The sequence below is a fragment of the Zea mays genome, chromosome 2 (assembly GCF_902167145.1).
Source record: "Zea mays cultivar B73 chromosome 2, Zm-B73-REFERENCE-NAM-5.0, whole genome shotgun sequence".
Classification (NCBI taxonomy): domain Eukaryota; kingdom Viridiplantae; phylum Streptophyta; class Magnoliopsida; order Poales; family Poaceae; genus Zea; species Zea mays.
In genome coordinates this window covers 187,177,402-187,248,043 of record NC_050097.1, presented here as the reverse complement: position 1 = coordinate 187,248,043, position 70,642 = coordinate 187,177,402, and the positions used below count along the sequence as shown (strand labels likewise).

The following is a 70,642-nucleotide window of genomic DNA, read 5'->3' as shown; positions in this document are numbered from 1 at the left end:
CCCAGAACTTCACTGATGAAATAAACAGGATGTTGCACTGGGTAGGCATGTCCTTCTTCTGCTCGCTCGACTACCAACGCGGTGCTCACCACGTGAGTCGTGCAAGAGATATACAACACCAAATCTTCAGCTGGTTGAGTTGACGTGGCTCGCCGTGGTGGCTTTAGCACTGGTGGTGTCGTCAAGAATTTTTTCAGTGCCTCTAGGGCTTCCTGTGCTTCTAATGTCCACTGAAACTTATCCACCTTCTTGAGTAGCTTATAAAATGGTAAGTCTTTTTCTCCCAGTCTGGATATGAATCTGCTCAGGGCTGCCATACATCCGGTAAGTCTCTGAACTTTCTTTTGTGATCGTGGTGCCTCCATTTTCATGATAGCTTCGATCTTATCCAAATTAGCTTCAATTCCCCGGTGGCTGACAATAAATCCGAGTAGCTTCCCTGCTGGTACCCCAAAGACACATTTTTCGGGATTAAGCTTCCATCGATATCGCCGTAGACTGTTGAAAACCAGCTGTAAGTCTTCGATGAATTTTTCCGAGTTCTCCGTTTTGGTTACCACATCATCTACATAGGCTTCCACACGCTTGCCCCAGTGATCGGCTAAGCATGTTTGAATGGCTCTCTGATAAGTCGCTCCAGCGTTTTTGAGGCCGAACGACATGGAGGTATAGCAGAAAGCACCGAAAGGAGTGATGAACGCTGTTTTTTCCTCATCTTCCTTTGCCAAGCTAATCTGATGATATCCGGAGTAGCAATCCAGGAAAGACAGCACAGAACATCCAGCGGTGGAATCTACCACCTGATCTATCCTAGGAAGCTCGAAGGGATCCTTTGGACAGTGTTTGTTGAGATCCGTATAGTCGACGCACATGCGCCAATCCACTTTATTCTTTTTGAGTACAAGAACAGGGTTGGCTAACCATTCGGGATGTAACACCTCTCTAATAAACCCAACCGCGACCAAGCGGGCCAGCTCAGCGCGAATGGCCTCTCTCTTATCGGGCGTGAAGCGACGTAGTTTTTGCCGAATCGGCCTCGCCTGGGGATAGACCTTCAGTTTGTGCTCGGCCAGTTCTCTCAGGACTCCCGGCATATCCGCAGGTTGCCATGCGAATACGTCTCGGTTATCTTGCAGAAACTGGACGAGCGCGCCTTCCTATTTGTCATCCAGGCTGGAGCTGATGATAGCAGTCTTGCATTCATCAGCGAACACAAGGTTGATCCTTTTGGTTTCTTCAGTCGGCCGCATAGAGGTCGCAGCTTGAGCTTCATTTGCAGGTGCTGCAAGGCTTAGAGTTTGCATGTGTCGAAGAAGTCGCTGACGGTTTGGTGGTGAGGGCCGCCTGGATGGCCACTCGGAAACATTCTGCGGCGCCTTGGAAGTCAGCGCGCACAGTTATGATTCCTTGCGGCCCTGGCATCTTCAATATCATGTATGTGTAATGCGGAATGGCTATGAATTTTGCCAATCCCGGCCTCCCGATGATGGCGTTGTACCCGCAGTCGAAGTTCGCCACCTCGAACCTCAGGAACTCGGTTCTGTAGTTCTCCGGAGTTCCGAAGGTGACTGGCATGTAGATGTGGCCCAGCGGGTATTCTCCTTCAGTCGACATGATGCCGAAGAAAGGGGTGTCTGACTCGTGGAGCTCTTTGAGGTGAACTCCCAAGCCTTGGAGTGTCCAGGGGAAGGTGACGTTGATGCTTCTTCCCCCATCCACTAATACCTTCTTCACCCTGCTCTCTCGGATCACCGGATCGACGAGGAGCGGGTATTTGCCTGGGTGGTCGAAGTTGAGCCATTGATCTGCCCGAGTGAAGGTGATCGGGTGCTCCGACCATCGGTACGGAGCGGGAGGACCGGTGGTCGCCACCAATATCTAGCGATCGTTGAGCTTTTGTTGTATTCTGTTCTCCTGCGATCAGTGTCCGCCGAAGATGACGTTGACCTCTCTGTCGACGCGCGGGAAGGCTCCACCTCCTCCCTCCTCCTGTTGCTGGGGTTGTCGCGGTTCTCCTGGTCCTCCACATGGAGGAGGAGGAGGTAGAGGTTGGAAGGGCCGGCCGTGTCCGACGGAGTGCTTGAAGTCTCTGCAGTTCCGAAGGGTGTGGCGCATGTCCTTGTGGTACGGGCACTGGGCGTCGAGGATGTCGTCCAGCGTGCGTTCGCCTCCACGAGGTCCTCCCCGGGTGTGAGAGGCAGGTGGTCCAGCAGCGTGTACTTCTTCGCGAGGACTCTTCTCCCAGCGTTTGTCGGGCTGCTGGTTTGTATCGCGTCGTGGTGCTGCTGGTGCAGGCTTCGCTCCTCCGATGAGGTCCTGAGCTCACTCGTTGGCGGTGATGTAGAGGTCGGCTTCTCGGAACAGTTGCTTGGAGGTAGTCGGCGCCTTCTGTAATATGGCTCGGACGAAGGCCGAGTCGTTGGATCCTCTGTAGAAGTCCTTGATCACGGCCGCCTCCGTGACCTCGGGGATACGATTTCTCATGGTCTGGAACCTTTTGAGGTACGACCGAAGAGTTTCGTCCCCCCGACGCTTGATGGATTTGAGGTCCCATGGTTACGCTGGTTTGTCGGAGAGGGACTGAAAGTTGGCGGTGAAGCGTCAACTGAAGTCGCTCCAGTCGTCGATGCAGTGTCGGGGTAGATGTCGCAGCCATTGTAGCGCGTCTTGCCCGAGGACAATGGGTAAGTATGCGGTCATCACGTCCTCGGACGCCCCGGCAGCTCGAGCAGCGGTGGTGTAGACGGCCAGCCAGCCTCCTGGATCCTGCTTAGGTTCATATTTGTCGACATTGGATACCTTGAAATTAGGGGGCCATTGAATGGCTCTAAGGCGTGGAGTAAGTGCAGACACTCCACACGTGTCTTCTTGTCGTCGGGGATGATGTCTGTCCCGGGGAGGGAGTAGTTGTTGTGGTTCCTCGACCGTCCCCGGGTGGTACCGCCAGTCGAGGCCGTTGCTGACTCAGTTCTGGTGGCCTGACTCCGAGCTGGGATGTCGTGATCCCTGTCGTACTCTTCCCGACGGTGGATCTCGTTCTCATGTCGTCGTTCACGCGAAGCGTTGATGGAGCTTCGCGCGTCCCGGCGACTGTTGATGGTGTGTCGTAGGTCGTTCGGCGGGTGAGCGAGAGGTAGAAGATGGTTGGCTGCTTGGGTGAACAGTCGTCGATAGCCCTCGACATCGGGAGTCCGAGGGAGTCCATCAGCTATCCGAGCTAGTACCCCTCCGACTTCACTCGGCGTGTTCATGGCTCGGGCGAAGTCGGGGTTCAGTTTATGCCCGAAGAGTGGATTCTCCCGATGTTGCCTTGCCTCCTGCTCGGCTTGTTCCTGAGCTCATCGGCGATCACGCCGTCGGGAGTTCCTTCGTTCTCTGAAGACGCGTTCCTCCGGAGTTTCTCCTATCTCTGAGACCTCATCTCACGAGACAGGCTGCTCCGGGTCCCGCTCTCCGGCCTCGTGATGTCGCCGGATATTTCGGTGTCGGTTCCTCCATCGGCGGGATTCCCGCTGAGGAGGTTCCTCTCCAGGTGCGGTCGGTTCGTCGTCGGAGACGGGGGGCGACTCCACTCTCCCGATGAAGAGGACGTTGGGGTAGAATGGTGCGGCTGTCGTGGCGATCTTCTTTCCGTTCTCCTTTGAGGGCGGAGGCACGGAAAGAACAACTTGCTTCTTCCCGGTTTTATTTGTTTCTTTCTTCCTTGCGATTTGTGTCCATTCTTTCGTCGGGGAAGTTGACAGTGGAGTTCTCTGGGTCAGCGGTCCCTCGGCCCCTGGCTTGCTGAAGGCGATCTTTTTTCGGAGCGCTGGAGGTTGCGCTTTTCCCTGCCTTACTCCGACATTTTCGGAGGTTGTTGGCGGAGACTTCTTCCTTGGCGGATCTGCGATGCGATGTAGAGTTCCTTCTTCATCTGCTACGGATGAGATGGTTCTGAAGCGGAACACAGATCCGGGGCGGAGGGTGATCTTGCGGTGGAAGGTGACAGCCATTGAGCTAGCTTAGATCAGCGACACACCCCCTACCTGGCGCGCCAGCTGTCGGTGTTTTGGGTCCGACCGCACAACCGGGGTTGCCCCTCAAGGTGTTTTTAGGAGTAGGACGGTGTCGCCAACTGTAGCTAAATGGTTCGTGCTAAATGCATGAGGAACAATGGACAATGTTTACAGGTTCGGGCCGCTTTGAAATGCATAACACCCTACGTCCTGGCGGGAGTGCTTTATGTGATGGGTTACAGGAGAGTTCTCTGACTCTAGGAACACAGAGAATTAGGTGGATGGCTAGTAGTGAGTTTGATCGTTTTGAAGGGGTGCCCCCTAGGTCTTATATATTCGATCGTGAGGCAATACATGCGGATATGATAACAATGCACACCTAAGAGTTTCGGCGTTTCGAGACCGGGGGGTCCCTGGGCCGACGAGTGAGTGTCGCCGCGTGCCCCAGCCCAGATGGGTCGAGCGCGAGGGCGAGCGCGAAGGGGGGTGAGCGAGGCGGCCGGAGACCGGCGTGAGAGAGGTGGGAATCCCGCGGCCTTCGTGTTCGTCCCGCGCCCAGGTCGGGTGCGCTTGCAGTAGGGGGTTACAAGCGTCCACGCGGGTGAGGGAAGCGAGCGGCTCCGAGTGAGCGCCTGTCTCATCCTCGTCCCCACGCGGCCAACCCTCTCTAAGAGGGCCCTGGTCCTTCCTTTTATAGGCGTAAAGAGAGGATCCAGGTGTACAATGGGGGGTGTAGCAGAGTGCTACGTGTCTAGCGGAGGAGAGCTAGCGCCCTAAGTACATGCCGTCGTGGCAGCCGGAGAGATTTTGGCACCCAGCTGGTGTGATGTCGTGGCCGTCGGAGGAGCGATGGAGCCTGGCGGAGGGACAGCTGTCGGAGCGGTTGAGTCCTTGCTGACGTCCTCTTGCTTCCGTAAGGGGGCTGAGAGCCGCCGTCGTCACAGAGTATGCGGGGCGCCATCATTGCCTATCTGGCGGAGCTAGCCAGATGGGACACCGGTCTTGTTCCCTGCGGCTCGAGTCAGCTCGGGGTAGGGTGATGATGGCGCCTCCTGTTGACGTGGCTGGCCTGCGCCCTAGGTTGGGCGATGTGGAGGCTCCTCCGAAGCCGAGGTCGAGTCTGTCTTCCATGGCCGAGGCCGAGTCCGAGCCCCTGGGTCGGGCGAGGCGGAGGTCGTCGGCAGAGGCCAGGGCGGAGTCCGAGCCCTGGGGTCGGGCGAAGCGGAGTTCATCGTCTTCTGGGGCTGAGCCCGAGTTCGAGCCCTGGGTCGGGCGGAGCGGAGTTCGCCGTCTTCCGGGACTTAGCCCGAGTCCGAGCCCTGGGTCGGGCGGAGCGGAGTTCGCCGTCTTCCGGGACTTAGCCCGAGTCCGAGCCCTGGGTCGGGCGGAGCGGAGTTCGCCGTCTTCCGGGACTTAGCCCGAGTCCGAGCCCTGGGTCGGGCGGAGCGGAGTTCGCCGTCTTCCGGGACTTAGCCTGAGTCCGAGCCCTGGGTCGGGCGGAGCGGAGTTCGTCGTCTTCCGGGACTTAGCCCGAGTCCGAGCCCTGGGTCGGGCGAAGCGGAGCTTCCTATGGTGCCTTTGGCAGGGCCTGACTGCCTGTCAGTCTCACTCTGTCAAGTGGCACTGCAGTCGGAGTGGCGCAGGCGGCGCTGTCCGTCTGTCAGGCCGGTCAGTGGAGCGGCGAAGTGACGGCGGTCACTTCGGCTCTACCGGGGGGCGCGCGTCAGGATAAAGGTGTCAGGCCACCTTTGCGTTAAATGCTCCTGCGATTTGGTCGGTCGGTGCGGCGATTTAGTCAGGGTTGCTTCTTAGCGAAGGCAGGGCCTCGGGCGAGCCGGAAATATGTTCGCCGTCGGAGGGGGGCCTCGGGCGAGACGGAAATCCTCCGGGGTCGGCTGCCCTTGTCCGAGGCTAGGCTCGGGCGAGGCGTGATGGAGTCGCTCGAATGGACTGACCCCTGACTTAATCGCACCCATCAGGCCTTAGCAGCTTTATGCTGATGGGGGTTACCAGCTGAGAATTAGGAGTCTTGAGGGTACCCCTAATTATGGTCCCCGACAGTAGCCCCCGAGCCTCGAAGGGAGTGTTAGCACTCGCTTGGAGGCTTTCGTCGCACTTTTTTGCAAGGGGACCAGCCTTTCTCGGTTGCATTTTGTTCCGGTGGGTGCGCGCGAGTGCACCCGCCGGGTGTAGCCCCCGAGGCCTCGGAGGAGTGGTTTCACTCCTTCGAGGTCTTAATGCCTCGCGTAATGCTTCGGCTGGTCTGGTTGTTCCCTCATGCGAGCTGGCCGTAGCCCGGGTGTACGGTCGAGTCCCAAGTTCTCGGGCTAGTATGTTGATGCTGTCAACGGTTCGGCCGGAGCCGGGTTTGCGAGAGCAGCCCCCGAGCCTCTGCACAGGGCGAGAGGGCGATCAGGGACAGACTCGGCTTTTTTGCATACACCCCTGCATCGCCTTTCCGCAAGGAGGAGGGGGGAAAGCGCCATGTTGCCCTCGATGGGCGCCGAACATGGTGTCTCCGGTGAGCTGCAAGCGGGTAATCCGAGTGGACGTCTGTGCCCCGTTCGTTAGGGGTCGGCTAGGGGCCCAGACGCATGCCCAAAAGTACCTGCGGGTGATCTGCCGGACCCGGTCCCCTGGCGACGGGGTCCGAGGGCTCGATGCCTCCCTCTGATGGGATTCCGTTACAAGATCGCTCCCGCTGGTCTCGGAAATGTCCTAGGGTACCTCGGGAGCGCAACCCGAGTCTTGGTTATGTATCGAACGTACCCATGGTCATCCCTCGCTCGGCGTCTGAGGCGGCTGTGAACCCTTTGGGGGCCAGCCTTCGAACCCCTGATCAGTAATGGGCGCGGAGCCCGAGTAGCCTGAGGCGGCCGTGGAACCCTTCGGGGGGCCGACCTTCGAACCTCTGACCAGTAGTGGGTGTAGGGCCCACGCGATCTGAGGTGGCTGTCGAACCCTTCGGGGGGCCAGCCTTCGAACCTCTGATCAGTAGAGAGGCTCGGAGCCTGGTTCCTTCACGGGGAAGGATCCTTTTCGGGGTATCCCCCTTTCCCGGTCCCTGTTGCAAGAGAGAGAGGAGGAAAAAAGGAAAAGGATACGAAATCGAACGACGTGGCGTACCTTTACTTGCGCGGTCATTATGGCGAAGGCAAAGCGTCACCCGCTTCTCCTGCCTGAGGCGCCGCTTGTCCCGCCGCGGAGTTAATGCGACGGGGCGAGTGGTTGGCGGGGCGACCGTTGCGCGTGCGCGAGCCGTCCGGGGAACGGCTGTTTCGCTTTGCGTTTTCGAATCCCGCGTCCGGTCCGGGCGGAACGTTTGAACCGGTCTCGCCTTGGTCTTTATATACCTGGGAGAGGGTCTGGTGACGGTTCTTTGCTCTGCTTCCTGCCTCCCTCTTAGGTTTTCGCAACCCGAGAGACTTAGCCAGAGAAGAGGAAAACGCCCTTCCTGCCCCTTGCGCCGCCATCCCTTCCGCTCGGTGATGGCTGACCGGGTGACCATCATCTCGCCGCGTGATCCATAGCCTTTTTCCACGGTGACGGCGAGTGATCTGGAGGATCTGGTTGGCGAGGGTTTACTTTGCCCTCTCACCGATGAGCAGCGACCGGAATGGATTCCTCCCGTGGGCGGAGCCGCTCCGTCCCCACCGCCGGGGTACATCGTGAGCTTCGTCTCCTTCCACGAGCGGGGATTCGGTGTGCCGGCGGGCCGCTTTATGCGGGCGATCCTGCACCACTATGGGGTGGAGTTGCACAACCTCACCCCCAACTCCATCTCGCAGGCTGCCATCTTCGTAGCGGTGTGCGAGGGGTACTTGGGGATCACCCCCCATTTGGATTTGTGGACCCATCTCTTTTCCGCGGAGCTTTTTGCCTCGCCGACGGGGGAGAGGAAAGTCCATGCAGCGGTGCGGGCCGGCGGCTGCACCCTCCTGCTAAGGCAGTCGCGGGCGTCGCTGTATATTCCAGCCATCCTCGCGTCCTCGAACAAGGGGTGGCAGCGCCGGTGGTTCTACCTCCGGAATGACGGCGAGTTGCTCCCGCCGTTCTCCCAGCGAGTAGTCACCACTGCCACCGACGCTTGGTGCCACGGGACCCCGCACGAAAGACAGAAGAACCTCGAACCCCTTCTCCAGGCCTTGGAGGCGTTGTGGAAGGGGGGACTCACCGCTGCGGGAGTGATTGCCGCCATCCACCGTCGGAGGGTGCTTCCCTTGGCGGAGCGACGGCTGTCGCTTTGGGAGATGACACCGGAGGCTGACTTGGAGGGCTCGCGGATGTCCTCTGATCCTCTTCCCTTCGACGCCCTCCACGGGCGGGTGTCCGTCGCGTTGGGGAAGCCGGACCCCACCGCCTACTCCCAGCTTTTGATGCGCCCAGACCAAGGGTGCGTGACTCTGGTGAGTGTCCGCTTCTTCCTTCCTCTTGCATTGGGTTGCTCCTGGTTCTTACGGTTGGGGTTTTCCCCCTTCTTCAGGAGGTGGGGTGGGACAAGCCTTCCCTGCCACGGGTCCCGCAGGATGCGGTGGACCGAGCAGCGCGGCGGGTCGCCGCGGAGGAGAAGAAGAAGAAGAAGGACGCGGAGAAGGCCCAGGCCCGTGAGCGGAGGCGGGCTCGAGACGCCTTGGAGAAGCTTCGTCGCTGGCAGGAGAGGGAGGGGCTCCCGAGGGGGCCGTCACCGGAAACGCCCGACGAGGACGACGATGATGAAGATGATGACGAGGAGGACGACATGGCTGCACGCCTCGGCCTCAGCCCCAGCTTGGGGTTTGGCCAGGAGCCGTCAAACCAGCCCCCAAGCGGGCTGATGCCGTCAGTCCCCGGGGTCGGGACGCCGAGGTCCCAGCCCGAGGGGCGGGGGCAATCCGAGAGGGTACCGGACCCCTCGGCTGGAAGAGCTGAGGCGACCCCGGGGGGCCAGGCCGGAGCGTCTGCTCCCCGAGAGCCACCGCCCGCGCCGGCAGCGCAGGGGAGCGACCCTCAGGTCGCCGTGACAGTGCCTGGGCTGTCCGCCCCCCGGGCGTCCAGGGCGCTCAAAGCAAGGGTGGTGCCGAAGCTGCCGGCGAAGCGGACCTCGGCGGCGGTTCCGGGGGTCGAGGTCCAAGAGACTTCCCCCCAGGCACGGTTGATCATGGCCCGGAGCAGGTAAGTATCTCAGAATGTCTTCATCCTGGCTTTTCATTCATATGTCTCGGCCGTGATTTTCCTTTTTCCCTCAGCAAGCGGAGCCATGGCCTGACCGACCTGGCACCCTGGAAGGCCCTTAAGACGGCGCCGGCTTGCGTGGCCAGCGCCGCTCCAGGCCTTGCCGTCCAGCCGACCTTCTCGCAAGGCGTTCCACCGCAGGGGGCTCAGGCGGCACCGGTTGCCGTGGAGCAGGTTCCCGAGGCTGGCTCTTCTGCCGAGGCGGCCATTGTGATAGGGGAGGCGGCTGACGCTGACGTGGTCCCGAGCCCACCGGACGTGCCGGCCATGCCGGCGCCTGCCGCTATTGAAGTCGCCGTCGTCCCAGTCGGAGAGCGATCGGTTGCTGCCGACGTTGAGACGGCTGATGCGTCGACGCTTGGTGCCTCGGAAGAGGGGGGCGTGGAGACGCAATCCGTCCCACCGGGCGGCAGCCTCGTCGCTGTGCGGCAGAGCTCCGAGGGCCGGCGCCAGTTGCTCCGGTTCCGGACCCGTGAGGCCTCGGACCCCGTCTTCGTTCTCGACGATGAACGGGAGGACCAGTCCTGGGATGAGCTCCGTGAGTGTGCTGAAGCAACGGTGGGGTTGCTCCGGTCGTCGCTGGAGGTTTTCTGCAGGGACATCCCCAAAATCCTCCAGGTAACGGTTTCAGGCATACCTTTTTTCTTCTGTGACCGAGGCATTCTTCGTGACGCCCCGCTTCCTTCCCTCAGGATCTGACGGATCGGAGCGCCGCCAAGTCGTCGTTCATCCGCCGCGAGGTCGACGTCTGGGGCTCGCTGCGATCCCTGAGGACCTCGCTCGCTGGGGCTACTGCGCGCCTTTCTCAGCAGGATGCCGAGGTAGCGGACCTCCAGTTGCTCTGCACCGACCTGAGAGCCGAGGCGGCAGCGGCGCGCGCGGAGGCGGCCACGGCGCGCGCAGAAGCGCAACGGCAGCGGTCGGAGTTCGACTGGGTCGTCGAGCAGCGGGACCAATCTCGGGGCCGGGCTGCCGAGGCCGAAAGCCGGGCCGAAACCCTTGCAGCCGACTTAGCCGTAGCCCAGGTTGCAGCCTCGGAGCAGCGTGCCCGAGCCGGAGGTACGCCTTGGCCATCCTTGGTTTTCATTCCTGTTTGTTTCCTCTGCTTGTGTTTGAGATCTCTCTTCTGGCTGTTCGCAGAGCTCGAGTCCGCCCTTGATGAGTCCGCCAAAGCACTTGCCGAGGCGCTTGCCGGGGCGGCCGAGCAGAGGGAGGCTGACCACGCGGCCATGTCCGAAGCCGTCTCGGACGTTTACCGGATCCTTGGCTTCGGCGATGTCCCCTCAGGAAGCTCCCCTCAAAGTCGCCTTCAAGTCTTGGGCGATCATGTGCGCGGCAGACTCCGCGAGGCGCTACACCACGGCGTCAGGCGGGCCTTCGCCGTGCTCGCTTCCCACTACATTGTGGACCTGGAGCGGGTTAGCGAGGGGTATTGCCTTCCCGACGAAGATGAAGCCGCCCTGGCAGAAGTCCAGAGGCTCGATGCTGCCGCCGCGGATCCGAGCGCAGTGCTGGCGACCACCTTTGAGGCGGAGATCCTCCCACCTGCGCCGTCGCCGGAAGCCGAGATGGACCTCGTTGAAGGCGGGGACGGAGCTGAAGGCGCGGCTCCTTCCCAAGGCGATGCCTAACTTGTTGGAACAGTTTCTGTTGGATGCGCGTGTGTCTTTCTGCGGCCGCTGAGGCCTGAACACTTTGTTACCGTTGCATGAAGTCGTACTCCTTTTCCTTTTATTTTGCGTGTCCGGCTTTGCCTGTCAATAGCAGGGTGGCTTCCCCAAGTAGGGGTCACTTTTCGTGGCGGGTGACGAGTGAGATGTCCCTAACCCGGAGGCATGGGAGTATCTCGGCTCGGTCGGCCTTGCCACTTACATGCACCCACGTTCGCTCCTTGGGGTCCTGCTTCTGACATAGCCGGGGGAACGTAAAAGCCTTTTTGATTGAAAATTTTGGACGCAGAGGGGTTCCCCAATCTTGACGCAGAGGGACGCAGAGGGGTTCCCCCCTTTTTAGCCCCCGAGGGAGGGTCAGGCTCTGCCGAGGCGAGGCTGACCCTTCCTTGACGACTAAGACTTGCGTGGGAGCGAGGTATACGAACAACTTGAAAACATCTTAAGGGTAGAAGCGACGTAACTGTTGGATGTTCCAAGCGTTGTCGTAGACCTCGCCTTGACTGTTGGCCAGCTTGTACGTTCCGAGCTTCAGAACTTTGGTGATGACAAGTAATCCTTCCCGGGGGTGTGTGTAGCCCCCGGGTGCCCCCAACAAGGGCTCGGGGTGCTGTGCGATGGTCGCGATCCTCTCCTGGTGGGCTTCGATGTCCCGCCTGGAGATGATAAACCCCAAGACCAGGATTGAGCTTGGCGCTTTTCGCCTCTTTGATGGACTCCGCCGCCATCAGCTTGTGGATCTCCTCGCCTATGGCTCTGCGCTTCTCCTCGTCGAATCGGCGCAGAGGCTGCTTGACGGGTCGGGCTCCGGCCCGAATATTCAGCGAGTGCTTGGCGACATCCCCCGGTATGCCGGGCATGTCCGAGGGACTCCACACGAGGACGTCGGCGTTTGCGCGGAGAAAGTCGACGAGCACTGCTTCCTATTTGAGATTGAGCCCGGAGCCGATCCGGATCTGCTGGGAGGCGTCGCCGCTGGGGTCGAGGGGGACGGCCTTAACCGTCTCCACTGGCTCGAAGTTGCCGGCATGACGTTTCACGTCCGGCACCTCCTTAGAGAGGTTTTCCAAGTCGGCGATGAGGGCCTCGGACTCGGCGAGGGCCTCGGCGTACTCCACGCACTCCACGTCGCATTCGAACGCGTGTTTGTACGTGGGGCCGACGGTGATGACCCCGTTGGGGCCCGACATCTTGAGCTTCAGGTAGGTGTAGTTGGGGACGGCCATGAACTTCGCGTAGCATGGCCTTCCCAGTATCGCGTGGTAGGTTTCTCGGAACCCGACCACCTCGAACGCCAGAGTCTCCCTTCGGAAGTTGGAGGGCGTTCCGAAGCAGATGGGAAGGTCGAGTCGTCCGAGGGGCTGGACGCGCTTCCCGGGAATGATCCCGTGGAAGGGCGCAGCGCCTGCTCGGACGGAGGACAGATCGACGCGCAGGAGCCCGAGGGTCTCGGCGTAGATGATGTTGAGGCTGCTGCCTCCGTCCATGAGGACCTTGGTGAGCCTGACGTCGCCGATGACAGGGTCAACGACGAGCGGGTATTTCCCCGGGCTCGGCACGTGGTCGGGGTGGTCAGCTTGGTCGAAGGTGATGGGCTTGTCGGACCAGTCTAGGTAGACTGGCGCCGCCACCTTCACCGAGCAGACCTCCCAGCGCTCTTGCTTGCGGTGCCGAGCCGAGGCATTCGCCGCTTGCCCACCGTAGATCATGAAGCAGTCGCGGACCTTGGGGAACTCTCCTGCTTGGTGATCTTCCTTCTTGTCGTCGTCGCGGGCCCTGCCACCCTCCGCGGGTGGCCCGGCCCTGTGGAAGTGGCGCCGAAGCATGACGCACTCCTCAAGGGTGTGCTTGACGGGCCCCTGGTGATAGGGGCACGGCTCCTTGAGCATCTTGTCGAAGAGGTTGGCACCTCCGGGGGGTTTCCGAGGGTTCTTGTACTCGGCGGCTGCGACAAGGTCCGCGTCGGCGGCGTCGCGTTTCGCTTGCGACTTCTTCTTGCCTTTCTTCTTGGCGCCGCGCTGAGTAGACGCCTCGGGAGCATCTTCCGATGGGCGGCCCTGGGGCCGCTTGTCCTTTCGGAAGATAGCCTCGACCGCCTCCTGGCCGGAGGCGAACTTGGTGGCGATGTCCATCAGCTCGCTCGCCCTGGTGGGGGTCTTGCGACCCAACTTGCTCACCAGGTCGCGACAGGTGGTGCCGGCGAGGAACGCGCCGATGACATCCGAGTCGGTGATGTTGGGCAGCTCGGTGCGCTGCTTCGAGAATCGCCAGATGTAGTCCCGGAGGGACTCTCCCGGCTGCTGCTGGCAGCTTCGGAGATCCCAGGAATTCCCGGGGCGCACGTACGTGCCCTGGAAATTGCCGGCGAAAGCTTGGACTAGGTCGTCCCAGTTGGAGATCTGCCCCGGAGGCAGGTGCTCTAACCAGGCGCGAGCGGTGTCGGAGAGGAACAGGGGGAGGTTGCGGATGATGAGGTTGTCGTCGTCCGTTCCACCCAGTTGACAGGCCAGACGGTAGTCCGCGAGCCACAGTTCCGGTCTTGTCTCCCCCGAGTACTTTGTGATAGTAGTCGGGGGTCGGAACCGGGTCGGGAACGGTGCCCGTCGGATGGCCCGGCTGAAAACCTGCGGTCCGGGTGGCTCGGGCGAGGGACTCCGATCCTCCCCGATGTCGTAGCGTCCCCCACGCCTGGGGTGGTAGCCTCGGCGCACCCTCTCGTCGAGGTGGGCCCGACGGTCGCGATGATGGTGCTCGTTGCCGAGGCGGCCCGGGGCTGCAGGCGCGGTGTTGCGCGTGCGCCCGGTGTAGACCGAGGCTTCCCGCATGAATCGGGAAGTCGCAGCATGAGGTTCCGAGGGGTATCCCTGCCTTCAGGAGGCAGAGCTCTCGGCCCGTCGGACAGCAACACCTTCCAGGAGATTCTTGAGCTCCCCCTGGATTCGCCGGCCCTCGGTGGTTGATGGCTCCGGCATCGCGCGGAGAAGTATCGCTGCTGCAGCCAGGTTCTGACCGACCCCACTGGATGCGGGTGGTGGACTGACCCTGACGTCATCGGCGACGCGGTGCTGGAAGCCCTGGGGCAGATGACGTATTTCTCCGGCCGGGGGTTGGCCCGCCCATGCCTGCCCGACATCCCGACGGATCGGCTCAAGTGCTCCTGCTCCCTCGTCGAGCCTGGCCTACACCCCGCGGATTTGCTCGAGCTGTGGGTCATGGCCCCCCGCCTGAACGGGGACCACAGCTAGCTCCCGTGGGATGTCAACGCGAGGCACCGGCCTAGGGAGATCACCATCCTCCGGCATGCCGAGATGATTGCCTTCGGAGGGACCCCCTAGATCGACGTGGAAACATTCGCGACTTGGGCCGCAGTCCTCGTCGTCGAGGCTGCGGCTACCGTCGGAACAGTCGGAGAGGCAGTAGTCACATGCGGTCATGAAGTCCCGCATGGCACTGGGGTTGCCAAGTCCAGAGAAATCCCAACAGATGCTGGGGTCGTCGTCTTCCTCGGACCCAGAGGGCCCGTAGGTCGAGACGTCCGTCAGCCAGTCCCAAGGCGACCGCATGCGAAGCCCTAGAGGGTTTGGACTCGCCTCTATGAGAGCGCCCGCCAAAGCAAGGTCGCTAGGCGGGTTGAGGCTGAATCCGAATGACGTGGGATGGGAATCGGTCGGTACCTCTTGGTCGACGAACGGCGATAAAGTCACGTCGGGGACTGACTGCACCGTCGTCTCAGGTACGAGGGCGACGTCCAGCAAGCTTTGCGCAAGCGCGCTGGCGTCGTCCGCTTGCTCGGGATTGGCGTGTCGCGGGGAGACGGCGCTCGTCTTCGTCTCAAGCGCGGAGTCGATACCCGGTGCGCCCCCCGTTGGGGTGCCGGCGCTGTCGACTCGCTCGACAGCCGACGAGGCGCTGCCTCCTGCTTGGCCTTGGTCGCCCTGCCTTCCCCTCCGCCAACGGGGAAGAAGGCGGGACGAGCTCAAAGGTTGTTCTTCCGCCACGCGGGGAAGACGTCGTCGATTCCGCCGCCGGCGGGCGAGCTGTCGGCCGCCATTGTCGTTGTCGCGCGGCGGTGGAAGGAGTATCATGTCGTAGCTGCCGTCGAAGGACATGAACTCAAGACTCCCGAAATGGAGCACCGTCCCGGGTTGGAGAGGTTGCTAGAGACTGCCCATCTGGAGCTTGACGGGAAGCTGTTCGTCAACACGCAGCAGGCCCCTACCTGGCGCGCCAACTGTCGGCGTTTCGAGACCGGGGGGTCCCTGGGCCGACGAGTGAGTGTCGCCGCGTGCCCCAGCCCAGATGGGTCGAGCACGAGGGCGAGCGCAAAGGGGGGAGAGCGAGGCAGCCGAAGACCGGCGTGAGAGAGGTGGGAATCCCACGGCCTTCGTGTTCGTCCCGCGCCCAGGTCGGGTGCGCTTGCAGTAGGGGGTTACAAGCGTCCACGCGGGTGAGGGAAGCGAGCGGCTCCGAGTGAGCGCCTGTCTCGTCCTCGTCCCCGCGCGGCCAACCCTCTCTAAGAGGGCCCTGGTCCTTCCTTTTATAGGCGTAAGGAGAGGATCCAGGTGTACAATGGGGGGTGTAGCAGAGTGCTACGTGTCTAGCGGAGGAGAGCTAGCGCCCTAAGTACATGCCGTCGTGGCAGCCGGAGAGATTTTGGCACCCAGCTGGTGTGATGTCGTGGCCGTCGGAGGAGCGATGGAGCCTGGCGGAGGGACAGCTGTCGGAGCGGTTGAGTCCTTGCTGACGTCCTCTTGCTTCCGTAAGGGGGCTGAGAGCCGTCGTCGTCACAGAGTATGCGGGGCGCCATCATTGCCTATCTGGCGGAGCTAGCCAGATGGGACACCGGTCTTGTTCCCTGCGGCCCGAGTCAGCTCGGGGTAGGGTGATGATGGCGCCTCCTGTTGACGTGGCTGGCCTGCGCCCTAGGTTGGGCGATGTGGAGGCTCCTCCGAAGCCGAGGTCGAGTCTGTCTTCCATGGCCGAGGCCGAGTCCGAGCCCCTGGGTCGGGCGAGGCAGAGGTCGTCGGCAGAGGCCAGGGCGGAGTCCGAGCCCTGGGGTCGGGCGAAGCGGAGTTCGTCGTCTTCTGGGGCTGAGCCCGAGTCCAAGCCCTGGGTCGGGCGGAGTGGAGTTCGCCGTCTTCCGGGACTTAGCCCGAGTCCGAGCCCTGGGTCGGGCGGAGCGGAGTTCGCCGTCTTCCGGGACTTAGCCCGAGTCCGAGCCCTGGGTCGGGCGGAGCGGAGTTCGCCGTCTTCCGGGACTTAGCCCGAGTCCGAGCCCTGGGTCGGGCGGAGCGGAGTTCGCCGTCTTCCGGGACTTAGCCCGAGTCCGAGCCCTGGGTCGAGCGGAGCAGAGTTCGCCGTCTTCCGGGACTTAGCCCGAGTCTGAGCCCTGGGTCGGGCGGAGCGGAGTTCGCCGTCTTCCGGGACTTAGCCCGAGTCCAAGCCCTGGGTCGGGCGGAGCGGAGTTCGCCGTCTTCCGGGACTTAGCCCGAGTCCGAGCCCTGGGTCGGGCGAAGCGGAGCTTCCTATGGTGCCTTTGGCAGGGCCTAACTGCCTGTCAGTCTCACTCTGTCAAGTGGCACTGCAGTCGGAGTGGCGCAGGCGGCGCTGTCCTTCTGTCAGGCCGGTCTGTGGAGCGGCGAAGTGACGGCGGTCACTTCGGCTCTGCCGGGGGGCGCGCGTCAGGATAAAGGTGTCAGGCCACCTTTGCGTTAAATGCTCCTGCGATTTGGTCGGTCGGTGCGGCGATTTAGTCAGGGTTGCTTCTTAGCGAAGGCAGGGCCTCGGGCGAGCCGGAAATATGTTCGCCGTCGGAGGGGGGCCTCGGGCGAGACGGAAATCCTCCGGGGTCGGCTGCCCTTGTCTGAGGCTAGGCTGGGCGAGGCGTGATCGAGTCGCTCGAATGGACTGACCCCTGACTTAATCGCACCCATCAGGCCTTAGCGACTTTATGCTGATGGGGGTTACCAGCTGAGAATTAGGAGTCTTGAGGGTACCCCTAATTATGGTCCCCGACAAAGAGATAGTGAACTGATTGAGTCTATCTTCCTATAGTTCTGCCGACGCATCCTCGCTTGGTTCCGTTGTACGGGGCTCCAGCGCGGGAAAGTCGGGTCTCTACAGTAGTTACTTGCTCGACGCTGTTGGGCCATCTGGGCTCGCATCGATCCAGCCTTGTGTCGATCTGCTTCACTGGTCATTCTTCCCCAGGCCCACGAAGGGATGATCTTACGAATTATTGGGCCCTCGGGCCTTTCGTGAGGTCTTTTATCCTTCCAGTGGACCCGGGGGATATCTGTCCCCCATAGTAGCCAAGTGCCCCCTACTGAAATTGCCTAGGCCCGATGCCTCCTTCTTTGGCTTTGGTAATAACGAGTTAGGCTTCTTTCGCATTCCGGATTTTGACTACAGGCTAGAAACACCTGACCCTGCCCCAACGGCTCTGATCAAAGTGAGTGGGGGAAGCTCTCGGCTGAGGCGGTGCAAGCTGAACTAGCTCGATTCATTACAAAAGAATGGGTTTGGGAAGCGCTACCCCATAGTGATGATTCCTTATTGGTGGTATTTCCCTCAGTTGATGAACTGATTAGGATGGCTGATGTGGAGTTCACTCTCAAAAATCATGGAGTTACTCTCACCATCTCTGAATGGAAGGATGCTAGTGATGTTGAACCCAGTTATCAATTGGACGAGGTTTGGGTTCATGTGAGGGGAGTACCTCACGCTTGGAGGCATTATTTGGGTTTTTGGGCCCTAGGATCAGTAATCGGCGCCACTCTTGATGTAGACATGTACACCTATAGAAAGATGGGCGTCATCAGACTGCTTGTTGGTGTGATGAGGAGAGATCCACTACCCCTGACCACCGATATTGTTTTTGACAAGAAGGGATACGAGATCACCTATTCTATAGAGGATAAGAACTTCATTCCTGCATCTCCGGTGATTTTTAGGGAGGAGTCTCGTAATGATGGTGGGGGTGGTATGGACAAGGTTTCTGATCAAGAGGATAAAAGTCTAGAACATGCTTTCAAAAAACATAAATTAGATGGAAAGGGGGGTGGTGCTGGTTCTATGGCAGGGGGTTTTGGTGATGGGGAAGATTCTCCAATGCTTGGAGCTGCTGCCATTTCACCCTTGGAGAAGGCTAATGAACCTGTGCCTGCTGTGATGAAGGGTTTTCCTTTGCTCAACATGTCTACCCTGCATTCTGTGCGTCCCTCTTTGCATGGTCGAACTGGGGCAAATCTGAAGCTGCATAAGAATGGAATGTCATCTGCTGTTGGGTTTCTTTCTGGTGGCAAAAGGAGCTCTGTTGTTGGGTCAGATGATACTAATGGCTGCAACTTAATGCTACAGAGTATTCTTGATGAGCAGATAGTGAGTAACATGAAAGGGGCTGGCCCGACTGGTGTGATTAACTCTGTACACACGGCCAGGATTGTGCCTGACGCAAGCAGCTGGTCCAAGGTACATGCTTTCCTCCCTCCCTCGCTTGAATTTGGTCCTACTATGCGAACTGAATATTATCAGCAGGCTGCACGACAGAAGCATAGAAAGCAGAATATTTACTCACAACTTTCTGCTGGAGTATTTTATTGTGGAAAAAGGAAGATTGTTGTTGGGTCAGATAGCACTAATGGCTGCAACTTTTTGCTACAGAATATTCCTGATGAGCAGTTAGTAAGTAACAAGAAGGGGGTTGGTCCGTCTGTTGTGCTTACTTCGGCACACACGACCATGAATATGCCAGCGGCATGTTGCTGGTCCATGGTACATGTTTGTCCCCCTCCCATTCTTGAAATTTGTCCTCCTCCTATGCAGACTGAATATTCTTTGCAGCTTGCATTCCAGGGACAGAGGAGTTTTGCATTTGAAAGGGAGGGCCAGCCGATGGATGATGTAAGGAAGATTGAATGCAGTTTGCGTATTGGGGCGGGGCAAGTAAAATTGCCCATCCCACCGGAGAAGAAACTGATGCCTCCGGGGAAAGGTTCAAATTTTTTCCATTATACAAAAACAATTCAGACTCACCTGCTTTTGTTCATAGAAGTGCACGCTTTATTGCCTTATCTAAAGATGGATCTACGCATGTAGATGAGGATTCTACTTTTAAGGCTATGAAGAGGGCTTCTCGTCGCAATCTTGATGGCGATTTGAGTGGATTCAAGCCGGCTGGTCAAGCGCTACGCACGGTGTCCACTTCATCTCTTCCGATTGGGCCATTTCAGTCAGGTATGGAGCAAGCTTTGGCTGTCACTGCTATCAATGATCTGTCAAATCTTTCTTGTGCCAGTAAACTAAAAAAGATAGGATTCATGTTGGGCGATGATGAGTTTGCGGTTCATAGATCGATCAATGTTTTAAAAAAATGGAATTGGATAGGAAGGCTACTAATTCACACACTACTCCTGAATCACCCAGTTTGGAAGAGAGCAATACAAGTAACTCTTGCTCGGTGAGTGATGAGGAGGTTGATGAAATAAACAATGACCTCTTAACTCACCTACTAAAGGATGTAGCTGATGCAAACTTTGACGATGTAGACCTGGACACAAAAATTTGTGATCTTATGGCATCTGCAAGGCAGTCAAAAAAGCGCCATAAAAATCATAAAAGCCGATATGGTGGGGGTATGTCGAAACAAAAAATGAATGGTTCCTAATGAAGGGCTTTTTCTGGAATAGCAGAGGTCTTTCAGACTTGGCTAAATATCGATACATTTCGGAGGCTGTGAGGGACCACAACCTAGACTTCTTAGCGATAATGGAAACCGGAAAGCAGGATATGTCCACTGCAAATTTGGCGCGTCTGTCTGGTGGAGTAGATTTTATCTGGCACTGTCTTCCACCGAGGGGCAGATCTAGTGGCATCCTTCTGGGAGTTAGAGCGGATGCTTTTGACGTAACCCTTATCGCTGAAGGAAAATTCTACATTAAATTCCATCTGTGCAATAGAACAGATAACTTCAAATGGATTTTGATGGTTGCGTATGGCCCAGCTCAAGAAGAATTCAAATCAGCTTTTCTAACGGAGCTTGTTCGGGCTTGCCATCAGATTTCTCTTTCGTTCCTCATTGGGGGGATTTTAATATAATGAGAAGCAGAAAGGAGAAAAACAATGACAGGTTTAATGGTCCCTAGCCTTTTCTCTTCAATGCTGTGATAGATAGCTTGGATTTAAGAGAAATAGACCTAACAGGTAGACAATATACCTGGGCAAATTCCCTCCCCATACCTACTTATGAAAAGCTCGATAGAGCACTCATGTCTACAGAATGGGAATTTAAGTTTCCTTTGGTAACACTCCAAGCCTTAGATAGAGGCGTATCCGACCATACCCCCTTGCTTCTTAACACTGGCTATCCTGCCTTCGTTGGAAATAAGAAGAAATTCAAGGTTGAACTGAATTGGCTACAAAGGGAAGGTTTTCAGGACCATATCAAGGAAATTTGGGCTAATACATGTAAGGGCCGGAACTCGGTCCAAAGATGGAATAAAAAGCTGAGCGCATTACGGCGGTTCCTCCGAGGTTGGGCGGCCCAAACAAATGGGGATTATAAGAAAAGGAAATCAGACCTCCAAAATATTATCTGCACGTTGGATACTGAAGCTGAAACAAGAGATCTGAATGAGTCTGAGCTTGTCTGCTTGACTCACTCGCGTGACCAGCTGACCAAACTTCTCAGAGAGGAAGAGATCAAATATTTTCAACGAGCAAAAACAAAGGATGTTCTCCTAGGAGATAACAACACAAAATACTTCCATATGATTGCCAATGGGAAGCACAGAAAAAAGAGAATCTTCTCGCTTGAGAATGGCAATTATAAAGTAGAAGGTCACGACAATCTTAAAAAGTTTATCACTGAGTTTTACAAAGGTTTATTTGGTGAGCCGGAGGAAAACTCCTTCACTTTAGATGAATCCTTTAATCAAGATATCCCACAGGTCTCTTGTCAGGAAAATAGCTTGCTCACGGCAGATTTTTCAGAAACTGAAATAAAGGAGGCCATCTTTTCAATGAAACACATTAAGGCTCTAGGTCCGGATGGTTTTCCAATTGAATTTTATCAACAATTTTGGGAGACCATCAAGGGCGACCTAGTGCAAATGTTTAAGGATTTATCAAAGGGAGACCTCCCTCTGTTTAGCCTTAATTTTGGAGTGACCACCCTCATTCCTAAGGTACAAGAGGCAAATATTATTCAACAATATAGGCCAATCTGTCTTCTGAATGTGAGCTATAAAATATTCACCAAGGTGACCACTAATAGGCTGGGTTCAGTAGCAGATAAGGTTGTTAGCCCGACGCAGATGACCTTTATCAAAGGTCGTAATATCCTGGAAGGGGTGGTAATTCTACATGAAACAATACACGAACTCCATCAGAAAAAACTCAGTGGTGTAATCCTTAAGCTAGACTTTGAGAAAGCCTATGATAAGGTGAGGTGGCCTTTTTTATATCAAACTCTCAGGATGAAGGGTTTCTCGTCCAAATGGATATCTTGGATTAAGACCTTCATTTCGGGAGGAAGTGTAGCGGTGAATGTTAATGACGATATCGGGGATTTCTTTCAAACAAAAAAAGGACTCCGGCAAGGGGATCCCTTATCTCCCCTCTTGTTCAATATAATGGCAGACATGCTACAAGTGTTCATTAGTAGGGCCAAAACGGATGAGCAGGTTGTGGGAATGATCCCTCACCTTGTTGATGGCGGGCTCTCAATTCTCCAGTACGCAGATGATACTATACTCTTTATGGATCATGATCCGGACAAAGCGTGCAATATGAAGCTTCTTCTATTTGCATTTGAACAAGCTTCAGGCCTAAAGATCAACTTCCATAAGAGTGAAGTGTTTTGTTTTGGGGCTGCCCAGGAGAATTTAGAACTTTATACAGAACTCTTTGGATGTAAACCGGGTAACCTCCCCATCAATTACCTTGATATTCCAATCCACTTCCGAAAGCTGAAAAATAGAGACTGGGCTAAAGTCGAAGAGCGCTTTGAGAAGAGACTTAGCAGTTGGAAAGGGAAGCACTTGTCTATCGGAGGACGCCTGACATTGATTAAGTTAGTGCTTAGTAGCCTACCGATGTATATGATGTCCTTCTTCTCCCTACCTAAAGGGGTCCTTAAGAAGTTAGACTATTTTCGATCGAGGTTCTTTTGGCAGGGGAATGAAAACAAAAGGAAATATAGACTTGCTAAATGGAACATTCTATGTCAACCTCAGGATCAAGGGGGCCTTGGTATCTTGGATCTGAATATGATGAATACAGCCCTTCTCAGTAAATGGTTGTACAAGCTACTCACCTCAGATGGAATGTGGCAACAATTACTACATAATAAATATGTTGGCTCAAAACCTTTGTCTCATGTGCAGTGGAAACTTGGTGACTCCCATTTTTGGTCAGGCTTAATGAAAGTAAAGCTAACCTTCCTCCGTTTTGGCTCATTCCTCATAAAGGATGGCTCTCAAGTGAGGTTCTGGGAGGATGCCTAGTTGGATGGGTCCTCTTTAAAAGACCAATATCCAGCCCTGTATAACATTGCGAGGAAAAAACTCATTTCAATATCAGAAGCCTTAAGTGTTTCGCCTCTGAACTTTTCCTGGCGAAGACAGTTATTTGGAGCCAATTTGATTGATTGGCTTTCTCTTTTGTCACGCATACAAGGTGTGGAGCTGTCCCACGAACAGGACACCTTCCGCTGGACCCTTTCCACGAATGGTAGATTCTCGGTTAAATCGCACTACGCTGCTTTGATGCTCAGAAATATCCCTAATGTTAATAAAGAGCTTTGGAAGCTAAAGGCCCCCTGAAATTTAAAATTTTCCAATGGTATTTGCGTAAGGGCGTAATCCTCACAAAAGACAATTTGGCTAAACGAAACTGGCAAGATAGTTTGTCATGCGCCTCTTGTCACAAGGAAGAGACCATTCAACACCTCTTCTTCGATTGCCGGCTTGCCCGATCAGTCTGGAGCGTGTTTCTAATGGCCACCGGAATCAACCAACCACAAAATGTAGACCATATGTTTGGGGATTGGCTTCAAGGTTTTAATAGTGTGCTGAAACCATTGCTTCTACTTGGAGCGGCGGTGCTGTGCTGGGCGCTCTGGATCTGTAGAAATGACTTAGTTTTTGAGAAAAAAATCTTGTGTTCTCCTTTGCAGGTTATCCATTTGGCGTCACAGAAGCTATCAAGTTGGGCCATCCTTCAGCGAGAGGAGCTGCGAACGTTGGTTGTGGAGGGTTCGCGACTCTTGGTGCGAACGACCATGGTCTTTTTTTCCCGGGTGCATGGGTGGCGATCTAGTCTTCGGATTGACTGTCGCTAGCCTGGGGAAGCTGCTGCGTTTATGTTTGTTTTTTTTAGTTTGGCTATGTTCATTAGGCAGAGGCCGGAAGTTTGTGTATCAAGACTATGTATCCTCTTGATGTATCGCTCTTGGTAACCTTTAATATAAAGCTTCTTTATCGAAAAAAATGAGTTCCATGAGGTGACATGCTTTTGTTGGACCTTGAAATTAAACGATCGAGAAGAAAAACAGTCAAATCACTGCATATTATTTTTTCGAATACGCAAACTTAAACCTTATAAGCTAGCGGAAGATAACTAGGGTCATTATGTTCACAGGGATCACCAGTTCTGCCAAAGAACTTCGCTAGCTCGTGCTCTCATGGCACTACGCTGTGGTGGTTGCAATCGAACCTAGCCACCTAGGATCAGGAGTGGCCGTTGTCTGCATAGTGTTATATCCGGCACAAGACGACGTGCCCTATGTTTCTGCTTGGATCACTACTAGTGTGGTCAACATAATTGCTCCAACTGAATCTTCTAGTGATGCGCTGATGTTCCTTCACCATTTAAAATCGATCACGAACATCAGGGACAGTTTACATCGCTTCCGGTTTGTAAAGAAAATAGACTCGTGGTCTATTTAATTTAGATTTTTTTTAATAATTTATAGAACTATTTGAACCGCTAGTAGATTTGATATAGTGCAATAAGATCTAAAGTAGATTTAGTTTCATGGATGATTTAAACTTGTGATTTTTTTGTGCCGGCACTGTTGCTTACGAATTTAGGGAATCCCGCTCGCTTCCATGCTGCAGCGCCTTTTGTAACATGCTGCACGGCGTTGTGTTTCGCTGACGACTAGCAAAACTGCATGGAATCGCCTTTGCTAGGAACGCATAAACAAGTGCCACCGGTGGTAGAAAGGGCCGCTTGTTTCTTCCCTTTGAGGGCCTTGCCAGGTCGCGGCTATAAAAGCTCACCCGCGCGCGCGCGGGAAGAGAAAAGCAGGCGGCAACGGGCCGAGCACGCCACAGGCATCATGGGCTCTCAGCAAGATGGAGACGCCACCGCCGGTGAGGTCGTCTACCTCCACGGCGTCCTGGAAGCGACAGTGTTCGACGCCGAGCACCTCCGCAACGCCGTCCACGGCCGGATCATGCAGGTAAATTTGGCACAGCGCATCTTGCAGGCTGGCACGCAGGCCTAGCTTCTCTCTGATTCCCTGTAGTGAGCTGTGCTTTGCTTTGCGGCCATGGTTTGCTTGCGAGCTAATGGATTGGCCGTCAAGGATGCCTCTCCCTTTTCGCTGTTCGTGGTCACCAACTGCCACTGACTGTTGGATCATCCGTCAGACTGACGAAACGTGAAACGCATTTTGCACCGTCGCTTGGCTTAACAAATCATCGTCAAAGACACTGAAATGACTGGTCTAAATATACATGGGGATTAATGCTTTAGGGGATGTTTGTTTGGATCATAATCTACTAAAATTATATAATCAAACTTACTTTCTCCATCCTGAATTAAAATTCGTTTTATCAAACTTACTTCCTCCATCCCGAATTAAAATTTGTTTGTCTTTTTTAATGAATTCATAAGATAATTAATGTATGTGTTTTGTATATGTGTATAGATTCATCATCATCAATTTAAATATAGATATATAAAACAAGTGTTACAACGACTACTAAATTAGGACAGATGGAGTATTTTTAAACTAAATGTTAGTTTAAATTAAGTTAGATTATATAATCTATATAAATTATAATCTCAAACAAACCGGACCTTATTGTGCATATTTGGTTATAGAAAATAAAGAAAAAAAAAGAAAGGAAGATTTTTATAGTATTCCCTCCATCCTAAAATTAGTTGTTTTAGCTCTAATTTTTTATGTCTATATTCATATGAATAATTATAAGCGTAGAACATATATTAATTATTATATGAATTCAGTAAAGAATTAAAACAAATTTTAATTTAGAACGGAGGGAGTACTACGTAATCTAATGACATGTCGAAAAGGAACAGACTTTTGAAAGGGAACAGTGAACTGGAAACCTTGTGTTGTGAAGATCTTGTGCACAGTGAGTCAGTGACCAATGGCGGCACGTGTTCTGTTGACGACGGACAGGCCATGGAGAAGATGCAGGAGTCCCTGGGCGTGCACTGCCTCCAGCACAGCCGGCTCTACGTAGACGTCGACGTCGGCGCGGCGCGGGTGGCGCGCACCCGCGAGGTGGAGTTCCACCCCACCAGCCCGGCCTGGAACCAGTCGTTCCGCCTGCACTGCGCCTACCCCGCCGCGGCGGTCACCTTCACGGTCAAGAATCAGCACCTTATCGGCGCGGGCGTTCTCGGCGCCGGATCCGTTCCCGCCGCGCGCGTCGCCTCCGGACAGCCGCTGGAGTGCTTGCTCGACCTCCGCGGCGGCGAGCACGCCCACGAGACGCACACGCCGAGCCTCCGCGTCCGCCTCCAGTTCTTTGGCGTGGAGCGCGACCCGTTCTGGGGCGCCGGCGTCCGCCTCCCTGACTTCGCGGGCGTCAAGCCCGCGTTCTTCCCGGAGCGGACAAACTGCAGCGTCACGCTGTACCAGAACGCGCACCTGTCCGACGCGTTCGACCCGGGGGTCCGCCTCGACGGCGGGCTGGCGTACCGGCCGGCGCGGCTCTGGGAGGACCTCTACGCCGCCATCCGCGACGCGCGGCGGTTCGTGTACGTCGCGGGGTGGTCGGTGAACACGGAGATCACGCTGGTCCGCGACGCGGGCCGTCGGGCGGTTCCCGGCGCCGAGGGCGACACTCTGGGCGAGCTGCTGAAGCGCAAGGCCGACGAAGGGGTGGCCGTGCTGGTGATGCCGTGGCAGGACAACACGTCAGTGTCGTTCCTCGGCAACGCCGGCCTGATGAAGACGCACGACGAGGAGACCCGGAGGTTCTTCGAGGGCACAAACGTAAGGTGCTTCCTCTGCCCGCGCAACGCCGACGCGTCGCTGACCATGGTGCAGCACGTCGAGACCAGCGCCGAGTTCACGCACCACCAGAAGACCGTCACGCTCGACGCAGCCACGCCGGGCACCGACGAACGCCACGTCGTCAGCTTCATCGGCGGCATAGACCTCTGCGACGGCCGGTACTATATACGGATGCGGTTGAGCTGCTGCTGCTGCAACAGAGCCCAAAGCTGAGCTAACGATGCGAGGTGTTCGACCAGGTACGACGACGAGAACCACACGCTGTTCAGGGACCTCGACACCACGTACTCCCACGACTTCATGCAGAACAACTACAAGCACGCCTCCCTGCGGCGCGGCGGCCCGCGGGAGCCGTGGCACGATGTGCACTGCAGATTGAAAGGCCCCGTGGCGTGGGACGTGCTCGCCAACTTTGAGCAGCGGTGGAGGAAGCAGGCACCGGATGACATGCGCGGCTGCCTGCTCGATCTGAGCCCGGCGGCGTTCCCCGACCCCGTCAGCTTCGACGGCAACGACCCGTGGAACGTGCAGGTGTTCCGGTCCATCGACGACGCGTCCGTCGTGGGGTTCCCCTCCGACGCGGCCGAGGCCGCCGCGATGGGGCTGACGAGCGGCAAGGACGTGACTGTGGACCGCAGCATACAGATCGGCTACGTCGAGGCCGTCCGGCGCGCGCAGCGGTTCATCTACATCGAGAACCAGTACTTCCTCGGTGGCTGCGCGTCGTGGGCGGCGGACAGGGACGCCGGGTGCCTGAACCTGGTGCCCGTCGAGATCGCGCTCAAGGTCGCCGCCAAGATCCGGTGCGGCGAGCGGTTCGCAGTGTACGTTGTGACGCCGATGTGGCCCGAGGGCGTGCCGGCTGGTGAGGCCGTGCAGGCCATCCTGCTCTGGAACAGGCGCACCGTGGAAATGATGTACGGCATCGTCGCGAAGGCCATCGACGACGCCGGGTTGCGCGGCCAGGCGCACCCCTGCGACTACCTCAACTTCTTCTGCCTGGGGAACCGGGAGGCGCCGCTCCCTGGCGAGTACTCGCCGCCGGAGACGCCGGATGAGGACACGGACTACTGGCGCGCGCAGGTGAATCGCCGCGGCCCCATCTACGTGCACGCCAAGCTCATGATCGGTACGCGCTCTCTAAAACGTCCCCTCTCCTGCGTTGTCACCTTGGACCTCGCAGCCTCATCTCACTGTCTTGTTGTGGTGACACACTATTGCGCGCAGTGGACGACGAGTATGTCATGGTTGGCTCGGCGAACCTGAACGAGCGCTCGCTGGCCGGTAACCGGGACAGCGAGATCGCGCAGGGGAGCTACCAACCGGCGCACCTGAACGGGCCAGGCGGCCGGGCGCGTGGGCAAGTGTACGGGTTCAGGATGTCTCTGTGGCACGAGCATTTCATGGGACGCCATGCCAGTGAGGACGCCGACGACGGAGCCTTGTTCCTGGAGCCAGAGAGCTTGGAGTGCGTACGCGCCGTGCGGCGAGCGGCGGAGAGGCTGTGGGATTCGTACACGCAGGACAGGGTGGAGGACCTGCCGGGGCACCTGCTCCCGTTCCCGATCACCGTGTCAGAGTTCGGCGAGGTGGCTGACCTGCCGGCCGACGGGTGCTTCCCGGACACGAGGGCGCCGGTGAGGGGGACGAAAGCGGTGAAGCTCCCGGACATCCTGACAACCTGATATGCTTGTTTAATTTGCTTGTATGGTTACGTCAGTTGTAAGCGCACTCCCAAAGAACGTTTCTAGTTCATTAGTTATAGCATACTAAAACATAGTGGTGTGCCAATAGAATTAAGAAAGAGGGGATGTAATGGTTTGAGGGTGTTTGGTTTATTTAATCACCCTCCTAAATTTAGTGACAAAACTTAAGTTTCTAAAATTTCTATTTGGGATACCTCTTTTAGTCACATCATCACCCTCTTTAGCAGTTTAGGGATTAAAAGCGACTAAACTTTATAGCAACTCATGTGAACCAATCCAAAAAGAACTTTTACAGTAAGAAGTCTTCTCTACCGCGTCCAACAACTCCCGTATTTCTCCCAATCTTTTGGCGATTACACAAACCGAGCTCATCCTCCCGCAAATATCCAGGTGCGAGATTCCTCCCCAATTGCAGTTGGCGCGCTATTTCCCTCCCTTGCGCGCCAAAACTCATCTGGGTGCGTATGTTCTGCCGCACGCAGGAGGGATCGAAGGAGCTATGGAGCGGTGCCGTGAGGGGCGTCTGCGGCGCTGGTGTGAGGGTTTGATTCGGAGGCAGCAGTGGATCGGCTTAGGAGACAATGTGGCCTAGCTCGACAAGAACAAGTCCGTCGCATTGGCGACCAGTTCCTTTGTCGGGTCCAATCGCCCGACGGCGATAGAAGGTTTGAAAGATCCGATGGTGAAGACCTAGGCTTTACCGGCGTTGAAGAAATTGCAGGTGAGATGCAAGGTCATGTTTCGTTGCAAAAAATCCTGGTTTTACGCCGCCGTACCGGGGCAACGGCGCCTCCTCAGCAAGATTTCAACACATAGACATGGGCAACACATTTATCAATGGTATGTATCATAATCACTTTGTTCAGATTTACTATTTCTTCACTACTTTTGTTTGTCAGAACTTTCACTGAATCATTGAGTTCACTGGGTCTTCTTGCAGCATATTATTTGTGGTATTTATTTTGTATACACTTTCATATTGTTCGCCGAAGAATTATTTACCTAAACCAATCGTAGGATGATAAAAAGTGGAGAATGTGTTCAGTGCTTTCAAGTGAAATATTGTTTGTGCTATTTGTTTTGTCAATGTATATTGGACTGTAGCATTTGCTCTTAAACTCTGAACTAAATTGTGATAATTCTGTTACTTGCATGGTAGCTGATGTTATCTCAAAGAGAATAGTAGCTCTTTTACATATAATGCATTTGGCCTGGCACCCATATACATGGTTTTCAGGTCGGACTTGCACATAACATAGCATTAGCTAGAATTTAAAATTCTATTTTCATACCAGAATGACTTACTTGAGTGTAGTTTTTTCATATGGATAGTTTCAGTTCTTGTTGGAAGCAAGTAAAAAATGTTTGTTTCAGTCATCTTTTAGTAACACATTTTCGTAGTGTTTGCACTTTCAATGTCAGAATAAGCGGGAGAAAATATGCACTCTAATTATTTCCTAATGGCAGAGATCCTAATCTCATACCCCATCAGCCATAATTTAACATTACTTCAAAACTGTGCACAACTTCACTTTCTGCTTACACTTGCCTCTTGGATAAGTCAATTTAAACGAACATTGTAGGGAATGGATTTTTTCCAACATGATGATGGATGGAAGCATGCAAGGGGATGTAGATAACTATACCAACACAAGTGTTGCACAGTATTCACAAGCAAAACCTGTTGGGACACCAGCTCTTATTGCAAGGCCAAACCATAAGACATCCAAAAAAGTTAGTGATCAGAAAGATGAAGTACTGGTTTCCGCATGGTTGAATGTAAGTTTGGATCCTGTGGTAGGGAAATATAAAAAAGGTGGCAGGTATTGGTCTCATATTTATGAGTACTTCAATGAACACAAGCCATGCCAATCACAGTGTACCATTAATTCTTTAATGCACCGATGGGAGACCATTCAGAAATGCAAGAATAATTTTTGTGGTTGTCTTGCACGGATTGAGCTACGACATTAGAGTGGCACCACAATGCCGGATAAGGTACTTACTATGTTTCCGGTATACGATTTGTTACAGCTTAATTAGTTTATTATCTCATACACCCTTGGATTTTGGTTTGTGCAGGTTGTGAAGGCATGTGCCTTATATAAATCTGAAGATGAACAACATAAGGCATTTCAATTCATGCATTGTTGGAAAAAGTTGAGGACACAACCAAAATGGCTTGCTAAATTTGACAAATTGGTTGCTGCTAAAACTTAGAACAAGAGACAGAAGACTAGTCCTGATGGTGATGCTACTGCAAGGGTACCAAGTGAAACATGAGCAGGTGAGGTCCAAGGCGTAGAGGATATTCAGTTGACAAGGCCTAGTGGAAAGAAAAAAAAGCTAAAGCAACACCGTTACAAGAGAAGAAGAAAAGTGTGACAACAACATTGGAAAATATGTGGGCACAAAAGAGAGAAACTGATGTTGAGAAAGAGCTAAAAAAGAGGAGTGGTTCAATAAAGCCTTTGCACTTGAACAGGAGTGAGTTAACAATGAAAAAGAACTTGTGGAGGTGAGGAAAGAGGAGGTTCAATTGCAGAAACAAAGAGATGAAGAGTGGATTATGACTATATGTCCTCCATGTGTAACTAATATACTTGTGCATATGTATCATGTTTTTGTGTATGCATCATTTGCAGGCTCTAGTACCTAGGGAGAACACGAACCTGTTATGGGAAGGAGGGAATAATGCTTAGGGCTTGTTTGGAATCAAGGGTAATAGAGGGGATTGAGGGGGCTAGAATCCCCTACTATTCAATTTTAAATAGTGAGGGATTCTAGTCCCCTCAATCTCCTCCATTCCACTTGCTCCCAAACAAGCTCTTAGTGTGTCAACTTGTAGTATTTGTCCCAGTAGTGCTTCTGGCAGTGTTCTTGAGAGTCTTTTGCTGCGTTAATGCGCGTGCGGATTCTGCAACTTGGCTATAAAATCTAGCCGCCGCACCCCCTGGTCCTCCACCAGTGCCATCCGCGCGTCGTTATGGTCTTCCCCGACGAGATTATTTACTGGGGGCGTACCAATTGCTCGTCGGTGATTGAGAGCACGGCGGAAACACAACCCGCCGCGGTTGACCGCCGAATGGGCCACCGCCCCGACCTCGAAGACATGGGGAGGCATCGTCGATGTGCACAAGATCTCCTCAGGGCGTCTCCACGGGTGGATACTGACTGGAGCTCGCGAAATTCGTCATAGGAGCTTCATGCATGCCGTGATTCCGCCATGCGCCGTCGACGTGGTGCGGTGAGTTTCCCTCCTATGATTGTGCCTTGTCTCCCTCTTCATTTAGCGCTCAGCTTCAATGGGGATCTGGCATCTGGCATGGCCTGTGTATGTCGCCGACGAGCAGCGCCGCCGGGGGACTGGGCACCAGTGGCTGTTGCGCCGTCGGGAGGAAGATGGTGCCTGCGCCGTTGGATCCAGTTGGGCGGCTGGGATTAGGTGTCGACGTACCCCTTCACGCGTATAAGCTCGGCCGCTGGATCGGATCGGTGGTCAAGATTGACTCTAACAAAACTAAATCGTGGTCGTTTGATCTCATGCGGGCGGCTCAGATTAGATCTAGGAATGCCCCCTTCTACGATTGATCTGGGCCGTCCAAACCTAATATGGCGGCTCTGTGCGCACGATACCCCTTCGTCGTGGCATTTTGCAACAGTGCCCCTGTCCTTTATAGAAAACGACCCGCTGTCCATCTCTGGGTGGATCCTGAATCTTGGGAATTTTTTGCGAATTAACCCCTGCGTTCCTCTGTTTTTGACGCCCAGTCCAGAGAACAATAAAAATAGAAAATTAATATGAGAAATAGATTTTTAATACAAAAATAAATCTCGAGACTTATATAATTCATATTAAATTCATTTTAGCTCCAAATTAATTAGTTCCAGAGACATTAATTTTGTTTTAATATTGTCTACCACTTAGTACCTCTCTTTAGCAATGAAACATGAATTAAAATTATTCATCGGAATTAATCTATACCATGTACTCAATAGCTCGAGAAATTCATAATTCAATCACCGCAACTCCGTTTTGATCTATTCTAGTTGCATTAGTCTCACAATAATATTTATTATCATCTGGTAACTTTGTTTTGTCATGAAATATAGGTTAAAATGTTGCACTTAGTCTATGCTATATTTAACCACGTGGATCTTCGGAAAACCATAACTTCATAACCGTAGCCCCGAATTTAGCGGTTCTCGATCTCGCGATCTCGTAGCGACACATAGATTATTATTATGCAGTTTATTCTTATGTTTGGTGTGATGTTAAATTTGTCTATACCATGTTTGTTTGTATTGCTACGTTTAGCAGTGAGGACACGAGCCACTTGAAGAGCAAGTCGGTACCTGGAATCTCAAGTCTCAGGCAAGTTGTGCCCTTGATCACTTCTTTTTACCCAATCATGTTATGATTAATCATAATGATCTGATAGGTTAATTTTGATGGGACCCAATAGGTTACCCTAGTTTGACTATCTTTATACCTTGTTCACCACTGAATTTTTGGGTAGTACCTGCTATTGCTTTATGTGGTTTTGTGTATAGAGATACATTTTATTCATGATTATACTTTTATTATCAGTTTGTTAATTACTGTTCATGACAAGATCATTATGTTAATTGGAACATGGAGAACCACCCGGGAAAACAGTGCAAGGGCAGTAGGGGAGTGGATGACTACCTTACCCGAAAGGGGCAAGGGTAGTAGGGGAGTGGTCAGTGTAGGGAGGCCCTTGGGATGATTTTGCTGTGATGGCGGTCATGCGAGGGATTCCTGCATTGGAGCTTCGTATAAACTGTAGCGGGTTTTCTGAAGCTAGTGGAACTTTGTAAAGGCCTCGTAGTATTACCCTGCCTCGCCTCCTCGGTAGAGGTGTATGGGATTGGCCGTCTCTTGGCAGATGGGTAACATGACTTGTGGGTAAAGATGTGCAACCTCTGCAGAGTGTAAAACTGGTATACTAGCCGTGCTCACAGTCATGAGCAGCTCGGACACTCACATGATTAACTTATGGAACTAAATTCAATTTGTCATATGCATTGCATCGCATGTGATGTTGTTACTTCTGTTCTACTATTTAATTGGGTTGGTATTTACTTATACTTAGTAACTGCTAATAAAATTTTGACCAACTTTAAAAGCAATGCTCAGCTCTAACCATCCTCTTTGGTAAGCCTTACACTTCACGTGAGCTCCCACCTTTGGCGAGTTCATGCACATTATTCCCCACAACTTGTTGAGCGATGAACGTATGTGAGCTCACTCTTGCTGTCTCACACCCCCCACAGGTCAAGAACAGGTACCACAGGATGAGGCGCATGGAGGATGCTGCGATGTGTTCGTGAGAGGTCTAGGCCATCGTCTCCCAGTCAACTTTGGGTTGCTGGACCGTTGTCTCCTTATAATGTAATTATTTATTTATTTTGTACAGAACTCCTATTATATAGTAAAGATGTGACATTCAATCATGTGCCATGATTCATCATATGTGTGAGACTTGGTCCCAGCACACCTGGTGATTATGTTCGCGCCCGGGTCTTGGTGGCCCTAATACCGGGTGTGACAGAAGTGGTATCAGAGGAATGTTGACTGTAGGACGAAACCTAGATAGAACCGGACAACCATTATCTACTTATCTTTGCTACTCTGATTCTTTTCTAAACTTTTTCTTAATATTTTTTCATCTAATTCTGCTTACTCTGATTATTCTTATCTTTTCTTTATAAAGACAAATGTGGATTTCACACTTTGAAATCTCGTACCTAAAGTGACCTTTAGGAATAGGAGACCTACTCTTAGGAACAAAAAAAATAAAAACTATTTTTGTAAATATTTGTGTACTCGAATGTTTGTTCTCATGATACTTGTTTGATTTGTATCTTTGATTGAGTGTGATTAGTTGTGGAGTAGTGTCCACAATTGCATCTACATATACTTAGGCATATATATAACTAATCAAACTTAGATTGTCCCTCATTAAAAAAATGTATCTAGCTTAGACTCTCTTTTATCTTGATAAATTTGTCTTATCTTAAAAGATTCTATCTTATCCTAATAGGTTCATCTTATCCTAACCACTTTACTTATCTCATCCTAAAGTGACAACCATGATCTAATTAAGGAGGTCTTATCTAGTCTATCTAGTCATAACAATCTAACCTAATGAAGGCTAACCTTAAGTTGAGCTAATCTAATGCAAGTTACTTAATGCTGGTACAAAGGATAAGGCCATACTCCTAATTCACTTAAGACTAAATTGGTGACTTAAATCAACTCGGCTAACTTGACCTACATAACAGATCTATCTTAGCCTCTTGTCCCAAACCCGGATGGAGACGCCAAAGAGCAAGAAGGAGGAGACCAACCTCGACATGGAAGAATAGGAGTCAAATCAGATCACGAGATGATTCAAGATTTACCACCTTGGATGAAGTCTTTCCTTATTATACTCTTCCTTGCCATAACCTATACTTGCCATAATTGTACCTCATCTGACATAACAGACGGCTAAACATATATATCTATATTTTCCAAATCATATACTAGCGAGTATAAAAAAACTTGAAACAAAACTTTTGATTCCTAAACCAAACTGGTTGCAACCCTTTTCTACTAATCTCGAGGACGAGATTATTTTTAAGGGGGTAGGATTTGTAACACCTCAAAAATCTCATTTTGTGAATTATGTAATATTTTCCAAAGATTTGGAGTTAGAATATTTTTATATCTCTTCTTTCAAAACTTTTGAAGTCACATCTCCTAAAATAAAACGTTTTATAATAAAGATTCAATACAAGGGATTCTTAAATGAATTATCCTTTATTTAAGTTAATAAGTATTATATAAGTATAAATATTAGAGCACTCCTTAGAAATATTTGGATCAAAAGAAAAATAAATCATAATGAAGACTTGATATTAAAATTCTCCTAAATTAAATAAGTAATGTGTAAATCAATCCCTTGTGAATTATGCATATAGGAGCATTCATTTAGGGGGATAATTAACCAATAAATAAATAAAATACATCATAAATTCATGTTGAGGTTCTTTGTTTGCTGCATTTAACTGGTGTTTGAATTTTAAAGCAAATTTGAACTCAAATCTATGGAAAAATAGAGAAAACAGAAAATATAAAAAAGAGGGAATACATATATGGGCTGGAATTTCCCCTTCTCGGCCCACTCTACATCACCATTTGCGCGGCCCAACCAAAACCCCACTGCTCGGCTTGCGTGCGCTGGGCAGCCGCTGGCAGCATGGGTCCACTGGTTAGGCCCACCTTCTCCCCAAGCTCTCGCGCGCCATGGATGGACTCCGAAGACCTCGGCCGTAACAACCAGCCGATTCTTGTTGCGTTAATGCGCGTGCGGATTCTGCAACTTGGCTATAAAATCTAGCCGCCGCACCCCCTGGTCCTCCACCAGTGCCATCCGCGCGTCGTTAGGGTCTTCCCAGACGAGATTATTTACTGGGGGCGTACCAATTGCTCGTCGGTGATTGAGAGCACGGCGGAAACACAACCCGCCGCGGTTGACCGCCGAATGGGCCACCGCCCCGACCTCGAAGACATGGGGAGGCATCGTCGGTGTGCGCAGGATCTCCTCAGGGCGTCTCCACGGGTGGATACTGACTCGAGCTCGCGAAATTCGTCATAGGAGCTTCATGCATGCCGTGATTCTGCCATGCGCTGTGGACGTGGCGCGATGAGTTTCCCTCCTATGATTGCGCCTTGTCTCCCTCTTCATTTAGCGCTCAGCTTCAATGGGGATCTAGCATCTGGCATGGCCTGTGTATGTCGCCGACGAGCAGCGCCGCCGGGGAACTGGGCACCAGTGGCTGTTGCGCCGTCGGGAGGAAGATGGTGCGTGCGCCGTTGGATCCAGTTGGGCCGCTGGGATTAGGTGTCGACGTACCCCTTCACGCGTATAAGCTCGGCCGCTAGATCGGATCGGTGGTCAGGATTGACTCTAACAAAACTAAATCGTGGCCGTTTGATCTCATGGAGGCGGCTCAGATTAGATCTAGGAATGCCCCCTTCTACGATTGATCTGGGCCGTCCAAACCTAATCTGGCGTCTCTGTGCGCACGATACCCCTTCGTCATGGCATTTTGCAATAGTGCCCCTGTCCTTTATAGAAAACGACCCGCTGTCCATCTCTGGGTGGATCCTGAATCTTGGGAAATTTTTGCGAATTAACCCCTGTGTTCCTCTGTTTTTGATGCCCAGTCCAGAGAACAATAAAAATAGAAAAATTAATATGAGAAATAGATTTTTAATACAAAAATAAATCCCGAGACTTATATAATTCATATTAAATTCATTTTAGCTCCAAATTAATTAGTTCCAGAGACATTAATTTTGTTTTCATATTGTATACCACTTAGTACCTCTGTTTAGCAATGAAACATGAATTTAAATTATTCATCGGAATTAATCTATACCATGTACTCCATAGCTCGAGAAATTCATAATTCAATCACCGCAACTCCGTTTTGATCTATTCTAGTTGCATTAGTCTCACAATAATATTTATTATCATCTGGTAACTTTGTTTTGTCATGAAATATAGGTTAAAATGTTGCACTTAGTCTATGCTATATTTAACCACGTGGATCTTCGGAAAACCGTAACTTCATAACCGTAGCCCCGAATTTAGCGGTTCTCGATCTCGCGATCTCGTAGCGACACATAGATTATTATTATGCAGTTTATTCTTATGTTTGGTGTGATGTTAAATTTGTCTATACCATGTTTGTTTGTATTGCTACGTTTAGCAGTGAGGACACGAGCCACTTGAAGAGCAAGTCAGTACCTGGAATCTCAAGTCTCAGGCAAGTTGTGCCCTTGATCACTTCTTTTTACCCAATCATGTTATGATTAATCATAATGATCTGCATAGGTTAATTTTGATGGGACCCAATAGGTTACCCTAGTTTGACTATCTTTATACCTTGTTCACCACTGAATTTTTGGGTAGTACCTGCTATTGCTTTATGTGGTTTTGGGTATAGAGATACATTTTATTCATGATTATACTTTTATTATCAGTTTTGTCGGCGTTTCGAGACCGAGGGTCCCTGGACCGACGAGTAAATTGTCACCGCGTGCCCCAGCCCAGATGGGTCGGCGCGAGACGGAGTGCGAAGGGGGAGGCAGCCGGAGGGAGACGGGCGTGAGAGGTGGAAATCCCGCGGCCTTCGTGTTTGTCTCGCGCCCAGGTCGGGTGCGCTTGCAGTAGGGGGTTACAAGCGTCCACGCGGGAGGGAGCGAGCGGCCTCACGCGAGCGCCGTCCCGTCCTTTCCCCGCGGGGCCAACCCTCTGTAAGAGGGCCCTGGTCCTTCCTTTTATAGGCGCAAGGAGAGGATCCAGGTGTACAATGGGGGGTGTAGCAGTGTGCTAACGTGTCTAGCGGAGGAGAGCTAGCGCCCTAAGTACATGCCATTGTGGCAGCCGGAGAGGTTTTGGCACCCGGTTCGTGTGGTGTCGTGGCCGTCGGAGGAGCGCTGGAGCCTGGCGGAAGGACAGCTTTCGGGGCCGTCGAGTCCTTGCTGACGTCCTCTTGCTTCCGTAAGGGGGCTGAGAGCCGCCGTCGTCATAGAGCGTGCGGGGCGCCATCATTACTTGTCTGGCGGAGCGAGCCAGATGGGACGCCGGTCTTGTTCCCCGTAGCCTGAGTCAGCATGAGTCAATAGGAGGCGCCATCATTACCCTACCCCAAGCTGACTCAGGCTACGGGGAACAAGACCGGCGTCCCATCTGGCTCGCTCCGCCAGACAAGTAATGATGGCGCCCCGCATGCTCTATGACGACGGCGGCTCTCAGCCCCCTTACGGAAGCAAGAGGACGTCAGCAAGGACTCGACGGCCCCGACAGCTGTACTTCCGCCAGGCTCCAGCGCTCCTCCGACGGCCACGACACCACACGAACTGGGTGCCAAAACCTCTCCGGCTGCCACGATGGCATGTACTTAGGGCGCTAGCTCTCCTCCGCTAGACACGTTAGCACACTGCTACACCCCCATTGTACACCTGGATCCTCTCCTTGCGCCTATAAAAGGAAGGACCAGGGCCCTCTTACAGAGGGTTGGCCGCGCGGGGAAAGGACGGGACGGCGCTCGCGTGAGGCCGCTCGCTCCCTCCCGCGTGGACGCTTGTAACCCCCTACTGCAAGCACACCCGACCTGGGCGCGGGACAAACACGAAGGCCGCGGGATTTCCACCTCTCACGCCCATCTCCCTTCGACTGCCTCCCCCCTTCGCGCTCCGTCTCGCGCCGACCCATCTGGGCTGGGGCACGCGGTGACAATTTACTCGTCGGTCCAGGGACCCCCCGGTCTCGAAACGCCGACAGTTGGCGCGCCAGGTAGGGGCCTGCTGCGTGTTGACGAACAGCTTCCCGTCAAGCTCCAGATGGGCGGTCTCCAGCAACCTTTCCAGCCTAGGATGGTGCTCCGTTTCGGGAGTCTTGAGTTCATGTCCCTCGACGACAGCTACGACATGATACGTCTTCCCCCGCCATGCGACAACGACAACGGCGGCCGACAGCTCGCTCGCCGGCGGCGGAATCGACGACGTCTTCCCCGCGTGGTGGAAGAACAACATTCGAGCTTGCCACGTCCTCTCCCCCGCCGACGGAGGAGGAGGCGGGGCAACCAAGGCCAAGCAGGAGGCGGCACCTCGTCGGCTGTCGAGCGAGTCGACGGCGCCGGCGCCCCAACGGGGGGCACGTCGGGCATCGACCTCGCGCCTGAGACGAAGACGAGCGATGTCTCCTCGCAACACGCCAATCCCAAGCAAACGGACGACGCCAGCACACTCACAAAGGACTTGCTGGGCGCCACCCTCGCACCTGAGACGATGGTGCAGTCAGCCCCTGACGTGACTTCGTCACCGCCCGTCGACCAAGAGGTACCAACCGATTCCCATCTCACGCCTTTTGGATTCGCCCTCGACCCGCCAAGTGACTTCGCTTTGGTGGGCGCTCTCGTAGAGGCGAGTCCAAACCCTCTGGGGTATCGTATACGGTCACCCTGGGACCGGCTGACAGACGTCTCGACCTACGGGCCCTCGGGGTCCGAGGAAGATGACGAGCCCGACTTCTGTTGGGATTTCTCCAGACTTGGTAACCCCAGTGCCATGCGGGACTTTATGACCGCGTGTGACTATTGCCATTCTGACTGTTCTGACGGTAGCCGCAGCCTCGGCGACGAGGACTGCGACCCAAGTCGTGAATGTTTCCACGTCGATCTAGGGGGTCCCTCCGAAGGCAACCATCTTGGTACGCCTGAGAACGGTGATCTCCCTAGGCCTGTGCCTCGCGTTGACATCCTACGGGAGCTAGCTGTGGTCCCCGTTCCGGCGGGGTCATGGCCCACAGCTCGAGCAAATCCGCGGGGTGCAGGCCAGGCTCGACGAGGGAGCAGGAACACTTGAGCCGATCCGCCGGGACGTCGGGCAGGAATGGGCGGGCCAACCTCCGGCCGGAGAAGTGCGTCATCTACCCCAGGGTATCCAGCACCGCATCGCCGACGATGTCAGGGTAAGGCCGCCACCCACTTCCAGTGGAGTCGGCCAGAACCTGGCTGCAGCGGCAATGCTTCTCCGCGCGATGCCGGAGCCATCAACTACCGAGGGGCGGCGAATTCAGGGAGAGCTCAAGAATCTCCTGGAGGACGCCGCTGTCCGATGGGCCGAAAGCTCCGCCTCCCGAAGGCAGGGGTACCCCTCGGAACATCGCGCCGCGACTTCCCGGTTCATGCGGGAAACCTCGGTCCACACCGGGCGCACGCGCAACACAGCGCCTGCGGCCCCGGGTCGCCTTGGCAACGAGCACCATCACCACAACCGTCGGGCCCACCTCGACGAGAGGGTGCGTCGAGGCTACCACCCCAGGCGTGGGGGACGCTACGACAGCGGGGAGGATCGGAGTCCCTCGCCCGAACCACCCGGTCTACAGGCTTTCAGCCGCGCCATACGACGGGCGCCGTTCCCGACCCGGTTCCGAACCCCGACTACTATCACAAAGTACTCGGGGGAGACGAGACCGGAACTGTGGCTCGCGGACTACCGGCTGGCCTGCCAACTGGGTGGAACGGACGATGACAACCTCATCATCCGCAACCTCCCCCTGTTCCTCTCCGACACCACTCGCGCCTGGTTGGAGCACCTGCCTCCGAGGCAGATCTCCAACTGGGACAACCTGGTCCAAGCCTTCGCCGGCAATTTCCAGGGCACGTACGTGCGCCCTGGAAACTCCTGGGACCTCCAAAGCTGCCGACAGCAGCCGAGAGAGTCTCTTTGGGACTACATCCGGCGATTCTCGAAGCAGCGCACCGAGCTTCCCAACATCACCGATTCAGATGTCATCGGCGCGTTCCTCGCCGGCACCACCTGCCGCGACCTGGTGAGCAAGCTGGGTCGCAAGACCCCCACCAGGGCGAGCGAGCTGATGGACATCGCCACCAAGTTCGCCTCTGGCCAGGAGGCGGTTGAGGCTATCTTCCGGAAGGACAAGCAGCCCCAGGGTCGCCCACCGGAAGATGCCCCCAAGGCGTCAACTCAGCGTGGCGCTAAGAAGAAAGGCAAGAAGAAGTCGCAAGCGAAACGCGACACCGCCGACGCGGACCTTGTCGCCGCCGTCGAGTACAAGAACCCTCAAAAACCCCTCGGAGGTGCCAACCTCTTCGACAAGATGCTCAAGGAGTCGTGCCCCTATCATCAGGGGCCCGTCAAGCATACCCTTGAGGAGTGCGCCATGCTTCGGCGCCATTTCCACAGGGCCGAGCCACCCGCGGAGGGTGGCAGGGCTCGCGACGACGATAAGAAGGAAGATCACTGGGCAGGAGAGTTCCCCAAGGTCCGCGACTGCTTCATGATCTACAGTGGGCAAGCGGCGAACGCCTCGGCTCGGCACCGCAAGCAAGAGCGTCGGGAGGTCTGTTCGGTAAAGGTGGCGGCGCCAGTCTACCTAGACTGGTCCGACAAGCCCATCACCTTCGACCGAGCCGACCACCCCGACCGCGTGCCGAGCCCGGGGAAATACCCGCTCGTTGTCGACCTCGTCATCGGCGACGTCAGGCTCACCAAGGTCCTCATGGACGGAGGCAGCAGCCTCAACATCATCTATGCCGAGACCCTCAGGCTCCTGCGTGTTGATCTGTCCTCGGTCCGGGCAGGCGCTGCACCTTTCCACGAGATCATCCCCGGGAAGCGCGCCCAGCCCCTAGGACAACTCGATCTTCCCGTCTGCTTTGGGACGCCCTCCAACTTCAGAAGGGAGACCCTCACGTTCGAGGTGGTCGGGTTCCGAGGAACCTACCACGCAGTGCTGGGGAGGCCATGCTACGCGAAGTTCATGGCCGTCCCCAACTACACCTACCTCAAGCTCAAGATGTCGGGCCCCAATGGGGTCATCACCGTCGGCCCCACGTACCGACACGCGTTCAAATGCGACGTGGAGTGCGTGGAGTACGCCGAGGCCCTCGCCGAATCCGAGGCCCTCATCGCCGACCTGGAGAGCCTCTCTAAGGAGGTGCCAGACGTGAAGCGCCACGCCGACAACTTCGAGCCAGCGGAGACGGTTAAGTCCGTCCCCCTCGACCCCAGCAGCGACGCCTCCAAGCAGATCCGGATCGGCTCCGAGCTCGATCCCAAATAGGAAGCAGTGCTCGTCGACTTTCTCCGCGCGAACGCCGACGTTTTCGCGTGGAGTCCCTCAGACATGCCCGGCATACCGAGGGATGTCACCGAGCACTCGCTGGATATCCGAGCTGGAGCCCGACCCGTGAAGCAGCCTCTGCGCCGATTCGACGAAGAAAAGCGCAGAGCCATAGGCGAGGAGATCCACAAGCTAATGGCGGCAGGGTTCATCAAAGAGGTATTCCATCCCGAATGGCTTGCCAACCCTGTGCTTGTGAGAAAGAAAGGAGGGAAATGGCGGATGTGTGTAGACTACACTGGTCTAAACAAAGCATGTCCGAAGGTTCCCTACCCTCTTCCTCGCATCGACCAAATCATGGATTCCACTGCTGGGTGCGAAACCCTGTCTTTCCTCGATGCCTACTCAGGGTATCACCAGATCAGGATGAAAGAGTCCGACCAGCTCACGACTTCTTTCATTACACCCTTCGGCATGTACTGCTATGTCACCATGCCGTTCGGCTTGAGGAATGCGGGTGCAACGTACCAACGGTGCATGAACCATGTGTTCGGCGAACACATTGGCCGAACGGTCGAGGCCTACGTCGATGACATCGTAGTCAAGACGAGGAAAGCCTCCGACCTCCTTTCCGACCTTGAAGTGACATTCCGATGTCTCAAGGCGAAAGGCGTGAAGCTCAATCCCGAGAAGTGTGTCTTCGGGGTTCCCCGAGGCATGCTCTTGGGGTTCATCGTCTTCGAGCGGGGCATCGAGGCCAACCCGGAGAAGATCGCGGCCATCACCAGCATGGGGCCCATCAAGGACTTGAAAGGCGTACAGAGAGTCATGGGATGCCTTGCGGCTCTGAGCCGCTTCATCTCGCGCCTCGGCAAAAGAGGCCTGCCTCTGTACCGCCTCTTAAGGAAGGCCGAGTGCTTCACTTGGACCCCTGAGGCCGAGGAAGCCCTCGGGAACCTGAAGGCGCTCCTCACGAACGCGCCCATCTTGGTGCCTCCCGCTGCCGGAGAAGCCCTCTTGATCTACGTCGCCGCGACCACTCAGGTGGTTAGCGCCGCGATTGTGGTTGAGAGACGAGAAGAGGGGCATGCATTGCCCGTCTAGAGGCCAGTATACTTCATCAGCAAGGTACTGTCCGAGACCAAGATCCGCTACCCACAAATTCAGAAGCTGCTATACGCGGTGATCCTGACGCGGCGGAAGTTGCGACACTACTTCGAGTCTCATCCGATAACTGTGGTGTCATCCTTCCCCCTGGGGGAGATCATCCAGTGCCGAGAGGCCTCGGGTAGAATTGCAAAGTGGGCGGTGGAAATCATGGGCGAAGCGATCTCGTTCGCCCCTCGGAAGGCCATCAAGTCCCAGGTCTTGGCGGACTTCGTGGTTGAATGGGTCGACACCCAGCTCCCAACAGCTCCGATCCAACCAGAACTCTGGACCATGTTCTTCGACGGGTCGCTGATGAAGACAGGGGCAGGGGCAGGCCTGCTCTTCATCTCGCCCCTCGGGAAGCACCTACGCTACGTGCTACGCCTCCATTTCTCAGCGTCCAACAATGTGGTTGAGTACGAGGCTCTGGTCAACGGGTTGCGCATCGCCATCGAGCTAGGGGTCCGACGCCTCGACGCTCGCGGTGATCGCAACTCGTCATCGACCAAGTCATGAAGAACTCCCACTGCCGCGACCCGAAGATGGAGGCCTACTGCGATGAGGTTCGGCGCCTGGAAGACAAGTTCTACGGGCTCGAGCTCAACCACATCGCCCGGCGCTACAACGAGACTGAGGACGAGCTGGCTAAAATAGCCTCGGGGCGAACAATGGTTCCCCCGGACGTCTTCTCCCGAGACCTGCATCAACCCTCCGTCAAGATCGACGACATGCCCGAGCCCGAGGTACCCTCGGCTCAGTCCGAGGTACCCTCGGCTCAGTCTGAGGTACCCTTGGCACAGTCCGAGGTACCCTCGGCTCAACCCAAGGCACCCTCAGCTCAGCCCGAGGTACCCTCGGCCCCCGAGGGTGAGGCACTGCGCATCGAGGAGGAGCGGAGCGGGGTCACGCCTAGTCGAAACTGGCAGACCCCGTACCTGCAATATCTCCACCGAGGAGAGCTACCCCTCGACCGAGCCGAAGCTCGGCGGTTGGCGCGGCGCGCCAAGTCATTCGTCTTGCTGGGAGATGGGAAGGATCTCTACCACCGCAGCCCCTCATGCATCCTCCAGCGATGCATTTCCATCGCCGAAGGTCAGGAGCTCCAACAAGAGATACACTCGGGGGCTTGCGGCCATCACACAGCACCTCGAGCCCTTGTTGGAAACACCTTCCGACAAGGTTTCTACTGGCCGACGGTGGTGGCCGACGCCACTAGAATTGTCCGCACCTGCGAAGGGTGTCAGTTCTACGCGAGGCAGACCCACCTGCCCGCTCAGGCTCTGCAGACGATACCCATCACCTGGCCTTTTTCTGTGTGGGGTCTGGACCTCGTCGGCCCCTTGCAAAAGGCACCCGGGGGCTACACGCACCTGTTGGTCGCCATCGACAAATTCTCCAAGTGGATCGAGGTCCGACCCCTAAACAGCATCGGGTCCGAACAGGCGGTGGCATTCTTCACCAACATCATCCATCGTTTTGGGGTCCCGAACTCCATCATCACCGACAACGGCACCCAGTTCACCGGCAGAAAGTTCCTGGACATCTGCGAGGATCACCACATCCGGGTGGACTGGGCCGCCGTGGCTCACCCCATGACGAATGGGCAGGTAGAACGTGCCAACGGCATGATTCTACAAGGGCTCAAGCCTCGGATCTACAACGACCTCAACAAATTCGGCAAGAGATGGATGAAGGAACTCCCCTCGGTGGTCTGGAGCCTGAGGACAACGCCGAGCCGAGCCACGAGCTTCACACCGTTCTTTCTAGTCTATGGGGTCGAGGCCATCTTGCCCACAGACTTAGAATACGGTTCCCCGAGGACGAGGGCCTACGCCGACCAAAGCAATCAAGTTAGTCGAGAAGACTCATTGGACCAGCTGGAAGAGGCTCGGGACATGGCCTTACTACACTCGGCACGGTACCAGCAGTCCCTGCGATGCTACCACGCCCGAGGGGTTCGGTCCCGAGACCTCCAGGTGGGCGACCTGGTGCTTCGGCTGCGACAAGACGCCCGAGGGCGGCACAAGCTCACGCCTCCCTGGGAAGGGCCGTTCGTCATCGCCAAAGTTTTGAAGCCCGGAACGTACAAGCTGGCCAACAGTCAAGGCAAGGTCTACAGCAACGCTTGGAACATCCAACAGCTACGTTGCTTCTACCCTTAAGATGCTTTCAAGTTGTTCGTATACCTCGTTCCCACGCAAAGTTTAGTCATCAAGGAAGGGTCAACCTTGCCTCGGCAAAGCCTGACCCTCCCTCGGGGGCTAAAAGGGGGGAACCCCCTCTGCGTCGAAATTTTCCTCGAAAAAAGATCTTTTCTGCCAGAATGTCTTTCGTGCTTCTCGACTACTTCGAAAGTGGATCCTGAAAACCACGGAGTGCACGTAAGCAGCCAAGGCTGACCGAGCCGAGGGACTCCTACGCCTCTGGGATACGGATACCTCACTCATCACCTTCTGCGATAAGTAACTCGCGCTCGGATAAGTGATTCTGCGGACCGAACAAGTCTTCGCGCTCGAAAGCTCCTCTGCCGGAACGATTTTTCGGGCCTTCTCGACTGCGTCGGTGACAGAACCCTATGGACGGGTAAGAGTGCGCGTAAGCGGCAAGGCCGACCGAGCCGAGGGATTCCTACGCCTCCGGGATACGGATACCTCACTCATCGCCTTCCGTGAAAAGCAACTCTCGCTCGCACAGACAATTCTATTACCGATAAAGAAGTCCAGATACTCGAAACAAGGGGAAAAGAAACGCAGCTTTACAACACGACGATGGTGTGTTTGGGCCTCGACGGCCGCAGAAAACACACACTACAAGATAATCCGATCCTGCAGGCTTGGATCTTGACAGTTGAAGGGAGCAGCAGCACCCTCGGCGTCAACTACACCTTCGGCGAGGTCCGACCCAGCCTCGGACGGCGACACGGTCAGAGGATCTCCACTCTGAAGGACGACATCATCACCACGCCCAGGCCATCGCTGCCAGGGTCTTCTCCAGGAATCCGGCTCGAGCAGACGGCTCGGCCGGTCACCCCGAGGCCTCGGCCAGCTGTCCCCCGAAAACATCAGCCCGGCCCGAGGCCTCGGCAACTCAATTCCGGCGTCGGTCCCGCCAGTGGACGGCCCGGCCAGGCTCTGGCCGACCAAGTCTTCTTTTTGAGCCAACTCTGCCTCTGTCCGTGCTGACACCGCTACCCCCGGCTTCGGCTCATCGAAGAGCGGCCGAGGGGTTCCTTTAACTAAGCAAGAGAAGCCTCGGACAGCAAGTCGACCGAGCCGAGGGACTCCTACGCCTCCGGGATACGGATACCTCACTCGTCACCTTTGCCCGGGGCGACTCACGCTTGGTGAAGCGGTTTAGATAACCAACAGGCGAGTCTTAGTGCTCGAAAATGAGGAAAAACACGGCTCCGCGCCAAAAATACATACATGTTCAGGCCCCGACAGCCACAATGAACAAAAGACCGGCATTCAAGGTGCCATTACAAACGGAACTCCGGTTCCTTCCCCGCGGGTATGAACAACCTCCACACCGGGGAGCCTGCGGGGCGACAAGTTCCGGGCGACTCGCCAGCGACCTCTGCAGCAGCAGCTATGGTCCCAGGACGGACGCGGCCATCGGAAGGCTCTCGTTCGCGTCCCCGCTCAAGGGACGCGAACCAGACATCAAAGCCAGAGAGCGGGCCGCTCCAAAGCACACCGGCAGGTCCTCGCTCCCGTCCTCTCCACGCAAGCGAGGAAGAGGACGGAATGTTGCATCCTAGCTGGGCAGCAACAGTCCGCCTCCCCCGGCATGGCTGGAGGACGCCTCCTCCGCAGAGCTGGAGGATGGTTTCCACCACCAGAAGCTGGAAGAGGAGGTGGCCAGCCGACCCGTGCGGGAGGTAGAGCCCCGGCTCGCCTCGCTCTCCGCCCCAGCAACGATGATGAACATCCTTGAAGCTGAGGGCGGGACCAAGATCGCAGCCCGGCTTGCTTCTCCCCATCCAGGGGCTGGTGGTCACCGTCTCGGGTGACCACCGGCGAGGGGATGCAGCCGGGCCGCGTGATGAAAATCCTTGAAGTCGAACGATGGCTGAAAGGTACCAACTTCCACGAAGTTGTGTTCCTCCAACGACAAGGCGGAAGGATTGCGGGTGTCCCCCATCTGGGGGCTCGGAAGGTGGAAAGACACAGTGCATAAGGGAGCGCGAAGACATGGTCGCCTTTCAAGGGGGTCACCCTCCTTTTAAAGGCGACTCTCCCTACTTGCGTCCCCAGCCGTCGTGGGCTGAGTCTTCTCCAACACGCTCCAAGTTCCTAACCCTACGGCGCGGGGGCTGGGTCCCACGCGTCATGCAAACTGGCCCAGGGCAGAAGAAGCCAAACCGCCGCGCGCGGTGCATGCAACCGCCCAGCGGTTACAAGCATTCCTCCACTTTCGCCCAGACCAGCGGGTGAAAGGGCGGGCAGCCATGCAGGCAGCATGCAACCGCGCCAAGTAGGCGCGCCCCTCCGACTTCCAACGCACCCAGCATGGAGGCCCAGGCCCACGCGTCATGCAACTGGCGCGCCGGTTGCTACGTGCGAGCAACTGCACCGCCACTCGCGCCACTACCACGCCTCCTCGACTGCGGAACCAGTACCGCGACTCGAGGCAACCCTGCGTACGACCCAGCAGTGCCAGCCTGGCACGATGGTCAATACGGCCTAAAATGGGCCGGCAGTAATGGTGGTGGCAGGCGGGCAGGAGCAGCGGTCACGTCGTCAGCCAAGCTTACGTCCCATCCAGGGGCAACGAGAGAACCCTCTCTCACGGCGTGAAGACGGCGCGCCCGTGTTCCGTTCCTCGAACGGCTCGCGCACGCGCAACGGCCGCCCCGCAAACCACTCGCCCCGTCGCATTAACTCTGCGGCGGGACAGGCGGCGCCTCTGGCAGGGGAAGCGAGCGACGCTTCGCCTTCGCCATAATGACCGCGTCAAAAAAGGTACGCCACGTCATTCGATTTCGTATCCTTTTCCTTTTTCTCTTGCTCTCTCTTACAACAGGGACCGGGAAAGGGGGATACCCCGAAAAGGATCCTTCTCCGTGAAGGAAACAGGCCCCGAGCCTCCCTACTGATCAGAGGTTCAAAGGCTGGTCCCTCGGAGGGGTTTAACAGCCGCCTCAGAGCGTGTGGGCTCCACACCCACTACTGGTCAGAGGTTCGAAGGTCGGCCCCTCGGAAGGGTTCAACGGCCGCCTCAGGCCACTCGGGCTCCGCGCCCACTACTGATTAGGGGTTCGTAGGCTGGCCCTTGAAGGGTTCACAGCCGCCTCAGACATAGAGCGAGGGATGACCCTGGGTACGTTCGATACATAGCCAAGGCTCGGGCTACGCTCCTGAGGTACCCTAGGACATTTCCGAGACCAGCGGGAACGATCTTGTAATGGAATCCCATCAGAGGGAGCTGTCGGCGTTTTGAGACCGGGGGGTCCCTGGACCGACGAGTAAATTGTCGTCGCGTGCCCCAGCCCAGATGGGTCGGCGCGAGACGGAGCGCGAAGGGGGGAGGCAGCTGGAGGGAGACGGGCGTGAGAGGTGGACCCTTCGAGGGACGCGATCATGCCTCGCCCGAGCCCAGCCTCGGGCAAGGGCAGCCGACCCCGGAGGATCTACGTCTCGCCCGAGGCCCCCCTCCAGCAACGGGCACACCTTCGGCTCGCCCGAGGCCTAGTCTTCGCCAAGAAGCAACCTAGGCCAAATCGCCACGCCAACCGACCAAATCGCAGGAGCATTTAATGCAAAGGTGGTCTGACACCTTTATCCTGACGCACGCCCTCCAGTCGATAGAGCCAAAGTGACCGCAGTCACTTCGCCGCTCCACTGACCGATCTGACAAGAGGACAGCGCCGCCTGCGTCGCTCCGACTGTTGTGCCACTCGACAGAGTGAGGCTGACAGCAGCCAGGCCCGGCCTCAGGCGCCATAGGAAACTCCGCTTCGCCCGACCCCAGGGCTCGGACTCGGGCTCAGCCCCGGAAGACGACGAACTCCGCTTCGCCCGACCCCAGGGCTCGGACTCGGGCTCAGCCCCGGAAGACGACGAACTCCGCTTCGCCCGACCCCAAGGCTCGGACTCGGGCTCAGCCCCGGAAGACGATGAACTCCGCTTCGCCCGACCCCAGGGCTCCGACTCGGGCTCAGCCCCAGAAGACGACGAACTCCGCATCGCCCGACCCCAGGGCTCGGACTCGGGCTCAGCCCCGAAAGACGACGAACTCCGCTTCACCCGACCCCAGGGCTCGGACTTGGGCTCAGCCCCGGAAGACAACGAACTCCGCTTCGCCCGACCCCAGGGCTCGGACTCGGGCTCAGCCCCGGAAGACGACGAACTCCGCTTCGCCCGACCCCAGGGCTCGGACTTAGCCCTGGCCTCAGCCGACGGTCTCCGCCTCGCCCGACCGAGGGGCTCGGACTCGACCTCGGCCTCGGAAGACAGACTCGACCTCGACCTCGGAGGAGCCTCCACATCGCCCAACCTAGGGCACGGACCGACCACGTCAACAGGAGGCGCCATCATTACCCTACCCCAAGCTGACTCAGGCTACGAGGAACAAGACCGGCGTCCCATCTGGCTCGCTCCGCCAGACAAGTAATGATGGCGCCCCGCACGCTCTATGATGACTGCGGCTCTCAGCCCCCTTACGGAAGCAAGAGGACGTCAGCAAGGACTCGACGGACCCGACAGCTGTCCTTCCGCCAAGCTCCAGCGCTCCTCCGACGGCCACGACACCACACGAACTGGGTGCCAAAACCTCTCCGGCTGCCACGATGGCATGTACTTAGGGCGCTAGCTCTCCTCCGCTAGACACGTTAGCACACTGCTACACCCCCCATTGTACACCTGGATCCTCTCCTTGCGCCTATAAAAGGAAGGACCAGGGCCCTCTTACAGAGGGTTGGCCGCGCGGGGAAAGGACGGGACGGCGCTCGCGTGAGGCCGCTCGCCCACTCCCGCGTGGACGCTTGTAACCCCCTACTGCAAGCGCACCCGACCTGGGCGTGGGACAAACACGAAGGCCGCGGGATTTCCACCTCTCACGCTCGTCTCCCTCCGGCTGCCTCCCCCCCTTCGCGCTCCGTCTCGCGCCGACCCATCTGGGCTGGGGCACGCGGCGACAATTTACTCGTCGGTTCAGGGACCCCCCGGTCTCAAAACGCCGACAGCTCCCTCTGATGGGATTCCGTTACAAGATCGTTCTCGCGGGTCTCGGAAATGTCCTAGGGTACCTCGGGAGCGTAGCCCGAGCCTTGGTTATGTATCGAACGTACCCAGGGTCATCCCTCGCTCTGTGTCTGAGGCGGCTGTGAACCCTTCGAGGGCCAGCCTACAAACCCCTGATCAGTAGTGGGCGCGGAGCCCGAGTGGCCTGAGGCGGCCATTGAACCCTTCCGAGGGGCCGGCCTTCGAACCTCTGACCAGTAGTGGGCGCAGAACCCAAGCGCTCTAAGGCGGCTGTTGAACCCCTCCGAGGGGCCAGCCTTCGAACCTCTGATCAGTAGTGAGGCTCGGGGCCTATTTCCTTCACGGAGAAGGATCCTTTTCGGGGTATCCCCCTTTCTCGATCCCTGTTGTAAGAGAGAGAAAGAGAAAAAGGAAAAGGATACGAAATCGAATGGCGTGGCGTACCTTTTTTGACGCGGTCATTATGGCGAAGGCGAAGCGTCGCTCGCTTCTCCTGCCAGAGGAGCCGCCTGTCCCGCCGCGGAGTTAATGCGATGGGGCGGGTGGTGCGCGAGGTGGCCGTTGCGCGTGCGCGAGCCGTTCGAGGAACGGAACACAGGCGCGCCGTCTTCACGCCGTGAGAGAGGGTTCTCTCGCTGCCCTTGGATGGGACGTAAGCTTGGCTGACGACGTGACCGCTGCTCCTGCCCGCCTGCCACCGCCATTACTGCCGGCCCATTTTTGGCCGTATTGACCGTCGCGCCAGGCTGGCACTGCTGGGTCGTACGCAGGGTTGCCTCGAGTCGCGGTACTGGTTCCGCAGTCGAGGAGGCATGGTAGTGGCGCGAGTGGCGGTGCAGTTGCTCGCACGTAGCAACCGGCGCGCCGGTTGCATGACACGTGGGCCTGGGCCTCCATGCTGGGTATTTTGGAAGTCGGAGGGGCGCGCCCACTTGGCGCGGTTGCATGCCGCCTGCATGGCTGCTCGCCCTTTCACCCGCTGGTCTGGGCGAAAGTGGAGGAATGCTTGTAACCGCTGGGCGGTTGCATACACCACGCGCGGCGGTTTGGCTTCTTCTGCCCTGGGCCAGTTTGCATGACGCGTGGGACCCATCCCCCACGCCGTAGGGGGAGGAACTTGGAGCGTGTTGGAGAAGACTCAGCCCACGACGGCTGGGGACACAAGTAGGGAGAGTCGCCTTTAAAAGGAGGGTGACCCCCTTGAAAGGCGATCATGTCTTTGCGCTCCCTTATGCACCGTGTCTTTCCACCTTCCGAGCCCCCAGATGGGGGACACCCGCAATCCTTCCGCCTTGTCGTTGGAGGAACACAACTTCATGGAAGTTGGTACCTTTCAGCCATCGTTCGGCTTCAAGGATTTTCATCACGCGGCCCGGCTGCATCCCCTCGCTGGTGGTCACCCGAGACGGTGACCACCAGCCCCTGGATGGGGAGAAGCAAGCCGGACTACGATCTTGGTCCCGCCCTCAGCTTCAAGGATGTTCATCATCCTTGCTGGGGCGGAGAGCGAGGCGAGCCGGGGCTCTACCTCCCGCACGGGTCGGCTGGCCACCTCCTCTTCCAGCTTCTGGTGGTGGAAACCATCCTCCAGCTCTGCGGAGGAGGCATCCTCCAGCCATGCCGGGGGAGGTGGACTGTTGCTGCCCAGCTAGGATGCAACATTCTGTCCTCTTCCTCGCTTGTGTGGCGAGGACGGGAGCGAGGACCTGCCGGTGCGCTTTGGAGCGGCCCGCTCTCTGGCTTTGATGTCTGGTTCGCGTCCCTTGAGTGGGGACGCGAACGAGAGCCTTCCGGTGGCCGCGTCCGTCCTGGGACCATAGCTGCTACTGCAGAGGTTGCTGGCGAGTCGCCCGGAACTTGTCGCCCCGCAGGCTCCCCGGTGTGGAGGTTGTTCATACCCGCAGGGACGGAACCGGAGTTCCGTTTGTAATGGCACCTTGAATGCCGGTCTTTTGTTCATTGTGGCTGTCGGGGCCTGAACATGTATGTATTTTTGGCGTGGAGCCGTGTTTTTTCCTCATTTTCGAGCACTAAGACTCGCCTGTTGGTTTTCTGAACCGCTTCACCAAGCGTGAGTCGCCCCGTACAAAGGTGACGAGTGAGGTATCCGTATCCCGGAGGCGTAGGAGTCCCTCGGCTCGGTCGGCCTTGCTGTCCGAGGCTTCTCTTGCTTAGTTAAAGGAACCCCTCGGCCGCTCTTCGATGAGCCGAAGCCGGGGGTAGCGGTGTCAGCACGGACAGAGGTAGAGTTGGCTCGAAAAGAAGACTTGGTCGGCCAGAGCCTGGCTGGGTCGTCCACTGGCGGGACCGACGCCGGAATTGAGTTGTCGAGGCCTCGGGCCAGGCTGATGTCTTCAGGGGATAGCTGGCCAAGGCCTTGGGGTGACCGGCCGAGCCGTCTGCTCGAGCCGGATTCCTGGAGAAGACCCTAGCGGCGATGGCCTGGGCGTGGTGATGATGTCGTCCTTTAGAGTGGAGATCCTCCGACCGCGTCGCCGTCCGAGGTTGGGTCGGACCTCGCCGAAGGTGTAGTTGACGCCGAGGGTGCTGCTGCTCCCTTCAACTGTCAAGATCCGAGCCTGCAGGATCGGATTATCTTGTAGTGTGTGTTTTCTGCGGCCGCCGAGGCCCAAACACACCATCGTGTTGTAAAGCTGTGTTTCTTTTCCCCTTGTTTCGAGTATCTGGACTTCTTTGTCGGTAACAGAATTGTCTGTGCGAGTGAGAGTTGCTTTTCACGGAAGGCGATGAGTGAGGTATCCGTATCCCGGAGGCGTAGGAATCCCTCGGCTCGGTCGGCCTTGCCGCTTACGCGCACTCTTACCCGTCCATAGGGTTCTGTCACCGACGTAGTCGAGAAGGCCTGAAAAATCGTTCTGGCAGAGGAGCTTTCGAGCACGAAGACTTGTTTGGTCCGCGGAATCACTTATCCGAGCGCGAGTTACTTATCGCAGAAGGTGATGAGTGAGGTATCCGTATCCCGGAGGCGTAGGAGTCCCTCGGCTCGGTCAGCCTTGGCTGCTTACGTGCACTCCGTCATTTTCAGGATCCACTTTCGAAGTAGTCGAGAAGCACGAAAGACATTCTGGCAGAAAAGATCTTTTTTCGAGGAAAATTTTGACGCAGAGGGGGTTCCCCCCTTTTAGCCCCCGAGGGAGGGTCGGGCTTTGCCGAGGCAAGGCTGACCCTTCCTTGATGACTAAACTTTGCGTGGGAACGAGGTATACGAACAACTTGAAAGCATCTTAAGGGTAGAAGCGACGTAGCTGTTGGATGTTCCAAGCGTTGTTGTAGACCTCGCCTTGACTGTTGGCCAGCTTGTACGTTCCGGGCTTCAGAACTTTGGCGATGACGAACGGCCCTTCCCAGGGAGGCGTGAGCTTGTGCCGCCCTCGGGCGTCTTGTCGCAGCCGAAGCACCAGGTCGCCCACCTGGAGGTCTCGGGACCGAACCCCTCGGGCGTGGTAGCGTCGCAGGGACTGCTGGTACCGCGCCGAGTGTAGTAAGGCCATGTCCCGAGCCTCTTCTAGCTGGTCCAATGAGTCTTCTCGACTAACTTGATTGCTTTGGTCGGCGTAGGCCCTCGTCCTCGGGGAACCGTATTCTAAGTCTGTGGGCAAGATGGCCTCGGCCCCATAGATTAGAAAGAACGGTGTGAAGCCCGTGGCTCGGCTCGGTGTTGTCCTCAGGCTCCAGACCACCGAGTGGAGTTCCTTCATCCACCGCTTGCCGAATTTGTTGAGGTCGTTGTAGATTCGAGGCTTGAGCCCTTGTAGAATCATGTCGTTGGCACGTTCTACCTGCCCATTGGTCATGGGGTGAGCCACGGCGGCCTAGTCCACTCGGATGTGGTGATCCTCGCAGAAGTCCAGGAACTTTCTGCCGGTGAACTGGGTGCCGTTGTCGGTGATGATGGAGTTCGGGACCCCAAAACGATGGATGATGTTGGTGAAGAATGCCACCGCCTGTTCGGACCCGATGCTGTTTAGGGGTCGGACCTCGATCCACTTGGAGAATTTGTCGATGGCGACCAACAGGTGTGTGTAGCCCCCGGGTGCCTTCTGCAAGGGGCCGATGAGGTCCAGACCCCACACAGCAAAAGGCCAGGTGATGGGTATCGTCTGCAAAGCCTGAGCGGGCAGGTGGGTCTGCCTCACGTAGAACTGACACCCTTCCCAGGTGCGGACAATTCTAGTGGCGTCGACCACCGCCGTCGGCCAGTAGAAACCTTGTCGGAAGGCGTTTCCAACAAGGGCTCGAGGTGCTGCGTGATGGCCGCAAGCCCCCGAGTGTATCTCTTGTAGGAGCTCCTGACCTTCGGCGATGGAAATGCATCGCTGGAGGATGCCTGAGGGGCTGCGGTGGTAGAGCTCCTTCCCATCTCCCAGCAAGACGAACGACTTGGCACGCCGCGCCAACCGCCGAGCTTCGGCTCGGTCGAGGGGCAGCTCTCCTCGGTGGAGATATTGCAGGTACGGGGTCTGCCAGTTTCGACTAGGCGTGACCCCGCTCCGCTCCTCCTCGATGTGCAGTGCCTCACCCTCGGGGGCCGAGGGTACCTCGGGCTGAGCTGAGGGTGCCTCGGGTTGAGCCGAGGGTACCTCGGACTGTGCCGAGGGTACCTCGGACTGAGCCGAGGGTACCTTGGACTGAGCCGAGGGTACCTCGGGCTCGGGCGTGTCGTCGATCTTGACGGAGGGTTGATGCAGGTCTCGATAGAATACGTCCGAGGGAACCGTTGTTCGCCCCGAGGCTATTTTAGCCAGCTCGTCCGCAGTCTCATTGTAGCGCCGGGCGATGCGGTTGAGCTCGAGCCCGTAGAACTTGTCTTCCAGGCGCCGAACCTCATCGCAGTAGGCCTCCATCTTTGGGTCGCGGCAGTGGGAGTTCTTCATGACTTGGTCGATGACGAGTTGCGAGTCACCGCGGGCGTCGACGCGTCGGACCCCTAGCTCGATGGCGATGCGCAAACCGCTGACCAGAGCCTCGTACTCAGCCACATTGTTGGACGCCGGGAAGTGGAGGCGTAGCACGTAGCGTAGGTGCTTCCCGAGGGGCGAGATGAATAGCAGGCCTACGCCTGCTCCTGTCTTCATCAGCGACCCGTCGAAGAACATGGTCCAGAGTTCTGGTTGGATCGGAACTGTTGGGAGCTGGGTGTCGACCTATTCAGCCACGAAGTCCGCCAAGACCTGGGACTTGATGGCCTTCCGAGGGGCGAACGAGATCGCTTCGCCCATGATTTCCACCGCCCACTTTGCAATTCTACCCGAGGCCTCTCGGCACTGGATGATCTCCCCCAGGGGGAAGGATGACACCACAGTTACCGGATGAGACTCGAAGTAGTGTCGCAACTTCCGCCGCGTCAGGATCACCGCGTATAGCAGCTTCTGAATTTATGGGTAGCGGATCTTGGTCTCGGACAGTACCTCGCTGATGAAGTAGACTGGCCTCTGGACGGGCAATGCATGCCCCTCTTCTTGTCTCTCAACCACAATCGTGGCGCTAACCACCTGAGTGGTCGCGACGACGTAGATCAAGAGGGCTTCTCCGGCAGCGGGAGGCACCAAGACGGGCGTGTTCGTGAGGAGCGCCTTCAGGTTCCCGAGGGCTTCCTCGGCCTCAGGGGTCCAAGTGAAGCACTCGGCCTTCCTTAAGAGGCGGTACAGAGGCAGGCCTCTTTTGCCGAGGCGCGAGATGAAGCGGCTCAGAGCCGCAAGGCATCCCATGACTCTCTGTACGCCTTTCAAGTCCTTGATGGGCCCCATGCTGGTGATGGCCGTGATCTTCTCCGGGTTGGCCTCGATGCCCCGCTCGGAGACGATGAACCCCAAGAGCATGCCTCGGGGAACCCCGAAGACACACTTCTCGGGATTGAGCTTCACGCCTTTCGCCTTGAGACATCGGAATGTCACTTCAAGGTCGGAAAGGAGGTCGAAGGCTTTCCTCGTCTTGACTACGATGTCATCGACGTAGGCCTCGACCGTTCGGCCAATGTCTTCGCCGAACACATGGTTCATGCACCGTTGGTATGTTGCACCCGCATTCCTCAAGCCGAACGGCATGGTGACATAGCAGTACATGTCGAAGGGTGTAATGAAAGAAGTCGCGAGCTGGTCGGACTCTTTCATCCTGATCTGGTGATACCCTGAGTAGGCATCGAGGAAAGACAGGGTTTCACACCCAGCAGTGGAATCCACGATTTGGTCGATGCGAGGCAGAGGGTAGGGAACCTTCGGACATGCTTTGTTTAGACCAGTGTAGTCTACACACATCCGCCATTTCCCTCCTTTCTTTCTCACAAGCACAGGGTTGGCAAGCCATTCGGGATGGAATACCTCTTTGATGAACCCTGCCGCCATTAGCTTGTGGATCTCCTCGCCTATGGCTCTGCGCTTTTCTTCGTCGAATCGGTGCAGAGGCTGCTTCACGGGTCGGGCTCCAGCTCGGATATCCAGCGAGTGCTCGGCGACATCCCTCGGTATGTCGGGCATGTCCGAGGGACTCCAAGCGAAAACGTCGGTGTTCGTGCGGAGAAAGTCGACGAGCACTGCTTCCTATTTGGGATCGAGCTCGGAGCCGATCTGGATCTGCTTGGAGGCATCGCTGCTGGGGTCGAGGGGGACGGACTTAACCGTCTCCGCTGGCTCGAAGTTGCCGGCGTGGCGCTTCACGTCTGGCACCTTTTTAGAGAGGCTCTCCAGGTCGGCGATGAGGGCCTCGGATTCGGCGAGGGCCTCGGCGTACTCCACGCACTCCACGTCGCATTCGAACGCGTGTCGGTACGTGGGGCCGACGGTGATGACCCCGTTGGGGCCCAACATCTTGAGCTTGAGGTAGGTGTAGTTGGGGACGACCATGAACTTCGCGTAGCATGGCCTCCCTAGCACTGCGTGGTAGGTTCCTTGGAACCCGACCACCTCGAACGTGAGGGTCTCCCTTCTGAAGTTGGAGGGCGTCCCAAAGCAGACGGGAAGATCGAGTTGTCCAAGGGGCTGGACGCGCTTCCCGGGGATGATCCCGTGGAAAGGCGTAGCGTCTGCCCGGACCGAAAACAGATCAACACGCAGGAGCCCGAGGGTCTCGGCATAGATGATGTTGAGGCTGCTGCCTCCGTCCATGAGGACCTTGGTGAGGCTGACGTCGCCGATGACGGGGTCGACAACGAGCGGGTATTTCCCCGGGCTGGGCACGCGGTCGGGGTGGTCGGCTTGGTCGAAGGTGATGGGCTTGTCGGACCAGTCTAGGTAGACTGGCGCCGCCACCTTTACCGAACAGACCTCCCAACGCTCTTGCTTGCGGTGTCGAGCCGAGGCGTTCGCCGCTTGCCCACCGTAGATCATGAAGCAGTCGCGGACCTCGGGGAACTCTCCTGCCTGGTGATCTTCCTTCTTATCGTCGTCGCGAGCCCTGCCACCCTCCGCGGGTGGCCCGGCCTTGTGAAAGTGGTGCCGAAGCATGGCGCACTCCTCAAGGGTGTGCTTGACGGGCCCCTGATGATAGGGGCACGGCTCCTTGAGCATCTTGTCGAAGAGGTTCGCACCTCCGGGGGGTTTCCGAGGGTTCTTGTACTCGGCGGCGGCGACAAGGTCCACGTCGGCGGCGTCGCGTTTCGCTTGCGACTTCTTCTTGCCTTTCTTCTTGGCGCCGTGCTGAGTTGACGCCTCGGGGGCATCTTCCGGTGGGCGGCCCTGGGGCTGCTTGCCCTTCCGGAAGATAGCCTCAACCACCTCCGGGCCAGAGGCGAACTTGGTGGCGATGTCCATCAGCTCGCTCGCCCTGGTGGGGGTCTTGCGACCCAGCTTGCTCACTAGGTCGCGACAGGTGGTGCCGGCGAGGAACGCGCCGATGACATCTGAATCGGTGATGTTGGGCAGCTCGGTGCGCTGCTTCGAGAATCGCCGGATGTAGTCCCGGAGAGACTCTCCTGGCTGCTGTCGGCAGCTTCGGAGGTCCCAGGAGTTTCCAGGGCGCACGTATGTGCCCTGGAAATTGCCGACAAAGGCTTGGACCAGGTCGTCCCAGTTGGAGATCTGCCCCGGAGGCAGGTGCTCCAACCAGGCGCGAGCGGTGTCGGAGAGGAACAGGGGGAGGTTGCGGATGATGAGGTTGTCATCGTCTGTTCCACCCAGTTGGCAGGCCAGCCGGTAGTCCGCGAGCCACAGTTCCGGTCTCGTCTCCCCCGAGTACTTTGTGATAGTAGTCGGGGTTCGGAACCGGGTCGGGAACGGCGCCCGTCGTATGGCGCGGCTGAAAGCCTGCGGACCGGGTGGTTCGGGCGAGGGACTCCGATCCTCCCCGCTGTCATAGGGTCCCCCACGCCTGGGGTGGTAGCCTCGGCGCACCCTCTCGTCGAGGTGGGCCCGACGGTCGCGGTGATGGTGCTCGTTGCCGAGGCGACCCGGGGCCGCAGGCGCTGTGTTGCGCGTGCGCCCGGTGTGGACCGAGGCTTCCAGCATGAATCGGGAAGTCGCGGCGCGATGTTCTGAGGGGTACCCCTGTCTTCGGGAGGCGGAGCTTTCGGCCCGTCGGACCGCGGCGTCCTCCAGGAGATTCTTGAGCTCTCCCTGAATTCGCCGCCCTTCGGTAGTTGATGGCTCCGGCATCGCGCGGAGAAGCATTGCCGCTGCAGCCAGGTTCTGGCCGACTCCACTAGAAGTGGGTGGCGGCCTTACCCTGACATCGTCGGCGATGCGGCGCTGGATACCCTAGGGTAGATGATGCACTTCTCCGGCCGGAGGTTGGCCCGCCCATTCCTGCCCGATGTCCCGGCGGATCAGCTCAAGTGTTCCTGCTCCCTCGTCGAGCCTGGCCTGCACCCCGCGGATTTGCTCGAGCTGTGGGTCATGACCCCCCACCGGAACGGGGACCACTGCTAGCTCCCGTAGGATGTCAGCGCGAGGCACAGGCCTAGGGTGATCACCGTTCTCCGGCATACCAAGATGGTTGCCTTCGGAGGGACCCCCTAGATCGACGTGGAAACATTCACGACTTGGGCCGCAGTCCTCGTCGCCGAGGCTGCGGCTACCGTCGGAACAGTCGGAAAGGCAGTAGTCACACGCGGTCATAAAGTCCCGCATGGCACTGGGGTTACCAAGTCCGGAGAAATCCCAACAGAAGTCGGGCTCGTCATCTTCCTCGGACCCCGAGGGCCCGTAGGTCGAGACGTCCGTCAGCCGGTCCCAGGGTGACCGCATACGATACCCCAGAGGGTTTGGACTCGCCTCTACGAGAGCGCCCACCAAAGCGAAGTCGCTTGGCGGGTCGAGGCTGAATCCAAAAGGCGTGAGATGGGAATCGGTTGGTACCTCTTGGTCGACGGGCGGTGACGAAGTCACGTCAGGGACTGACTGCACCATCGTTTCAGGTACGAGGGTGACGCCCAGCAAGTCCTTTGCGAGCGTGTTGGCGTCGTCCGTTTGCTTGGGATTGGCGTGTTGCGGGGAGACGGCGCTCGTCTTCGTCTCAGACGCGAGGTCGATGCTCGGCGTGCCCCCCCGTCGGGGCGCCGGCGCCATCGACTCGCTCGACAGCCGACGAGGTGCCGCCTCCTGCTTGGCCTTGGTTGCCCCGCCTCCTCCTCCGTCGGGGGGGAGGGGACGGGGTGAGCTCGAACGTTGTTCTTCCACCACGCGGGGAAGACGTCGTCGATTCCGCCGCCGGCGGGCGGGCTGTCGGCCGCCATTGTCGCTGTCGCACGGCGGGGGAATGAGTATCATGTCGTAGCTGCCGTCGAGGGACATGAACTCAAGACTCCCGAAACGGAGCACCGTCCCGGGCTGGAAGGGTTGCTGGAGACTGCCCATCTGGAGCTTGACGGGAAGCTGTTCGTCAACACGCAGTAGGCCCCTACCTGGCGCGCCAACTGTCGGCGTTTCGAGACCGGGGGGTCCCTGGACCGACGAGTAAATTGTCGCCGCGTGCCCCAGCCCAGATGGGTCGGCGCGAGACGGAGCGCGAAGGGGGGAGGCAGCCGGAGGGAGACGGGCGTGAGAGGTGGAAGTCCCGCGGCCTTCGTGTTTGTCCCGCGCCTAGGTCGGGTGCGCTTGCAGTAGGGGGTTACAAGCGTCCACGCGGGAGGGAGCGAGCGGCCTCACGCGAGCGCCGTCCCGTCCTTTCCCCGCGCGGCCAACCCTCTGTAAGAGGGCCCTGGTCCTTCCTTTTATAGGCGCAAGGAGAGGATCCAGGTGTACAATGGGGGGTGTAGCAGTGTGCTAACGTGTCTAGCGGAGGAGAGCTAGCGCCCTAAGTACATGCCATCGTGGCAGCGGGAGAGGTTTTGGCACCCAGTTCGTGTGGTGTCGTGGCCGTCGGAGGAGCGCTGGAGCCTGGCGGAAGGACAGCTGTCGGGGCCGTCGAGTCCTTGCTGACGTCCTCTTGCTTCCGTAAGGGGGCTGAGAGCCGCCGTCGTCATAGAGCGTGCGGGGCGCCATCATTACTTGTCTGGCGGAGCGAGCCAGATGGGACGCCGGTCTTGTTCCCCGTAGCCTGAGTCAGCTTGGGGTAGGGTAATGATGGCGCCTCCTGTTGACGTGGTCGGTCCGTGCCCTAGGTTGGGTGATGTGGAGGCTCCTCCGAGGTCGAGGTCGAGTCTGTCTTCCGAGGCCGAGGTCGAGTCCGAGCCCCTGGGTCTGGCGAGGCGGAGACCGTCGGCTGAGTTCGAGCCCTGGGGTCGGGCGAAGCGGAGTTCGTCGTCTTCCGGGGCTGAGCCCGAGTCCGAGCCCTGGGGTCGGGCGAAGCGGAATTCGTCGTCTTCCGGGGCTGAGCCCGATTCCGAGCCCTAGGGTCGGGCGAAGCGGAGTTCGTCGTCTTCTGGGGCTGAGCCTGAGTCCGAGCCCTGGGGTCGGGCGAAGCGGAGTTCGTCGTCTTCCGGGGCTGAGCCCGAGTCCGAGCCCTGGGGTCGGGCGAAGCGGAGTTCGTCGTCTTCCGGGGCTGAGCCCAAGTCCGAGCCCTGGGGTCGAGCGAAGCGGAGTTTCCTATGGCGCCTGAGGCCGGGCCTGGCTGCTGTCAGCCTCACTCTGTCGAGTGGCACAACAGTCGGAGCGGCGCAGGCGGCGCTGTCCTCTTGTCAGACCGGTTAGTGGAGCGGAGAAGTGACTGCGGTCACTTCGGCTTTGTCGACTGGAGGGCATGCGTCAGGATAAAGGTGTCAGACCACCTTTGCATTAAATGCTCTTGCGATTTGGTCGGTTGGCGTGGCGATTTGGCCTAGGTTGCTTCTTGGCGAAGACTGGGCCTCGGGTGAGCCGAAGGTGTGCCCGTTGCTGGAGGGGGGCCTCGGGCGAGACGTAGATCCTCCGGGGTCGGCTGCCCTTGCCCGAGGCTGGGCTCGGGCGAGGCGTGATCGCGTCCCTCGAATGGACCGATCATTGACTTAGTCGCACCCATCAGGCCTTTGCAGCTTTGTGCTGATGGGGGTTACCAGCTGAGAATTAGGAGCCTTGAGGGTACCCCTAATTATGGTCCCCGACAAGTTTGTTAATTACTGTTCATGACAAGATCATTATGTTAATTGGAACATGGAGAACCACCCGGTAAAACAGTGCTACCACAAGGGTTTAATGGGACGCCCTTGGCTGATTAATTAGGAAAGCTAGTGGGTGACTACCTTACCCGAAAGGGGCAAGGGCAGTAGAGGAGTGGTCAGTGTAGGGAGGCCCTTGGGATGATTTTGCTGCGATGGCGGTCATGCGAGGGATTCCTGCATTGGAGCTTCCTATAAACTGTAGCAGGTTTTCTGAAGCTAGTGGAACTTTGTAAAGGTCTCGTATTGTTACCCTGCCTCACCTCCTCGGTAGAGGTGTATGGGATTGGTCGTCTCTTGGCACATGGGTAACATGACTTGTGGGTAAAGATGCGCAACCTCTGCAGAGTGTAAAACTGGTATACTAGCCGTGCTCACGGTCATGAGCAGCTCGGACACTTACATGATTAACTTATGTAACTAAATTCAATTTGTCATATGCATTGCATCGCAGGTGATGTTGTTACTTCTGTTCTACTATTTAATTGGATTGATATTTACTTATACTTAGTAACTGTTAATAAAATTTTGACCAACTTTAAAAGCAATGCTCAGCTCTAACCATCATCTTTGGTAAGCCTTACACTTCACGTGAGCTCCCACCTTTGACGAGTTCATGCACATTATTCCCCACAACTTGCTGAGCGATGAACGTATGTGATCTCACTCTTGCTGTCTCACACCCCCCACAGGTCAAAAACAGGTACCACAGGATGAGGCGCATGGAGGATGCTGCGATGTGTTCGTGAGAGGTCTAGGCCGTCGTCTCCCAGTCAACTTTGGGCTGCTGGACCGTTGTCTCCTTATAATGTAATTATTTATTTATTTTGTACAGAACTCCTATTATATAGTAAAGATATGATATTCGATCATGTGCCATGATTCATCATATGTGTGAGACTTGGTACCAGCACGCCTGGTGATTATGTTCGCGCCCGGGTCTTGGTGCCCTAATACCGGATGTGACATGCAAGTAAGATAATAATACATGAAGGGATTGTTTCTATTGGAAGACACTGATATTGTGTTGAAAAAAAATGAGGGCAAAAATTATTTTGAAGCCCAACAAAAACGAAATTTAAGCATCAAACTGAGAGATTCCATAGTATGCTCGTGTGTGCAGTTGTGTGGAAGCGCAGATTCCATAGCATGCTCGTGTGTACAGTACGTACAGTATGCTGCGGTTAATAACAAAGAGAGAAGACAAAGCTTCGCATAGAGATTCGATGGCTGCGCCCATCGTGCTCATCAGCTCAAAGAAGAGGTGAATGAGATGAAGACCAAGGAAGCATGCAACATGCTGAAGAATGAGCTTTCTCAGAACGGTCGCCAAGTCCGTCCTGAGGTTGAGAGGAACGAATACAGAGCGCATCAAACTGAGCTTGTAAAGTTCTCGTCTTTTTCATAGCTAATAATAGTAGCTCACGTAGCAGAAATGTAAATATGTTATCGGCCCTTCCTGGTACAACTGGCGTACGTTCTTTCATATGATCAGTTGGACGTTGACAGCTTCTTTTTCTAGAGTTATGCATCCATCCTGATGTCTTGCACCGAGGCTCGAGGCTAGCTCAGCTGGCACGGATCAATCAGAAAAAATGCGGATCTTGTATTTGTTTGCCGAGTAAGATGAAGTAACGGTTCTCGAACATGGTACGTTGTACCATTTGGTTTATCGAACTCAGAAAATCAAAAAAAACAGGGCTGCACTTGGCAGCACATCCAAATTAAAACCGTCGAAAACCGGATTTGCTCAAAACAGAAGTCGACGTGGCGTGCCATAATGGAGGCACTTTGGTCCCTCCACCGAGAACAACACTTAGTCTGAACATCATCTACGCCCGATAATCATCTACATCCGATTTTTCAGAGTACTACCATCCAAACTCTTTAATAAAATGTAATCATTTTCTTTTCTATTTGAAGGCCCTCCACTTAACTTGTCACTCACTCGACTCCCACCCGATGACAGAGCTCTCAGTGACAACTAGCGTGGCCACCGTCTCCCTACACCCGATTCCGATGGTCGATGACGTGCTTAGCCGTCTCTAAAACCATTAGACACCTTTCTCATTGATCCTTCAGTGTTGCTGATCGCCCACAAATCACCCATCCATCCCTATCTGATGTGTCTCTTTTTAGCACCTCTCCAGCCCCAATTTCAATGTTCGATGATGGTGAAGCACTATCTCCATAGAATACGACGATGTAACATCTAGCACTTCAGTTATAATCGTTCCCATATGTGCTATGCACACGCTCGTGTGGATGTGACTATATCCACGACGTTTGGTCTAGTGTTGCGAGCATAGAGCCTCCGTGACACACTGATACGGTGTACCTCCCCCTCATCAGGGATAGCCGCTGTCGAATCGGCTTGTTCAGGAGGTTAGTGTTAGGATGTGTCATCTACACTAGCCGGTTAACAGTAATCGGGGTAGGGTTAATCCTAATCGTCTAACCGCGCCCCTGATCGGGGGCCTATCCTAACCGTTGGTTGCAGCCTCCGGTCACACGATGCCATATAAATAGATTAAGGAGGCTGACGGGTTTAGCCAACGTTAATCGCTCGACCACAAAACCCTAATCGACACCTTAAGAGGAACCGATCCCCTAGGCGCTCGGAGTGACTGGAAACGTATGAGGCAACTGGACAGGCGATATGGATAAAGAAATTCGTACCCGGATTAAGAGGCGGTTGATAGCATAGAGCGACCACTGAGAATTTATTGCGACAATGAGCCAGCAGTATTTTTCTCCCATAACAATAAGTCAAGTGGCTCTGCCAAGTATATTGACGTTAAGTGTTATATCGTTAAGGAGAAGATTCTGGATCACACCATTCAAGTTGAGCATATAAGAACCTATCAGATGTTTGCAGATCTGCTCACAAAAGATCTTCCACACAACGTGTTTAGTAAGCACGCAGCCGGCATGGGATTAAGGGAGTACCTATGATCCTGAATCACAGAGGCTACAGATTGCAACCTAGTAAAATCTTTCGTTCTGAAGCAGAAGAGCATGTTGTAGTCAATGAGTTCGATGATACTTAATATATGATTGTCACGCATTGGTCTTTTATGTGTAAACTTGTTAAAGGATGGAATTAATAAAAATTTGAGTGTGAGGTATGTAGAGAACAAAGGGGAGATTGTTAGGATGTGTCCTCTACACTAGCCGGTTAACAGTAACCGGGGTAGGGTTAATCCTAATCGTCTAACCGCGCCCCTGATCGGGGGCTATCCTAACCGTTGGTTGCAGCCCCCGGTCACACTACGCCATATAAATAGATTAAGGGGACCAACGGGTTTAGCCAACGCTAACCGCTCGACCACAAAACCCTCATCGACACCTTGAGAGGAACTGATCCCCTAGGCGCTTGGAGTGACTGGAATCGCTGTGACTATGTCTCAGATCCCAATCATCCCATCAGGATCTGAGGTTCCCCCTGCAGAAAACATTGGAGGAGCTGATCCACCGCCGATCAACGACGGGAACCAATCTCCTCGACATCAGCAGGGAGATCGAGAAGGAGGAGGCGGGTCTGTGCTGCAAGACGTCGCCGCAATTATGACTAGGAACAACGACGGTGTTTTTACTTATACCCCTCAGTAGAATAGATCTACTTATTATCGAGATATTTCAGATACAGATTGATACGATATTCTAGTGACTTATGAATCGATCCTAAGCACCAAGGATTCTAACAGTTAGGACAACGCTTCTTCTGCCAGGTTATCATGGCCCCGTTTGTTTCAGCTTTTTACAGCTTCTGGCCACCAAAAGCTGCTGCAGATCGCCAAACGCTTCAGCTTTTCAGCCAGCTTCTATAAGAATCGTTTTGGTAAAAACCTTCCAAAATCAACATGAACACAAAATCGGTTGAATCGTCACCATAGTAGAAATTTGTTTCTTTCTAGATCCTGAGCCCTTTCGACCACTTCATCTTTCTCCGCACATAATGCACATAATACTCAGATTCTTCCCACAGCCAGATTCTCTCCACAGCCAGATTCTCAGAAAAGCTGGTCAGAAAAAAGCTGGACCAAACACGCCCCATGTCGTTCGTGTTCTTATAGAATTCATAGTTCGCAGTTCTAGCTTTCACAACAGCTTTCTCGCAGCCAAACATACATTGCTGTTTGGTCATCGTTTGAAGGAGCAGGGGTAGATTTACCGCCCGGCCGGTGACCTGAGTAGTAGCTCGGGCTTCAGCCACGTGCGCAGTAGAATAGGGATTCAGTTTTAATGTGGGCAGAGTGGAGGCCACTAATCCATCCGGCCCAGCAAATAACCAAATCCATCCGGCCACCGGCCACTAATCCGATGGCCCACGAACGAATTATTAGCCTGGCTTGCTAGACTGGACACATGTACGTGACGCTGCTCCTTGTCCCTGGCAACAATTCAGCCACGTGCTCCTTGTTGTTTCGACGATGGCGCTCCCAATTCCACCTAAACGGCTGCTGGACGCTGGCGAAGGCAAGCAACGTCACTTATGCCGTTTGGTTCACATATTTGTAGTATAATAGGTAAGTGATAACATTAAATCATGTTTATTTTATTCCTTCATAATGAGATAACACACTAAAAATTGATATCGGCCTATTCAAACTTGTTACCGTCGGTATTCGAGTGTGAAATATTACCATTATTATTTACGTTACATTTCGTGAACCAAACAACACCTTGGAGATATTGGAGCCGAGCCAAGAGCCGACGAACCACCACTGCCCCTGCAAGTCTGCAAGCATAACAAGTCGACGGAGCCACCGGGTAAAACATAGGTAAGAAATAATAGTAGTGTTTTTTTTTGCATGAACTTTATTAAAAATAGATCATTACCACTGTCAACTTATTTGTGTCAAAGATTTGAGATGGAAAATTTTTATTCTGAATTTCATGAATCAAGAATGAGGCGATTCTTGGTTGATGAACGAAACCATGGCGGTGGACCTGCGCCTCCTAATACTATGGACATTCTAGGAACTCGGGATGATCCTCAGCCACATCAAAACAATAACAGGGGTAATATCGAGTCCAATCGAGATGAGATTATATGTGATCCTGCTCTTAGAAAGCAAATTTATGAGTATGCTCCTGGAATTCAAGATCAAGTTAGAAGGGCATATATACTGAAGGGTCCAACACAACCTTCTTTGAATTTTCCTCGCGCACAATTTGGATGGGATTCAAGAGCCTTTTTTCATCTTGGTATAAGAAATATAATTGGTTAGAATACAGTGAATCTGCTAATGCTGCATTTTCTTTTATTGCTTCCTATTTAAGCAACCTGGAAGGGTAGAACACTTTGGCTACGATGTGTTTACCAAAAAAGGATTGACTGATTGGAAACATGCATATAAATCACTGCCTCAACATGTTAGAGGTGTAGGTAGTGCTCACAATCAGTGTGTTCATAAATGCGATGATTTTAAAAATCAAAGTCAAAGCGTGGCAAGTGTGTTTGCTGGTGCTAGATAGCTAGTAGAGGAATTGTACCCAATCCTCTTGAGTTCTACTCTTCGTTGTTCAAGATATCTCTTAGGGCAAGGCATGTCTTTTCGTGGCCATGATGAACCCTCTACCTCTTTAAACAGAGGTAACCTTTTAGAGTTGATAGATTGGCTCAAAGATAGCAATGAAGAAGTGAGAAATGCTTTTGATCGTGGTGGATTAAATTGTAAATGACTTCCTTCATATTCAAAAGGATCTTGGAAGAAGTTGTCTAGAAGAAATAACTGACATGATTATGGGGATCTTGGTGATAGATGTTTTGTGTCACATCCGGATTTAAGGACAAATCCAGATGCATCTCATATGTGCGCCAAAATCAAATACCACACATACAATGGCTCGTGGTATAGAGACTAATGTCATAACCTTTATTACATAACGAGAATGTCTTACCAAATAATTGATAATAAATTAAATCGAACTAAGATAACTATCTCCATGGTGTCATAGTTGACTGTGAGACGACGCCTAGATCTTATTGAACTCGTCGTTGTAGTCCTCCGGTGGCACCTGCTGTTGACATGGTGTGATTATAGCAAGGGTGAGCTCCCATATGGTCATCGCTCAACAAGTGTGGGAAAAGTCTGTATGAGCGCACTTACGGTTGGGGCTCATGTTTAGTGTAAGGCTTACCAAGGATAATGGTTAAAGCTGAGCATTGGTTTTAAACGAGTTGGTCAAAATTTTATTAGCAATTACTAAGTATAAGTAAATATCAACCAAATTAAATACTTGATCAATATAAAAATTACCATATAGAAATCCCACAATACAATGAATGACATGTTAAGTTTAATTACATAAATTACTCACTTGAGTGTCCGAGCCACTCATGACCGTGAGCACGGCTGATATATCAGTTTACACTCTGCAGAGGTGGCACATCTTTACCCACAAATTATGATCCCTGATTTGCCTCGAGTTGCGCAGACCCTTAAACACTACCAAGGTGAGTATGCAAGTGCTCACTACATGGCTATCGGTACCCTAAATCAGGGGTACCCTCTTCTACAGCATGAAGACGCCGCACCCGTGCAACGTCCCCAGGCCACGCGGAGGACGGCGCCTGACCCCACTGCATGGGCAGGCCAAAGGGCGCACGTGGCAAGGAAAGACAACACATCCCAGTGTGTATCGTGGGATGCGAACCTCCACAGAAGGACACTGGACCCCTATACGCATAAGTCCGAGGCCTTCGAGTAAGGTCCGAAACCTCAGCAAGGTCCCGGGACGAGGAGGACCCAAGCGAGAGTAGGGGTCCGATGCTGACACGTGTCCAGGCCTTGCCCTTTACTTCTCGCTTAGGCGGAGACCCGCTGCTTGTGGCCCATGACATAAGCCATCAGGCCGACCCTGACGTAAAGCCGTGCGGCCCCTACATTTATCGAGGAGAGGACGCGCCGCCTACCACTGCGCTGATGGGCGACGTGCCCTCTCAGCATTTAATGCGTCTCGTCCCATCCATTAGCAGGCGATGTGAAGGTCATCCAGCAGGCGGCGCGCCTGCTGGGTCTGTTGGCGAACAGTGCGCCCGTGCCAGGCAGCGCACTGTGTTATCCCTTCTACAAGAAGCTTCCCCTACACGCCGAAGATACACAGATCTCGGACGATAGGACACAAGGGATTACCCAGCAGCAAATATTTATAGTCCCAAGTGTTATATTCTCTATGTCCCTGGGCCCACATGTCGAGGCTCAGTACCTTTGTGCATGCCCCCCTTCATCTATAAAAGGGGAGGCATGCGACGTTACAAGACAGATCCAAACTCAGACTCACAATACATTACACAGTGGAGTAGGGTGTTACGCCCCGGCGGCCCGAACCACTCTAAACCCTCGTGTGCTCTCGTGTGTTCATCCACCAGTCTCGTAGCAAGCAAAACGCCTAGGCCCCTCCTCTCTTTAGGATTTAGGGCGGGTGCAATCCGCCACCCGGCCGGGGAGATTTCCTCTCCGATATTTGGCGCGCCAGGTAGGGGGCTAGGCTTCAAGTTTTTGCTTGATTTCTCGCTCAGCATGATGGTGCGGATCATCGAGCACCACGCCGAAACTTTGGAGGATTTTGTGATGGAGCAAGAGGTTGCATCCGCCGCGCCACGAGTGCCCGACCGCCCCGACTCTGGGACTGCTACCGTGCACGCCGTGCAGCAGCACAGACCAGCGCAGGCGTCCCGAACTCCGTCGAGGGCAGCGCCGACGGCGCTGTCTGTGGCCAGAGAGCTGCTACGCCACCCCCTACCTCCACGACATCACCGGGGGCCATGAAGCAGTGGCACGACGACGTCGACCGACTGCTCGGCATGGCACATTCTGCTTCGACCAGGTCGAGGCCTCGGTCATCCCGGCGCCAACGCGAGGCGACGACGTCTGTGCGCTCGCCCTCCGTAAGGGGTGCACAGACCGACGACCTCTAGGGGGAGCGCAATCGTAGGCGTACAGGAGAAGACGCCCGGGTCTCTTTGGAAAGGGCGCGTGAGCGCCGTTAGAACATTGAGGGTCGTAATCTTGACCAAGATTTTGCCGCGGCGGCACCGCAGACACCAGTGGGCACCCGATCCCAAACGGGTGTCCCCCTGGCCGGCGTGGGCTGCGCCGCCCTCGCAGACCATCTTCACGCGGCGTCATGGCCGCCCAAGTTCCGGCCACACCTGCCGGAAAAATATGACGGTACATCAAACACGTCAGAGTTCCTGCAGGTGTACGTTACTGCCATCACAGCAGCAGGTGGGAACACCACTGTGATGGCGACATACTTTCTTGTGGCCTTGTCTGGACCTGCCTGGACCTGGCTCATGAACCTCACCCCAGGATCAGTCTACTCCTAGGAAGAACTCTGTGCGCGGTTCGTGGCAAACTTCGCCAGTGCTTACCAATAGCACGGTGTGGAGGCCCACCTCCATGCAGTAAGGCAGGAGCCCGGGGAAACCCTCCGGAAGTTCATCTCCCGCTTCACCAAGGTGCGAGGTACGATACCTCATATTTCCGATGCCTCCATCATCACGGCCTTCCGATAGGGGGTGCGTGATAAGAAAATGTTGGAGAAATTGGCCACACATGATGTGGAGACTGTCCCTACGCTCTTCACCCTAGCGGACAAGTGTGCCAGAGCTGCTGAAGGCCGGGCATGGCACTCGGCCCCACAATTTGGGACCACCCAGACGGGTGGTTCGGGTGCCATTCCCTGGGACGGCAGAAAGAAAAAGAAGGGTCGCGGCTACGAGAAGCCGCAGCCTTCCGCGCTGGTCGTCGCAGCTGCGACCGGGGGCCGGGGCGACCGTAACAAACGCCCATGGCCACAAAGGGGTAATGGCGACTCGTGCCCTGTACATCCCAACAGTCGCCACAGCGCCACAGGGCCACAGCGAACGCGCCAACGAGCGACGTGAGCAGTCTTCCAGAGACGGCTCCCCACCTCGCTGCCGTCCTGGCAAAGAAAAGGTCAACGACGGCGAGGTGGCTGCGGCTGAACAGGACCTCGGGTATGAGTCACCCGAAGGGGACCTGAAGGACGTCTTCGCAAAAGACTTCCACTCCGACGGCGATGACTAGGTGGACCACCCGCGGGACCCCATGTCCCTCGGCCTACGGAGCTGAAGCCTGCCTTCCTCTGGGAACCCATCTGGATTCCCCACGGGTCCAGCTTTCTAACAGGATCATCCAGGAATGACCACAGGCAAAGGTAGGGCCCCCTTCGTCAAATACAGATGGGAACCTAGGGTCGG

At 55.5% G+C, this 70,642-nt stretch overlaps 1 protein-coding gene and 1 pseudogene across 2 annotated transcripts; both read left to right on the top strand.

Moving 5' to 3' along the window:
- The first annotated feature begins 24,195 nt into the window (after positions 1–24,195).
- On the top strand, positions 24,196–27,973 carry LOC103647433 (phospholipase D alpha 1-like). Its single transcript, NM_001370945.1, has 4 exons — positions 24,196–24,341; positions 25,311–26,311; positions 26,393–27,282; positions 27,381–27,973. The coding sequence occupies exons 1-4, from the start codon at positions 24,219–24,221 to the stop codon at positions 27,836–27,838; spliced, it is 2,472 nt and encodes an 823-aa protein (NP_001357874.1). The 5' UTR covers positions 24,196–24,218; the 3' UTR covers positions 27,839–27,973.
- Positions 27,974–27,986: 13 nt separating this feature from the next.
- Positions 27,987–30,490, top strand: LOC115035152 (uncharacterized; annotated as a pseudogene). Its single transcript, NR_163796.1, has 4 exons — positions 27,987–28,249; positions 28,342–28,699; positions 29,443–29,857; positions 29,942–30,490. The product of NR_163796.1 is annotated as an uncharacterized protein (transcript).
- Positions 30,491–70,642: the final 40,152 nt, after the last annotated feature.

What these genes read in the sequence shown, in the direction of transcription:
- LOC103647433 (NM_001370945.1), top strand. Translation starts at nt 24,219, where the DNA reads ATGGGCTCTCAGCAAGATGGAGACGCCACCGCCGGTGAGGTCGTCTAC. An exon ending in TCCACGGCCGGATCATGCAG is followed by an intron (nt 24,342 to 25,310) that starts GTAAATTTGGCA and finishes GACGACGGACAG; the next exon opens with GCCATGGAGAAGATGCAGGA. An exon ending in ATAGACCTCTGCGACGGCCG is followed by an intron (nt 26,312 to 26,392) that starts GTACTATATACG and finishes GTGTTCGACCAG; the next exon opens with GTACGACGACGAGAACCACA.